General features: G+C 47.3%; 3 protein-coding genes across 5 annotated transcripts; 1 reads left to right on the plus strand and 2 right to left on the minus strand.

Annotated features, from left to right (window-relative positions):
- Positions 1–12,468: 12,468 nt before the first annotated feature.
- Positions 12,469–14,172, minus strand: LOC123395174. Its single transcript, XM_045090114.1, has 2 exons — positions 13,882–14,172; positions 12,469–12,929 (listed from the first exon to the last, which is right to left on the minus strand). The coding sequence occupies exons 1-2, from the start codon at positions 14,095–14,097 to the stop codon at positions 12,681–12,683; spliced, it is 465 nt and encodes a 154-aa protein (XP_044946049.1). The 5' UTR covers positions 14,098–14,172; the 3' UTR covers positions 12,469–12,680.
- Positions 14,173–14,285: 113 nt separating this feature from the next.
- LOC123395173 (uncharacterized protein ycf20) lies at positions 14,286–17,073 on the plus strand. Of its 3 annotated transcripts, none has more exons than XM_045090113.1 (5): positions 14,286–14,396; positions 14,547–14,760; positions 15,967–16,344; positions 16,434–16,662; positions 16,756–17,073. In XM_045090113.1, exons 2-4 carry the CDS (start codon positions 14,552–14,554, stop codon positions 16,438–16,440), a joined length of 594 nt encoding a protein of 197 aa, XP_044946048.1. In that variant the 5' UTR covers positions 14,286–14,396; positions 14,547–14,551; the 3' UTR covers positions 16,441–16,662; positions 16,756–17,073. The 3 variants fall into 3 exon arrangements, with proteins under 3 accessions (XP_044946048.1, XP_044946047.1, XP_044946046.1); XM_045090112.1 differs by having other exon boundaries at positions 16,778–17,073; XM_045090111.1 differs by lacking the exons at positions 16,434–16,662; positions 16,756–17,073 and having other exon boundaries at positions 15,967–16,421.
- Positions 17,074–26,962: 9,889 nt separating this feature from the next.
- Positions 26,963–30,336, minus strand: LOC123395175 (pentatricopeptide repeat-containing protein At4g25270, chloroplastic-like). Its single transcript, XM_045090115.1, has 2 exons — positions 27,788–30,336; positions 26,963–27,644 (listed from the first exon to the last, which is right to left on the minus strand). The coding sequence occupies exon 1, from the start codon at positions 30,331–30,333 to the stop codon at positions 28,831–28,833; it is 1,503 nt and encodes a 500-aa protein (XP_044946050.1). The 5' UTR covers positions 30,334–30,336; the 3' UTR covers positions 26,963–27,644; positions 27,788–28,830.
- Between the last annotated feature and the right edge of the window lie 41,753 nt (positions 30,337–72,089).

Raw genomic sequence — 72,089 nt, forward strand, 5'->3', positions numbered from 1 at the left:
TGCACCGGAAGTGGATTTCCGTCCCACTTTATCACCGGCCCAATCCGCATCAGAATACCCAATAAGATCAAACTTTGCATCCTTAGGGTACCATAAGCCTAACTTTGGGGTGTGAACAAGGTATCTAAGAATGTGCTTAACCGCCGTGTGATGGCTTTCCATAGGGGAAGCTTGAAATCTAGCACATATTCCTACACTTAACATGATGTCCGGTCTAGATGCGCAAAGGTAAAGCAGCGAACCAATCATGGAGCGATAAGTAGATGGGTCAAAAGGAATACCGTTTGAGTCTTCATTTAGAACCACATCAGTGGCCATGGGTGTCTTCACTGGTTTAGCATTTGTCATATCAAATTTCTCAAGAATGTCCTTGAGATACTTAGTTTGAGACAAGAAAATCCCTTCTTGAAATTGTTGTATTTGAAAACCAAGAAAGAACTTCAAGTCCGTGTTGAGTGACATCTCAAAGGTCTTGGTCATGGAGGCCGCAAACTTCTTGCACAAATGGATGTTAGGAGAACCAAAAATGATGTCATCTACATAGATTTGGCATAAGATCAAATCACCATTTTCCCTCTTAGTAAAAAGAGTGGGATCAATCACCCCCACCACGAAGCCATCATCTAGTAGGAACTTCTTAAGATGATCGTACCAAGCACGGGGTGCTTGTTTAAGACCATAAAGTGCCTTGTGAAGTTTATATACATGGTCTTTGTGATGAGGGTCAACAAACCCAGGTGGTTGTGATACATATACCTCTTCTTGTAGAGGACCGTTAAGGAAATCACTTTTCACATCCATTTGATGCAAGGTAAAACCATTAAAAGCAGCATAGGCCAATAAAATGCGAATGGACTCAAGACGGGCAACAGGGGCGAAAGTTTCACCAAAGTCCAAACCTTCAACTTGGGAGTACCCCTGTGCTACTAACCTTGCCTTGTTGCGTAGAACAGTCCCGTTCTCATCTTCCTTGTTCTTGAAAATCCATTTAGTTCCAATAACATTATGTTCTTCAGTTGGTCGTTCTACCAATGACCATACTTCATTGCGTGTGAAACTGTTTAGCTCTTCTTGCATAGCAAGTAGCCAGTCGTTGTCACATAGTGCATCCTGAACCCTGTGTGGCACGGTACTAGAGACAAACGAAAAGTGAGCACAAAAGTTTGTTAATTGTTTACGAGTCACTCTACCTTCCGATACGCCTGTGAGGATTTGATCAATATCAACACGACCGGCCACACGAGGCATGATGGAGGTCAAGGTTTCACGAGGTTCAACTTCGTTTCCATCATCAATGTCCTCAACATATGGATCATTTATGTGCGGAGGAAGATATTCCTCTTCGCGTTGCACCTGTTGAGGTTCATCATCAAGCATATCCATACTTTGGTCTACCTCTTGAAGATCAACTTGTTCTTGAGTGTCATCTCCCACTTGATCCTCAAAAACTGGCATGATGGGTGTGCTAATATCTTGTGGAGGTACGGGTAGTGAACTATCTTGAGGATGCGAGATGTTCTCATCATCTTCATCATCATCATGGGGTCTTTGTTCCATAGGCAGAAGTGCACCTACACCCATGTTTAAGATATCTTGTGGAGAGTCTTCTTCACCTGCATCATTTAGATCAACTTGCTCCCCATGGGAGCGGTTAAATTCATCAAACGTCACGTCACAGGTTTCTATAACACATCCAGTGGATTTGTTGTAGACTCTGTAGGCGTGAGAGTTTGACCCATAGCCAACAAAAATCCCCTCAGTTGTTTTGGATTGAAATTTCCCTAACCGTTCTCGTTTGTTGAGGATGAAGCATTTGCATCCAAACACACGAAAGTACTTAACATTGGGCTTGTTCCCAGTTAGGAGCTCATATGGAGTTTTCTCCAATATTGATTGGAGGAAGAGTCGGTTTGATGCATGACATGCTGTGTTGACGGCCTCAGCCCAAAAGCTATGTGGTGACTTGTATTCATCTAACATAGACCTTGCCATTTCCACAAGTGTCCGGTTCTTTCTCTCTGCTACACCATTTTGTTGGGGGGTGTAAGGTGCGGAGTACTGATGTTCTATCCCCTCATCACTAAGAAATTCTTCCAGGGTGTAGTTCTTGAACTCAGAGCCATTATCACTTCTTACTGCCTTGATGTCCTTGTCAAACTTCCGCTGGGCTTGTTTGGCAAAGTCAATGAAAGTGACCTTCGTCTCGTCCTTGGACTTGAGAAAGAACACCCATGTATATCTTGAGTAATCATCAACAATGACTAGGCCATACTTTTTCCCTCCAAGACTTTCCCATGAAGGAGGCCCAAAAAGATCAACATGAAGGAGCTCTAACGGCCTCGAAGTGGATACAACGTTCTTGGGTGGATGTCTTGATTGATGTTGCTTCCCAGCTATGCATGCACTGCACACACGATCTTTCTGAAAAGACACATTTGTTAGTCCAAGGATGTGATTACCGTTTAAGAGATTTTGAAGATTTTTCATGCCAACATGGGCAAGCCGGCGATGCCACAACCATCCCATGTCGGCCTTGTCCATTAGACAAGTTGTATGGAAAGTGCTCTCTTTCGAGAAATCAACCGTGTAAAGGTTGCCATCCAACTCTCCAACAAAAGCCACTTCAAGAGTGTCTCTCTTAAAGACTTTCACATCCGTTAGTCCAAATAGTGTGTCATAACCGAGGGAAGCCAATTGACGAACTGAAAGTAAATGATATTGAAGAGATTGGACAAGCATGCCATTTGCAATAGACATGTCATTAGTGATGGCCACCTTGCCCAACCCAATTACCTGCCCTTTCGACCCTCCACCAAATACAATGCTCATGTATGGTCGAATGGCTTGCATGAAGTCATAGAGCAAGTTACTATCTCCGGTCATATGATTGGTACATCCACTGTCGATCACCCATTTTGCTCCACCGGAGAAAACAGCCTGTAACGAATTAAGACTTGGTTTGAGGTACCCATTTTGTCATGGGGCCTTTCACATTAGTTACAAGAGTCTTAGGGACCCAAATGGCATAGAATCGAAATGCATTACGGGGACCAACGAATTTAGCATAAACTTCTCCTTCCTTTGATTTGCGTAGTACATAGGATGGAGGCATGCATTCGGTTGTCTTGTTGTGAGTAGACGGACCCCTGGTGGCCGATCCACTCACAACCTTACCTTTCTCCGAGTGTCCCTCTGGTACAAATATTTCCTTAAGAGGAGTGGTACACTTCAGAGGAGATGCACTTTTCTTGGCAGTGCTTGAGTTGAACCCAAGCCCTTTCTTGGCGACACCTCCATTGTGTCGACTTAAGATCTCATTGAGAGTCTTTTGTCCTTGTGCACATGTCATGAGACCTCTGTCTAGCTGTGCCCTTAACGTACGGTTTTCCTCAAGGATAGATGTCAGTTCACTACTAGGGTTAGTAGTGTAGGTATCAACATTGATAATAGGTGAGGAGTAGGCCTTAGCTAGAGTGTCAAGATAAGTGACCTTAAGTGCCTCAAAGCTCTTTTTAAGAACAGTGAGTTTCTCTTCCTTGTCTTTGAGAGACAGGGATAGACGCTCACAGTCCTTAGAAAGAGAAGCATGAGAGTTCACAAGTCGGTCTTTATCATTTAGTAATTCTCTACACACATTTTCAGTCTTTTTCAAGGAGACAAGATCATTAGCATGTTTATCAAGGTTTTCACCTACTTTTGAACATAATACATCATTTTGTGCTTCCTCATAAAGAACTTTCTGCTCAAGGAGTTCATTTCTCTCCTTCTCCTCAGTGACGAGGGTTTCGAGTTCCTTGATGGTATTGGTGTGCTTACTCACCATTTCCATAAGTATGCGAAACATAGTGAGCTTCTTTCCTTTAAGAGAGCACACAAATTTGTTCATTTTAGCAAACATGGGATGATCTAAATCATCATTCTCATAATGATCTTCCGCATCAAGATACTCATCAGAGTGGGTAGAAGCTAGACTGAAAGAGTTTAACCGTGGGGTTACCTTAACCTTATCATGGGAGCTTTGGTCTTCCCCATCTCCCATGGCAGTCTTTGCCATCAAACACGTGTGAGAGTTGCCCTTGTAGTCCTTCATATAGTTGTAGTGAACAACATCACCACTTTTGTTGACTAGCCTCAAGGTACTCTGTGTATCTTGAGCTACTCCGCAACTCCACCAACATCTTCTGGATCCGATTCTTCTTGTGCAACCATTTCTCTTCCATCTGTCTTCTTGGACTTGGAGTTCATAGGGTTTGGTAACTTCTTCTTTACAAAGGTCTTTGGAAACCTTGGGTTGTCTTCTCTCTTCTCATAAGGGCAGTCGTTGGAGAAGTGGTTGGTTTCCTCACAGTTATAGCATTTCCTTACCTTCTTCTTTGAAAATCTTCCCTTGAACTTTCCTGCACTGAACTTCTTCACAAAGAGAGCAATGTCCTCAAACGATGGGCTTTCATCAGAGTCAACGTCATCACCATCTTGACAGTCATCATCACCTTCTTCTTCTTCACTTTCTTCTTCGTCATACTCATGCTTGGCTTTCAAAGCAAGATTGATCTTTGATGTTGAGGTGCCATGCATGGCTAGGTGCTTTGTTGCATTTGCCTTTGACTCTTCAAATAATTGGAAAGTGGATATGATGTCATCCGGAGTCATTTCTTTGAAAGCATGATGCTGTTTCATGTCCCATACCATTTGATGGTGATATGGAGCAAGAGCGTGAAGTAACTTGTCCACAAGGAATCTCTTGGTCAGATTGAAACCATCTTGCGTCTTGTCACAGTCACATGACTCAATGTCTGCGGCGAGAGTCATGAGCCGTTCTAGTAGCTGCTTGGGAGATTCACCCCTTTCCATACAGAAATTTTGTAATTGCCCCTTGGCAATTTCATATTGGGCAAGCCGAAGAGTGGAGGTACCGGTCTTGGTCCTTATGATGCTGTCCCACAATTCCTTGGCACTTGTGATGTGAATGTAAGGTCTTCGTTGCTTGTCATTCATTCCCTTTCTTATGCACATGATCGCAGTGTCATTGAGATGCTTGTCATAAGTTTCTCTAGGCGTGAGGCATCTTGGATCAACAGGATTGTACCCATGCTCGAGGATGTCCAGCATCTCATCATTGGCGTACCTAAGATGATCCTGCATACCAACTCTCCACAAAGCAAAATCGGAATTGTCATCAAGCAAAGGAGGTTTTCCTCCAGGATTGTACTTAGGTTTCTCAATTTGAGACTTAGCATAAAGCCATGGAACACTGGTTTGGTTCCTCTCCGGAGGAGGTTGGCCAAATGAAGTACCGTGCACGTGGGGCCCTGAGGCCCTCGGGGATGTGGTTGTCCCCGTGGTTAGTGCTGCTAGTCTCATTTGAATTAGGGACTCAAGAGAAGCATCATGCTCCTCTTTTTTCTTGGCAAGGGCCCGTTCCAGGTCCTCAGAGGTGAAAGACTTGACTTCCGAGGAAGTCCCGTCCCTCTGCACTAGAGCTACCGTAGCTGGATTCACGTCCATCTCGCTCTAGGGCGGTTAAGCCACACAAATAGAGCACGAGGCTCTGATACCAATTGAAAAGGATCGAGATGGACCTAGAGGGGGGGTGAATAGGTACAAATCCAAATTTTAACAATTACTTAGCAATTTTAGGCTAAAATGTGGAATATAAGTGTAAGCCTAATAATTGCTATGACAAGGAGTAAGCTATTAGGAGTGAAGCAAGGCAAGCGGTAAACAATAAGCAAATACAAGTATGTAATAAGGATTAACACAAGTAGAGAGTTAGGGTTAGGAATAACCGAAACTCCGAGAGAGACAAGGATGTATCCTGATGTTCACTTCCTTGGAGGGAAGCTACGTCACCGTTAGAGGGGCGGATGTTACCACGAAGGCACACCAACGCCACGAAGGCTCACCCTATTCTCCCTTTAAGATAACTCCACGAAGGCGTTTCTCAACCACTAGTGGTAAGCCTTGAGGTGGCTTCCAAACCTTCACAAACTTTCCGGGGGATATCACAATGGTTTGATTCCTCTCCGAAGACTCCTACCGCCTAGGAGTCTCCAACCTCCAAGAGTAACAAGATCACGGGGATTGCTCAAAACTTGCTCAAATCACAAATCACTTTGGTGGGAAGGAGGAGAGGGAGACGATCTATCTTTTGATTGGAACAACACTCTAAATGGCTCACAAATGCTCTTGGGATCTAGGATTTAGTGTAGACAAGAGTGAGTGAGAGGAAAGGTGTTCTTGGATGTATCTTAGCTGTGTTGAGCACCCTTTCACGAGGTGGGAGAAGAGTATATATAGTGTGGAGTGAAATCCAGCCGTTGGAGGTGCACTAAGTCACACAGGGTCCGGACGTCCGACACTTGTCGGACGTCCGGGCGTCCGCGAGGGGCCGGACGTCCGACAGAGGTCGGACATCCGAGACCTGTAGGAATGACTGGAATTTATCTGAGTTTATCAGCGGCCGGACGTCCGAAAGTGGCCGGTCGTCCGAGGCCTGTAGATGTGCGTGAACATGTTTGAACTCATCAGCAGCCGGACGTCCGGAGTGGCCCGGAAGTCCGTGTTATACAACACAATTTCTTCTGGTGGTGGCTTTCGGATTTCCGACGGGGGTCGGACGTCCGGAGCTCGAACATCCGGAGGGGGGACGGATTTCCGAGATATAGTGCACACAAACTACTGGTGTTGACCTCCGGATTTCCGGAGCCTGGCCGGATGTCCGGCCCTCGGACGTCCGGAGGGAGCCGGATTTCCGAGATATAGTGCACACAAACTACTGGTGTTGACCTCCGAATTTCCGGAGCTTGGCCGGATGTCCGGCCCTCGGACGTCCGGAGGGAGCCGGATTTCCGAGATATAGTTCCTACAAACTACTGGTGTCTGGCTGCGGATTTCCGAAGCCAGCCGGACGTCCGGCCCTCGGACGTCCGGGGGGAGCCGGATGTCCGAGGTAATTGGACATATATTGAATTCTAGATAGTGGACAGTATGTGGTGTTTGATATGGTTGTAGAGATGTGGTATGAGCAAGTTTATCGCAAAGCCTATGATCCCCTCTTAATAGTGTGGGATCCCTATACTCAATATCAGTAAACTTAAAAGACTATTCTACATCATCTCTTCTTAATCCCGAGTCTTCTCAAAAATATGAATCACCAATCTTTTCAGGCAACCTTTGGCACATAAATCTTAATCTACTAAAGTACTTGCCGTCCTGAGATACACTCAACAAATAGGATTAGTTTCCTATGTATGTGTTGTCATTAACACCAAAAGACAATTAGGGGCATAGCATGCACTTTCACCAGCAACTGATAAGGATAGAGAGCATATGAGCACCGTCCCCTATGCTTCAGCCATAGGTTCTATCATGTATGCAATGCTGTGCACTAGACCGGACGTTAGCCTGGCCATAAGTATGGCAGGCAGATTCCAGAGTAATCCAAGAGTGGATCACTGGACGGCGGTCAAGAATATCCTGAAGCACCTGAAAAGGACTAAGGAGATGTTTCTCGTGTATGGAGGTGACGAAGAGCTCGCCATAAAGGGTTACGTCGATGCAAGCTTTGACACAGATCCGGACGACTCTAAGTCGCAGACCGGATACATATTTATTCTTAATGGGGGTGTGGTAAGCTGGTGCAGTTCCAAGCAAAGCGTCGTAGCAGATTCTACATGTGAAGCGGAGTACATGGCTCCCTCGGAGGCGGCTAAGGAGGGTGTCTGGATGAAGCAGTTCATGACGGATCTTGGAGTGGTGCCAAGCGCACTGAATCCAATAACCTTGTTCTGTGACAACACGGGTGCCATTGCCTTAGCAAAGGAACCACGGTTTCACAAGAAGACGAGACACATCAAGCGACGCTTCAACCTCATCCGCGACTACGTCGAAGGGGAGGACGTAAATATATGAAAAGTGCACACGGATCTGAATGTAGCAGACCCGCTGACTAAACCTCTTCCACGGGCAAAGCATGATCAACACCAGAACTGTATGGGTGTTAGATTTATTACAATGTAATTCACATGATGATGTGAGGGCTAGATTATTGACTCTAGTGCAAGTGGGAGACTGTTGGAATTATGCCCTAGAGGCAATAATAAATATAATGATTATTATAATTCCTGTATCAAGATAATCGTTTATTGTCCATGCTACAATTGTATTGATTGAAGACTTATATACATGTGTGGATACATAGACAAAACACTGTCCCTAGCAAGCCTCTAGTTGGCTAGCCAGTTGATCAAAGATAGTCAGGGTCTTCTGATTATATACAAGGTGTTCTTGTTTGATAACTGGATCACGTCATTAGGAGAATCACGTGATGGACTAGACCCAAACTAATAGACGTAGCATGTTGATTGTGTCATTTTGTTGCTACTGTTTTCTACGTGTCAAGTATTTGTTCCTATGACCATGAGATCATATAACTCACTGACACCGGAGGAATGCTTTGTGTGTATCAAACGTCGCAACATAACTGGGTGACTATAAAGATGCTCTACAGGTATATCCGAAGGTGTTCGTTGAGTTAGTATGGATCAAGACTGGGATTTGTCACTCCGTATGACGGAGAGGTATCTCGGGGCCCACTCGGTAATACAACATCACACACAAGCCTTGCAAGCAATGTGACTTAGTGTAAGTTGCGGGATCTTGTATTACGGAACGAGTAAAGGGACTTGCCGGTAAACGAGATTGAAATAGGTATGCGGATACTGACGATCGAATCTCGGGCAAGTAACATACCGAAGGACAAAGGGAATGACATACGGGATTATATGAATCCTTGGCACCGAGGTTCAAACGATAAGATCTTCGTAGAATATGTGGGATACAATATGGGCATCCAGGTCCCGCTATTGGATATTGACCGAGGAGTCACTCGGGTCATGTCTGCATAGTTCTCGAACCCACAGGGTCTGCACACTTAAGGTTCGACGTTGTTTTATGCGTATTTGAGTTATATGGTTGGTTACCGAATGTTGTTCGGAGTCCCGGATGAGATCACGGACGTCACGAGGGTTTCCGGAATGGTCCGGAAACGAAGATTGATATATAGGATGACCTCATTTGATTACATGAAGGTTTTCGGAGTTACCGGGAATGTACCGGGAATAACGAATGGGTTCCGGGTGTTCACCGGGGGGGGGGGGGGGGGGCAACCCACCCCGGGGAAGCCCATAGGCCTTGGGGGTGGCGCACCAGCCCTTAGTGGGCTGGTGGGACAACCCAAGAAGGCCATATGCGCCAAAGGATAAGAAATCAAAGAGAAAGAAAAAAAAGAGGAGGTGGGAAAGGAGAGAAGGACTCCGCCTTCCAAACCTAGTTGGATTCGGTTTGGAAGGGGAGGACTTCCCCCCTTGGCTCGGCCGACCCCCTTGGGGCTCCTTGAGCCTTAAGGCAAGCCCCCCCCTCTCCCACCTATATACACGAAGGTTTTAGGGCTGATTTGAGACAACTTTTCCACGGCAGCCCGACCATATACCTCCACGGTTTTTCCTCTAGATCGCGTTTCTGCAGAGCTCGGGCGGAGCCCTGCCGAGATCAGATCACCACCAACCTCCGGAGCGCCGTTACGCTGCCGGAGAACTCATCTACCTCTCCGTCTCTCTTGCTGGATCAAGAAGGCCGAGATCATCGTCGAGCTGTACGTGTGCTGAACGCGGAGGTGCCGTCCGTTCGGCACTAGATCGTGGGACGGATCGCGGGACGGTTCGCGGGGCGGATCGAGGGATGTGAGGACGTTCCACTACATCAACCGTGTTCACTAACGCTTCTGCTGTGCGATCTACAAGGGTACGTAGATCGGAAATCCCCTCTCGTAGATGGACATCACCATGATAGGTCTTCGTGCGCGTAGGAAATTTTTTGTTTCCCATGCGACGTTCCCCAACACGCCCTCCTATATATAGTGGAGGTTTAGTGCTTTTTGAGACACAACTTTGCCACGTGCAACTCTAGCCTAAACCACACAGTTCCACCTTTAGATTGAATTTCTGCGGAGCTCGGGCGGAGCCCTGCAGGAGTAGATCATCACCACCACCGGAGCACCGTCACGCTGCCGGAGAACTCATCTACTTCTCCGTCTTGCTTGCTGGATCAAGAAGGCCGAGATCATCGTCGAGCTGTACGTGTGCTGAACGCGGAGGTGCCGTCCGTTCGGCACTAGATCGGAACGGATCGTGGGACGGATCACGGGACGGTTCGAGGGACGTGAAGACGTTCCACTACATCAACCGCGTTTCTTAGCACTTCCTGTTATGCGATCTACAAAGGTACGTAGATCCAAATCTCCACTCGTAGATGTACATCACCATGATAGGTCTTCGTATGCGTAGGAAAATTTGCGACGTTCCCCTGCGCTCGAGCCTGAGCCGCGTGCGTCGCCTCCTGCGCCGCCACCGCTTCCTCCGACCGACGCCTGGCCACCACAACCGAGTTGGAGCGGATGGAGTTGTGGATGGCCAACTGCTCCATCGAACACCTCCGATGCCTCCTCCTCCGACGTCTGTGGCTCCTCCTCGGGCTCCTCCCCTCCTCAAAATCCACCTCCGGCTTTGGAGGTAGCCCCACTTCCCTTCGAATTCGGGCCTGATGATGGAGGAAGAGACGATGCTGGATCGTGTAATGCAGATGGCGTATGTGGTGGCATGGCTGACGGGCTCGGAGAGGGAAGTATTTGTGTGACGGCAGAGAGAGAAAGGAGGCAGATGTGCTAGGGCTGGGGGCGCTGGCCGGGTTAAATAGCCGGCCCCGACCTGGAGCGGCGCCACGCGGCGTTTGCACCGCGCCGGCGACCTAGGCGCCCGTCGGACCGCCGGGTTTCCCAGCAAGTTCGCGTGAGGCCAAACAGTCAGTTTGGCGTGGTGGGTGTGGCCGAACGCACCCGGGCTCTCATATTTGGGCTGCAAATTGGGTGCCGGTCGGGCCTGACGTTTAAGACCAGTTTCAGAGGTCCGTCTGAGTCGAATTTTTGTAACCGGACGGCCTGACCAGACGTTTGAGAAGAGTTTAAGGGGTCCGTGTGTAGATGCTCTAATACTCATAATAATTTAGCAGTATCCAAAGAACTTGTTTGGAGCAAATTTGTCTGACAACCTTAATAACTCGGGCTCTAATATTTGGCAAGTGTTCCAATCAAACGCCAGCCAAATTTTGACAACTATGAGGTTTACCAAATTTTGGCTGCAATACAATGAACCTCCTACCGTCCATCCTCTAGCCGGAACACGAGGGGTTCAAGGCGATACACCTGTTTCTTGTAGCGGTAAAAGGAAGAAGAATGGAACGCGCCCGCCGCCTTGGTCCCGCCGGTCATCTCCTCGCGCTTCTCCGCCGCCTTCTCCTCGGCGCCGCCACTGCCGGTCTTCACCTCTTCCGCCGCCGGGGCCTTCCCCTTCTTCTTCTTCTGGTTGTAATCGTCGTTGTGGGCGGCAGGGGCGGGGGATGGAGTGGCGGCGGAGTGCAGGGCCGATGAGGACGTCGACGAGGGGGCCTCGGCGGGGACGTGTCGATGGGCGCCGGAGGGGATGGCGCCGCTGCATTGTCGGCGTCGGGGCGGAGGAGCGGCGACGCGGCGGCCGTGCCGGGCGACGGGGGCTGCGAGATGGGGCTCTGCATGGCACAGAGCACCGGCGCGGCTGCCACCACGACGACGAGGAGGAGGAGGAGGAGGAGGAGGAGGAGGAGGAGGAGGAGGAGCTGCGGTAATGCCATCATGTCTCTCCTGGAAACGGACAGTTGAAGAGAAGGACCCGATGCAGCGCAACGGAGGCATATCATGTCTCGAGGAAATTTTTTTGGCAACCCTAATAAATTGGCAGCCGATTTCTTAGGCTCACATTTTTTGAATTTCTCTAATCAGATGTTAGTACTTGCCAAAATTGTCAAATTCTGGCATTCCCTTCCCTCAAAAGCACTAGCCAAACTTGTCGATTCTATGTCAGAGTTTTACCAAATTTTGGCTCCATTCCAATGACGATTGTGTCAGAGTTTTATCAAAGTTTGGCTCTATTCCAATGACGATTATGTCAGAGCCTTACCAAATTTTGGCTCCAATCCAATGACAATTATGTCAGAGCTTTACCAAATTTTGGCTCCAATCCACTGGACCCTATGCCGTCTACTCCCTTCGTTCCTAAATATATTTTTTTTGTTACAGATGTATATACACATATTTAAAAAAAAACATTATATTTAGGAACGGAGGGAGTATCCTCTCGTGTAACCAAAGGGAACGCGCCGCATTCATTGTGGCACACCTATTACTTGTAATGGTTAAAAGAAGAGAATTGTTTCTCAAGGAAAAAAATACAAAAGAAAAATAGAAAGGGAAGTGATACAAATCAAACTACAAAGGGGAAGCAAACGGATGCACGTTGTACACACAAAGAGGAAGGACCCGTTTGTTCACCTTACGCTATCTGATCCTCCTTTCTGGCCTCAAATCTCACACAACGCATCTCAAGGATCATAGATACGTAGTATTAGATTTTGATGTCATCATTATTCTACCAGCGAGTCTACAACACAGAGCCCAGCAAACCAGCCTGCCAGCGAAATTTGCGGCAACCCAAATGGTCCATCACGAAATCTTTTCTTCTGTTCTAAGTAAAACAGAAAAGAAACAACGGCAGCAGGAAAATGCCCGAAGGAGTGCTTGCAGCGGACCAGAGTCAAGCCGCTGCCGCCGGCTGTTTCTTGGTCTGGTACTTTGGGTGTTTCCCCTTCCACCCTTTCTTCTTCGGCTGCTCCTCTGCTGGCTCCTCGGTCGCCTCGGCGTCGTCGGCGGTGAACGGGGAGTAGAGGAACTTCTTGGTGTTGCCCACCTGCGTGCACGAGAGCTTGATGATCCTCCTCCCCCACATCCACTTGAGCAGGACCTTCATGTGGGTCTTGCTGTTCAGGCCGTCGATCGCAGCATCCTGTCGCCATTGTCAGATAGTTTGCATCAGGCGCAAGCACTTGATCAGACATAAGCACTGGTATTACGTGATCTCCAAATCACAAGCTCTTGATTAGATACAAACAGTAGCATTGCATGAGCTCGAAATTTGGGAACGGTAAGCATGTCTCTAAACTGCCAAAGGGAGATTGCACAACAAGTACTCAGAATGCCAGAGAATGGAGAAACAGATGGTCAATATTCTCCAACTGTCATGAAGTGAGCAAGCAGTTAATCGGAATGCAGAGGCATGTTAGCCGCTAAGTCAGATTCAGACTAACAGCATGTCCAGAAGGACGGGCCATTCCCAAGCATTTCACTACGCTTTGAATAAACATATAACAAACTCATGCATCTAAAACAGAAGTGGCATGAACAAGAATCAATTGTTTACCTCACCACCAGGGGTCTACCATAGCATACACATTCAGCTTATTCCGTGACAATGTCATAAAAAAAATGCCCGATATACTAACCTTAACTACAGAAATTTCCCATTAGCACCCAAATACTCATGCTAAGATCACTGGGTTGAACATACTCCCCCCGTCTCAAAATAAGTGTTGTGATTTTAGTACAAATGTTAAAATCACGACACTTATTTTGAGACGGAGGGAGTACAATATATTGCATCTAATCGCAAGGCATGAGTGCAAAACTATCTAGTCCTACTTGATTTGCTCCCCAAATGCAAACTAAAAAGAGGGCAGAAACTACCATACCATCATCATGCCCTAAGCATCATCTGATCAAAGAAGGAAGCATAGGCAGACGCCAAGCCGTACTACTTGCTTCCATCAGCCTTACTAGTGTCGCATCTAGTGGGCGGCCATGGACAAAGAACAAAGTCGGAGCAATAATACATGAAGCTAGAGGTTTGGTGACAGGCACAGGGACGGGCAGGGCGAGTGGGGGTGAGGCGCGTACGGTACCTTGGCGTGGTTCCAGGTGTTGCCGACGGTGAGGGGCCCGTTGTCGGCGAGGATCTGGAGGAGGCGGCCGGAGATGGCCACGGCCTCCTCCTTGGGCACCTTGGGGTTGATCCGCCGGATGTCCACCGCCCGCTTCCGCGAGAAATGCCTCCTCAGCACCTCCCACGCCCCTCCTCCTCCCCCGCCGCCGCCGCCCACGCCTCGGACGAACTGCATATCGCCGCCGCCGCCGCCGCCGCTCGCTCCTCCGCTGGGGTTGGTTTCGGCCGAGAGAAGCAGAGGAGAAGAAGCCCAGCGAGTGGCCCACGATGGGAAGCCCTAATAATAATATAGCTAGACTCTGGCCCATGGATGCCACATGGGCTTGGCCCAGTTGTCTTCCCCTTCACTGTCTCGGCGGCCACAGTAGCCCGACCAACCATCCCATATCTCTCTCCGCCGATGGCAGCCGCGGTCTCCGGCGGCGGCCGGTGAGAGTGCCGCCGCCGCCGCCTGAAGAGCTCGCCTCCTCCTAGGTAATCCACCGGCACCTCCCCCTACTCCTCTTTACGCTCGGGCGCGAGCTTGGTGAGTGGCCATGGAAGGCCGATCGAGTCTGCCGACAGATGAGCTCGGTTGGTCAGGTCCGGTTTAATGTCTGATTTTTTCTTGGTCGAATTGGGCAGGGCACATGTCTGCTCTCCGTCTGTGCAAGGGAGCCGTCAAGCCGTCGCCGCCGGGCTGCCGGTGCTGGTCGGGGTTGTCGAGGTCGAGGAACCTTCTCGCTGCCGCGTCGTCCCGCGCTCCGAGAGGGGCTGCCGCCGTCGCGTGCCGCCGGAAGAAGCAACAGGGGAGCTTCCCCTTGGTGCAGGCGTCTCCTTCCTTCGGCAGAAGCACCAGGTAGCGTTTACTGTCAGTGTGTTACCACACACAGACCTCTGAATAATACCGGTATAAGTAGCTACAATCTACCAAGTTTTTGTGCGATGCGTGTCGATGAAGGTCGCTCCATGAGTACTGCAGTGTTCAGTCAGTTTTATGTGCAAAAAAAAAAAGAGGAATTGTTCAGTCCTGTGTTTTCTAGAGAACATGGGTGGCTGCAGATTGTTAAATCGGTTTGTTTGTTCGAATCAGATACTGCAGCATTTCCGTGTAAATACCGCTGACTATTAGTCCCTGTTGCGTGTCAGTTCCGATGACAAGTTATTTAAGTTTAGGTGCATCGTATTACTGAACTTAGTTGCAATGGCAAGGTAAGTGAATTGACTCAACAGTAGGCAGTGTGCCAAACATCACACCTAGGGAAGAAATTTGGTTTCATGCATGCCTCACATAGTATACACCATCCTCCCCCTTTTAGCAAGAGGCGCTCAGTTCAGCGACTTTACAGTTGGTCCACAATTCCAGAATTCTGTAGGTAGCGAGTCCTAAATATGGGCTAGCACGTTTTGTGCGCTGTAAGTGGTATGGATTCAGAGCTCATTTTTAAGTAAGTGCTCTCATTCCTTGGGGTGCCATCAGATGGCCAAAATCGATATCTTTGTTGCAACAGGAGTTACAGGACACTGTCTGGTATCTTGCATTTCATCTAGTTAGTATTCAGTCAGTTTTATGCAGAAAAATGAGAAATTATTCAGAGATTATTGACGAAAAATGGTCCCCCCCCCCCCCCCCGCTTTATATTACTTCCTCCGTTCCTAAATATAAGTCTTTTTAGAGTTTTCACTAAAAAACTACATACGGATGTATATAGACATACAATAGAGTATAGATTCACTCATTTTCCTCTGTATATAGTCTCCTAGTGGAATCTCTTCAAAGACTTATATTTAGGAACGGAGGGAGTATAAAGCAATTGCCACCACGATACATCCGAGCATGGCTGGAGATTGTGAAAGAACTAAGTTTTAATTAAGGGCCCGTGTGTTTTTTCATGCCGTCAGATGGTCTTTATTGCAAGAGTTCACTATCAGGTGCATTTGATCTAATAATCTGCTCTGCCTTCCTTTCCCGAGCTATTATTCTGTGTCTTCAAAGATATCATGCTTTCTTCTGACAATGTTCAATATTACCATATTAATCGGAACTATTTTGTTCTTTCTGTAGGGGGATGCAATGGGCCATCAAGACTATGGGAGACGACAATCCTGACAATTCAGGCAATAGCACTCGGCTGTTTAATGCAATTCAATCTTTTTTAAAGAAGTTGTCTGGCAAGCTGAAGAAAGTAAGTAGAGGGTTTCCAGTAAAGATCCTATGCTTTCTGATAGGATTTTACTGTGCCACGGCATTTGCTACCGTCATCGGGCAAACAGGCGACTGGGACATACTTTCTGCTGGCCTTGCTGTTGCCATCGTCGAGGTTATTGGCGCTCTCATGTACAGGGCTTCCTTTGCTCTTCTTGGCAGGATGAAGAATATAATCTCCATATTCAATTATTGGAAAGCCGGGCTCACACTTGGATTGTTCTTGGATTCATTTAAGTATGAAGTGGACGAACTCCTTGAATCATGTAGTCCGTTCAACTTTGAGATTATTATATTTACTGGGCTTTGGTAAATTTTTGCTCCAGATTTTAGCACGTTGGTTCATCCGCCAAATTTTGCCCAAATTACGCCTGCTCCTGCGTCCATGACGACCCTGATGGCGCATTTGCATCCATGATGATCCCAATGGCGCATTCCTCACGTCGGACGCTCCGCTCCCTCCTCTGGTCTTGGCATCCTGCCAAGCTCCAAGACAGCCTGCACACCATCATCTCCATTGGAATGGTGCTGAGCAAGGCAGCTTCTGAGCTCAAGGTAGTATCAGTGACCAATCTCTCTGTAGAACTTAATCTGAATTTTGACACCTTTCTGGAAGTTGTAAATTTCAGCTGCTGACTAATGGTCCAGGTCCATGCCTTGCTGTTTGCAGAGCGCGAAAGTGGGAAAAGAGTGCGGCTTGCGGGTATATACGCTGAAGTTCTTGGCGAGGCACGGCCCTCACAAGACGTGTTGACCTGCAGCAAAGGGTGAAGTCAAGGTGCAAGTCAGATGTTGAGAGACCGCAGCTGGTAGCTGTATATCAAATTGTAGTTAGCCATTGGCGACTTATGATTGAATGATATATTGATTGTATATATGCAAGCGGCTTATGATTGGCAGATTGGTTGTATACAAGCATGCGTGTTCATGGATTTTCATAGATGGCAAAAACACTTTTCATGCGCAGATAGGCAATCCCAGTAGGCTAGAAAACTTCTTTCTGTTCTCTGTACAATCCCAAAATGGATCGGGTTCCACTATCTTTTTTTTAAACGTGGGGCAAAAGATTTGCCCCTTTTCATTAATTAAGAGAGGAAGAAGTCAGGCAAGGCTACATTGATATAGAGAAATAACAGGCTCCCAACAGGGAGCAGACCACATGAAAAAAGACCCTATTGTCCTGGCAGAATGTTCCCTAGATGTTTCACACCCGCCCTAGATGTTTCACACCCGCAATAGCCCACAGTCCCGCCACACCCTCGATGGTGCAGGGAAGGATGGTTGGTGGTGTGGATTTGCTCCTTAAAACCCTTGCGTTCCTTTCATCCCAAATTGTATTGCAAACCAGCATAGTGAGGGAAGACATCGCCCTTCCATGGATCCTCTGGGTGCAGGCCATGTCAAACCATCAATCTTTGATGCTCCTGTAGTTTGCCCAACGAGAGACATCCAAGCTAATCATTTGGAGCCAATCCTTCACCAAGCCCCATAGCCTCGTCGTGTAGCGACAGTTGATGAGAAGGTGCTCGACGGTTTCCTGCTTCCTCCTACAAAGGGGGCAAGGGCCACAGTTTGGCCACCCCCTCTTGGCCAATCTGTTCGCCGTCCAGATTCCGTTTTGAATTGCCAGACATGCTAGGAATTTTACGTTGGGGGGTGCCCAGGTCTTCTAGACTACCTTGCACATGTTAGAGCGAGTGATGGGCATGAATTGCGCGACATATGCGGAGGAAGCAGTGTACTCCCCTGAGGCAGTATGCTTCCACAAGATGGAATCCTCAGCATGTTGGTCAAGGCGGAGATCGTGGAGGTGGATCGAAAGCGTGAGGAATTGTCTCAGTTTGTCAAAGAAGGGCTCGACCCCAATGTTAATTCTAGTAATCCAAGTGTCATTTGCATTGCTTCTCTAACCTTCCACTCTTGCGCGATGATGCCTCAAAGATCAGGGGGGCAATGTCCTTGGGCTTGCGCCCATTAATCCACGGTGATTCCCAAAAGGGCACATGGGCACCGTTGCCAATGGTGATGGAGGAGCAGGTGTAGAAGAAATACTTGTCCTTATCATCACATGGGTTACCCAAGCCCATCCACAACCTCGATGGTGTGGTTGTTGGGAAACATTGCATGGGAAACAAAAAAATTCCTACGCACACGAAGACCTATCATGGTGATGTTCATCTACGAGAGGAGATTAGATCCACATACCCTTGTAGATCGCTCAGCGGGAAGCGTTAAGAAACACGGTTGATGTAGTGGTACAACTTCGTGATTCAAATCACCGTCGTCCCACGATCCTTTCCGATCTAGCGCCCAACGGACGTCATCTCCGCGTTCAGCACACGTACAGCTCGATGACGATCTCGGCCTTCTTGATCCAGCAAGAGAGACGGAGAAGTAGATGAGTTCTCCGACAGCGTGACGGCGCGCCTGTGTTGGTGATGATCTATTCCTGCAGGGCTCCGTCCGAGCTCCGCAGAAATCTAATCTAGAGGAAAAATTACGAGGTGTAGGTTTGAGTTGCACGTGGCAAAGTTGTATCTCAAAAGCCCTAAACCTCTAGTATATATATAGGAGGAGGGGAGAGGCAGCCTTGGGCAGCTTTGGCGCACCAAGGAAGCCCTCCTTGGGTCGGCCGAAGTGGGAGGGAGGGAGGAGTCCTTCTCCAATCCCACTTGGATTAGGACTCCTTCCTTATTTTCCCACCTCTTTTGGTTTTTCCACTTTTTCCTCATGGACTTTCCTTGGATGACTTTGTCATCCCATTATACCTTATTGTACATCCAATAAACCCATGTGGACCCCTTGGGGCGTGTGGGCCCACCCAGTGGGCCCCCGGAACCCATTCGTCACTCCCGATACACTGTCGGTAATGCCCGAAAACTTTTCGGAATCCAAACACCAACTTCCTATATATCAATCTTTGTTTCCGGACCATTCCGGAAACCCTCGTGACATCCGTGATCTCATCCGGGACTCCGAACAACCTTCGGTCACCAACACATATAACTCAACTATACTAAAACATCATCGAACCTTAAGTGTGCAGACCCTGCGGGTTCGAGAACTATGTAGACATGACCCGAGACACTTCTCGGTCAATATCCAATAGCGGGACCTGGATGCCCATATTGGATCCTACATATTCTACGAAGATCTTATCAGTTGAACCTCTATGCCAAGGATTCATATAATCCCGTATAACATTCCCTTTGTCCTTCGGTATGTTACTTGCCCGAGATTTGATCGTCGGTATCCCTATACCTATTTCAATCTCGTTACCGGCAAGTCTCTTTACTCGTTTCGTAATACAAGATCCCGTGACTCACACTTGAGTCACATTGCTTGCAAGGCTTATATGTGATGTTGTATTATTGAGTGGGCCCCGAGATACCTCTCCGTCACACGGAGTGACAAATCCCAGTCTTGATCCATGCTAACTCAACGGACACCTTCGGAGATACCTGTAGAGCACCTTTATAGTCACCCAGTTACATTGTGACGTTTGACACACACAAGGTATTCCTTCGGTGTTAGTGAGTTACATGATCTCATGGTCATAGGAATGAATACTTGACACGCAGAAAACAATAACAATAAAATGACACGATAATATGCTACGTTCATAGTTTGGGTCTTGTCCATCACATGATTCTTCTAATGATGTGATCCCGTTATCAAGTGACAACACTTGTCTATGGTCAGGAAACCTTGACCATCTTTGATGAACGAGCTAGTCAACTAAAGGCTTACTAGGGACAGTGTTTCGTCTATGTATCCACACATGTATTTGTGTTTCCAATCAATACAATTATAGCATGGATAATAAACGATTATCATGAACATAGAAATATAATAATAACTAATTTATTATTGCCTCTAGGGCAGATTTCCAACAACGGTCCATTCCAACCAGAGCCACCGCAGATGAAATGTGTGGCAGAATTTGTCCAAGTGCAGCACCCCAAGCCCCCAAGGTCCTCAGGCCTGCAAACACGCTCCCAACTAACTTTGCACTCGGTCCCCTTCGTCGTGTGCAAGGGCGACCAGAGGAAGGCTCGCTCAATTTTTTCGATGTTGTCCAGGGTGCCACGAGGGATTTTTAGGGCAGTAGCAGTGAAAATGACCCGAGAAGTCAAGACCGACTTGACCAAAACAACCCGGCCCGGAGTAGCAATATCTCTCTCCTCCCATGGCACAAGCCTTCCCGCCACCTGATCCTCCAGGTATTGGAAGTCGACGCGTGTGAGATGCCACAACGATAGGGGTAGCCCCTAATATTTCAGCTGGAAGGAAGCACGTTTTGCAGGTAGCCCATGGAGGATGTCATCAAGATTGCGGTTTCGGCACCGAATGGGGACGACCGAACTCTTTAAGAAGTTTGTCCAGAGGCCAGTTGTGATAGCCTGGCTTATTAGGGATGATAGACTACTCATATCAATAAGAAATTCCTTCTTTTCCGGGAGCCCATTCAAACAAAACTCTGAGGTTAAGCGTGCTCGGCTTGGAGTAGTTCTAGGATGGGTGACCGACCGGGAAGTTGATCCGGGGTGCGCATGAGTGAGCACAAAGTGCGCAGAAAAGACTAGTATTGATATGTGGGGCGAGTCTAGATCCCGCCAGGAGTAACGACCACCGGCGGGTGTGTCCGGGGCGTTACAAGTTTGGTATCAGAGACGACCCTCACGGTTAAACGGATGTTTGCGGACAGGTGTGCGGTCATGTTGTTCATGACGTTTGTGACCCGTCGTGGCACACGACATGGCACATGTACTGGACTGGATGATCCCGTGAGGAGTAACGACCACCGACGGGTGTGTCCGGGGCGTTACACCAGTGATCTCCCGAAAACCTCTCAGAATAGTAGCAAGGTTGACCACGTCCTCCTTGATTGGTTTTACAAATACTACCGCATCATCGGAATAGAGAGAACAATGCGTGGTGGCCAAGTCTACAATCTGGTGCACCGGGTCGATGGAAATGACAAACAACAGGGGAGAGAGTGGGTCATCCCTGGCGAAAGCCCTGCCCATGAAGGATTGGTGGACCCGCCAACCCATTTTTATTTGAAAAGGGGAATATATTAATATCGCAAAGATACCAATTACACTCAGCCTCTACACCTACAAGATGTCGCCGAGACATCGAGGATGCACACAGCCAAATAAAAAAAGGAAAAGAAATAAAAAAATAAAAACCCAACACAACGATCAACTCCTCCCAACAACAACACTCATACCACCACTAAATACAACATCCAGGAAACATAACAGTTCTCCAAAAGCAACACTTTGAAGAAGGGAGCAGTGCACAAGCGCCATCATTGCCCGATCAAAGATCTTAGGTTTTCGCCTTGAAGAGAGTCCGCGCTCCCAAAACTATTCCTTCAACAAGGTAATCGCCAGGCACAACCAACGAAGGCGAGACCTTAGGTTTTCACCCTGAAAGTCACGACTCAGCAAGCCGACGAGTACCACTGAAGATGAAATCCTCCACTACTGCCGCCCCACAAATCATTGCTACTCCTGGGAGTCATCTAACACTTGGTTGTGTCCATCGCCTCCAAAACTCCGCCCGTGTAACTGATCCTCTGATCTCGGCCACCATGACTTTCTCCACTACTGTCTCCATCATGAAAATCGAGAAGTCGACATGTCCCAAGGTGTCATCAGTCAACAGAGCTTCACGCCACGCCCTCACAACCTTGTAGGCTGATATGGACGTACACGACCGGAATCTAACTGATCCAGAAATCCAGAGAAATTTTCCGGCGGCTATTCCGGAACACGTCAATTGCCAGATCAAGGAAGAACGATCAAGCATGGCATTGCCATGAGGCGAGAAAGCACGAGGACCATAACCCGGACTAGATGACGGATCATGAGATCTGCCAAACCAGCCACAAACCAACCGACCACCTCCGACAGAGGAGGAAATCATCACCACCATATCCTCATGATGGGTGGCAGAACCCGGGAACAATCGAGAACCGTCACTGGAGTCGATGAGAGCAATTTGTGATGGCAGCAGCCGCCTTTAGAGCCCACGCCGTCACCTCCTGCCTTCCCTGCCAACTGCAGCAGGCCTCCCGGCGTGCCTCGATCGCCGCTGCCCACCAACCCATTTAGGAGGACACGAGTGGAGGACGTGCAAAGGAGCCAGGGCTGGGCGGACAAAATCCAAGGCCTTGTGCCAAACTCTATAATGGGCCCTACCTTACTAGAAAAACAACACAAATATAATATAACTGTTAATTTTATTCACCCTCGACATTATTTTCTGTTTCTAGCCATCTCTAGTGCTAGGAGCATTGTCATCATTGTTATCATGTGAATGCTCTTGATCAAGTGACTAATTATATGAGGACTCTTGTGTCTTTTTTATAACAAACTTATCCATATCTCCTTTGTGAGAATGGATTAAAATCTCTAGTTTCTGTTTCTTCAAACCCTTTTGGTAAGTAGATTCATGTTTGCTAAAGAAAGACATGACTCAGATATTGTAGTACTACATGCCTAATAGAAAGAACAAAATTAGCTATACAAGATTTTAGAAAAACTATATCGGGAACGAAATCGGAAAACTCGATCAAGGGCTTACTGAATCACTGGTTATCGGAGATGAATTGATGTAAGCCTCCCTACCTTCCTGTGCCGGGTGCCGTTCTAGCGTCTCGGGTCCTGCTTGCCAATCTGACATGCCGTCTACGTCGTTGTGACGCTGGCCCTAGCCGCCACACCAAGAAACCCAAGAGTGACGATTCTCTCGCTCGGTTGTTGCTCTTGATCGCTATTTCTTTTTTCTGATGAGAGAAATCAATGGCTAGTTTTGGCTCGGGGTTGCTATAGTACGCGAGACGGGGAGGCGTCATGACTCGCGATGCGTAGGAGGGCCAGGACAACAGCGGTCCAGAGAGGAAGACTGGCAGAGTCAAAGAGCAGAGGGGTGCTATCCCACAGACAACATCGCCAGAAGTTGACACATTGACAGAGGTTGGGCTTGCGTTGGTTCTTCCCTTGAAGAGGAAAGGGTGATGCAGCACAGAAGCAGTAAGTATTTCCCTCAGTTTGAGAACCAAGGTATCGATCCAGAAGGAGGGTCTCGTCAAGTCTAGAGTACCTGCACAAACACAAACAAGCTTGCACCCAATGCTTCAAAGGGGTTGTCAATCCCTTCAAGATTGTTTGCAAAGTGAGATCTGAAGGCGGAAAGTGCAACGAAGTAAAAAGTGTAAGGCTGAAAATATGGTGTGGAGTAGACCCTGGGGGCCATAGTGTTCACTAGAGGCTTCTCTGAAAATAGCAAGTTTTACGGTGGGTGAACAAATTACTGTCGAGCAATTGATAGAACCGCGCAAAGTCATGACGATATCTAAGGCAATGATCATGCATATAGGCATCACGTCCGAGACAAGTAGACCGATACTTTCTGCATCTACTACTATTACTCCACACATCGACCGCTATCCAGCATGCATCTAGTGTATTGAGTTCATGACGAACAGAGTAACGCTTTAAGCAAGATGACATGATGTAGAGGGATAATCTCAAACCAATGATGAAAACCTCATCTTTTTACCTTTGATGACAACAACACGACGCGTGCCTCGCTACCCCTTCTATGACTGGGTGAGGTCACCGCATGGTATGAACCCAAAACCAAGCACTTCTCCCATTGCAAGAATCGTAGATCTAGTTGGCCAGACAAAACCCACAACTCGAAGAGAATTACAAGGATATGAAATCATGCATAAGAGAGATCAGAAGAAACTCAAATAAGATTCATAGATAATCTGATCATAAATCCACAATTCATCGGATCTCGACAAACACACCGCAAAAGAAGATTACATCGGATAGATCTCCATGAAGATCATGGAGAACTTTGTATTAAAGATCCAAGAAAGAGAAGAAGCCATCTAGTTACTAGCTATGGACCCATAGGTCTATGGTGAACTACTCACGCATCATCGGAGAGGTCATGGTGTTGATGGAGAAGCCCTCCGTGTCCGAATCCCCCTCCGGCAGGGCACCAGGACGTGCCCCAGATGGGATCTTGCGGAGACAGAAGCTTGCGGCGGCGGAAAAGCGATTGCGATGATCTCTCGATTTTTTCTGGAATTTTTGGGATTATATAGGCGAAAGACCTAGGTCAGGGGACCTCCAGGGGGCCCACAAGCCTGGATGGCGCGGCCCCCTGGCCGCGGGGTGGGGGCTTGTGGGGCCCCTGGGGCTCTTCTGGCTTGGCTCCCAAGTTCCCCGATCTTCTTCCGTTCCAAAAAAAATCTTTTCGGGGATTTTCTTTTGTTTGGACTCCGTTTCAAAATCTCCTCTGAAATGGATCAAAAACATGGAAAAAACAAGAACTGGCGCTTAGCACTGAGTTTATAAGTTAGTCCAAAAAAAATATATAAAAGGCATACAAAACATCCAAAATTTGACAAGATAATAGCATGAAACCATCAAAAATTATAGATACGTTGGAGACGTATCAAGGGGGCACAAATAACAAAAGCCTACTACTAGTAATGCATACAAAATTTGAGGCCCAAAACAGCTGTGCCCTGTGCGGGCGCACATGTTGCACCCCCACAGGCCCGGGCTTGGAAGGAGTGCTGTAATCCGGTCTCTAAAGATGCTCGGAAACCCTCTCCATTGAAGGAGGTCCAAATGTAGCCCCAACGCACAGAGTTGAAGTCCTTTCGGATATCAAGTTTGAAGAGCAAAGAAGGTGTCTTGCTCTTGGTTGAGCCGTCGAGCAAGGTTGCGCACATTGAACATATAATTGCCATGGATGCTTCTCATCTTAATGAACGCACTCTCCGCATTGGAAACCAAGTTGTCCATATGAGGCCCAAGCGGGTTCCACTATCAAAAGAGATAATTGAAGACAAAAGAGTATCCAATATCCATATAGTATCCAGATCCCGATGACATGGAAGTTGTTCTCGTGCTCTTCATGCTTCATCAGGTACTCCCGATGACATGGAAGTTGTCCTCGTGCTCTTCATGCTTCATCAGGTACTCCAAGGTTGCGGCTCCAACGTAGGGAGATGTCCTACCATACGTGTGTACGTCAGCTCTAAGGTCGGTAAATTTGTCATTTCAGCAAAACCGAAACAAGTTCGTAGTAGTTTCCTAACGTCGGTTCTTTCTGCAAAGTTTTTGAAAAGGAAAAAAGAAGAATAAATTAGATTGCCGCTGAATCAAATAGGAAATAGTGTCCCACTATACGTACGTGCCTTCAAGAACAACAGAAGTATAGTTGCATATACATATGCGCGATAGAGGAGGGGGACATGCATGGACCTAACATTCTTACCGGGTGTGTGATCATTGCAAGATTAATTAAGTCCAATTATAATCATCAAATAAGAAATAGAGGAAGAATAGCGCTTCCATCTTTATCTCCTGCTATAAGATTCGTGTCACAAGAATAACCCTATATTGGAAATACTACAAAAATGATTAAACCACAAGATAAGTGGAAAACAGCCACATTGATGTCACTCATCGATTTCACTCTACTTTGGGCTAATTGTTTAACACTGATATTTAAACACCTTCCTTCTGTCGATAAATAGATAATCACCAATTAGAGGTCACCACTTGCAAATGTTACTTTCAGTTGCCACCGGTGTCAACAAGTGGGCACATGAGGTGCATCACTTGTCACCACCAGTGAGTTTTGGAAGGATGGGATGCTGTCAGGTAATGTTATTCTTAGATCTATATTTCAAATCGAAATATCTCTTGAAGCGAGCGTTCAAATCAGGAATCAATTTCACCCTTGTGTTCCTTGCCTTTGATTTTACTAGAAATGGCACACCATTCTATAGAAATCATTTCTTAGGCATAGAGATCTACATATCTTTGGATTGCACAAAGCAAAGCGTAATGAGGATTGGGCTGAATCTCCAATATCATTCTCTTCGAGGTAGGAAACGAGGAAAGCAGGTTGTGAACATAAACAACCCCTCTTCGATGGCTTCTACCTAAATACCATACCTTCCTTCAATAGGAAAATGATACATAATTTTGTAGCAAATCATTTGCAAGGCACAGTAGAGCTACATATCTTCGCGTTGCACAAATTTAAGGTGCCTCGAACAAAAATATCGAATCCCTTCACGGAGGAAAAATCAAGCAAGCAAGGAGTGTACATGAATGATCCGTCTTCAATTTGCCAATGAAGCGAATACTTTGGACTGCCTTCTACCTAATTACCGAGACTTCAAGCTTCTCAAATGGCAAGCCAACGCATTATAAATATTATTATAAATAGTGGGCACTAGTGTATCAAGATTAGAGTGGCTCAAGAAGACAACCTTGTACGGATGGAAGCATAGGAAGTGGAAGCCCGAGCGACTCTGCTGCTCTTGATTACATTCATACTCTAGGACATCGTCATTGTCGGAGTTCCATTCAATCCTTTGTCTGTTCTCCTCATTGTTGTTTCCATCACCATCTACGATCCACGGCCTGTTGATCTCCTTAGAATATGGAGTGTTCATTTGGTAGGAAAAAGGGTTGAGGTTGACACCGTACTTTAGCACCCACTCTGGTGGTTCATATGACTTTTCGTAGAATATCCACACCCGAATTCTAGGGCAATCCAAACAAGCATAACACATCCCCTTCTCGGACCTTCCGAAGTTGGATTGCATGTATTCGCTTTCCTCCATGCTTGCTGGTGCTTTTATTACTTGATAGCTACGATCGAGACGTGCGAAAACTAGACAATCGAACTTGGATTAGTCAGATTGACTAGCACATGATCCCACTAGTATGGATCATCTCTGGGACCATTATCTTTGATTTTAGAGAAAATGACACATCATTCTGTAGTAAACAATTTCTGAGGCATAGAGAGCTATATATCTTTTGATTGCACGAATTAAAACATCTTTAACAAAGAGATCGAGCTGACTCCAATATCAGCCCCTTTGCGGAAGCAGATCAAGCAAGCAAGGAGTGTACATAAATGATCCCTCTTCGACTTGCCAATGAAAGACATCCTTTGGACGGTCTCTACCTAAATACTGAACCTTCAAGCTCCCCAAGTGACAGGCCACCGCATTGAAATAATAACAAGGTACCACAAAATCAGCGTAAGAGTGACTCAAAAAGAAGACCTCTTTGTATGGATGGAAGCCTAAGAACTGGAAACCCCAGTCACTCTGCTTCTCTTGGCTATATTCATACTCTAGAACATCATCATTGTCGGAGTTCCATTCATCTCTCTGTTGATTCTCCTCTTTCTTGTTGTCGTCATCTACGGTCCATGGCCTGTTGATCTCCTCAGAATATAAAGCGTTCATTCGATGGGAAAGAGGGTTGAGGTTGATGGCATACTTTAGCACCCACTCTGGTTGGTCATGTGATTCTTCAATGAGTATCCACACCCGAAGTCTAAGGTAATCCAAACTAGCATAATACATCCCCTTCTCAGATCTTCCGAAATGCGATTGTTTGTATTCGTTTTCCTTCATGCTTGTCGGCGCTTTTATTACTTGATAGTTACATTCGGAATTGCAAAACCTATAATCATTACAATGGAACTTGAATTAGTCAGCTCGAAATAGGACTTGATCTGTTGCAAATTTTTTGTACCACTCAAATTCAGGCAAATTTTACGCTCTCTTTTCAAGTATAGGAAGAATTGTCAAGTCCAATTTACATACCTGGATACAAATGCGCCGGCGCGGCAATGCACGTACAAGGCTCCTCCCCAATACTCGACGTAGCTATACTCCTTCCGTTCGATGTTGTGATCGTCCAGATGCGACCGCACCTCCTCCACGGTTCCGGCCGCCTCGCCTACGCGGACGAATGCCTTCTACTCCCATGTCCCGGTCGTCGACGAGAACACCTTCAGCTGATGGCACGCCGGTGGCCACTCCATCAAGCCCTCCGGGTCCTCTTCATAGTCATCGGTGGTTTTCTCCGGCACGTCTGGGATCACGAAGACCTCGTAGTGCAGCGACACGGCAGGGTTGAAGGCAAGGTAGGCGCCGGCGAAGCACAGACCTGGGTAGTAATGATCCCCCGGAACAGGCGGGAGGAGCGCCCAGCGCCGCGTGGCGGGGTTGCAGACGTAGAGGTTCGTCCAGTACCAACCGTCGTCGTAGAGGAGGAGGCCATTGCAGTGGTCCACGATCAAGCTGCCATGGCCGCGTCTGCCGTGCTGCACGCGGCGTCGATCCCCGGGCTGCAGGGACGGGCGAAGAAGCCCGGGCGCGATGAGCCCAAATAGTTGGTGAAGATGCCGCGGATGGAGTGCGGCAGCATGTGCGGCAGGAGCAGGTTGAGACCGTCAACGGCGGCGCGCCACGCCGTGCACACGCCACGGGAAGCCGCGAGGCTCCGACCGGGGAGACGCCGCAGCACCTCTCCGATCACGTCCTCCGGGAGCAGATCCATCGTGCCACACGGCGGCGCAGCACATAGGCAGAACATGTACGTATTCTTACCTTTTAATAAGTGTCAAAAGATTCTGAAAAAAAAGGGTCAAAAACAGGAGGTCAATCGTGTACTGATGGAAGGCTGAGATTTTCATCCCTGGAAAATTCTCGGTCAGCCATATATATATTCAGCCTCATTTAGGGGCGTATATATATATGCAGGGCCAAGCTGGTAAGAAATCGCCACTAATTGGCAGGAAAGAAGATGCTGGAGCTCTATATATACAGAGGTTGTGATCAGTGATGATCCAACAGGCCAAACGTTAAAGCCCTTTATCCCTCATCATCTTCTTCACCTTCTCGAGGTCCTCCAACCTATCCGTGTTTTCGTACATCTTCATCAGAGTGAAGAAATTGTGCACATTTTCAGGCTCCAGGTCGAACAGCTTTTCCGCGGAGATTTCTCCTATCCTGATGTTGCCATGTACTGAGCTAGCATGCAGCAAAGACCTCAAGACTGTTGGCTCGTTGCTGAGACGCCTCCTCTTTGACATGAACTCGTATGCCTCATTGACCATCCCTGCTTTGCCTAGCATGTTCACCAGGGAGGTGCAGTGCTGTACAGTAGGCTGAATTCTGTACTTGTTCTCCATCTCAGAGAACAGCCTCATGCCGCCCTCCACCAATCCTAGATTGTCGCACGCGGAGAGCACCGCCATGAAGGTGGCCTCGTCCGGCCGTGCTCCGGAGTCCACCATGCGGCGAAACAACATGAGAACTCTGAAGTCTTGGCTGTGCGCAGAGATTATAGCATTCCATGAGGCTAGCTCCCTGACCGGCATCGACTCGAACACGGACAGGGCATGGCCTAGCTCATTCTTTCTGGAGTACATTCCAATCAGAGCGTTTGCCACTGATAACTCAGTCTCGAGCCAATGACGGATCACCCAGGCATGAACCTCCCGTCCCTGTTTGCCATCACCAGGGTGATGCCAGAGCATCGCCGACAGCACGACGGAGTCGGGCTTGTGCCCTTCTCCGAGCATCCTCCTCCAGGCCTCCGTTGCCTGAGCAGAGAGGCCACCGTGCCCCAGCAAGCCACCAAGCAAGACGTTCCATGAGACGGCGTCCCTCTCCGGCATTGCGTCGAACACCTGGCACGCCATCTCCATGTCGCCGCACTGGGCGTACATCTCCACGAGGGCGTCGCACACGGAGACGTCGGCGGCGAGACCGGCTGTGAGGGCGTCGCGGTGCACGGCCCGACCGAGCTCGGCGGACCGGGCGCCGGAGCAGGCCCGGAGCGCGCTCTCGAAGGTGAACCCGTCGCGCGGCGCGCCCTCCTCGTCCATCTGGAGGTAGAGCGCGAGCGCGTCGTCGTGGCGGCCGACGCTGGCGTATCCGGCGACGAGGCAGTTCCACGGGAACGCGCGCTCCCGGCGGGTGCGCGCGGGGAGGAGGTGGTCGAAGATGTGGTGCGCGTAGGCGAGGAGGCCGAGGGAGGCGTGGATGTGGAGGAGGCGCAGCGCGAGGTCCGGGTGGCGGCGGAGGAGGGAGACCGGCAGGAGGCCGCGGAGGGCCGCGAGGCGGCGGCGCGGGGCCGGGTGGAGCGGGAGCGCGGCGAGGAGGGGCGCGAGGAGGGACGGCGTGAGGAGGCGCGGCTGGGCCTCCAGGCCGGAGAGCACGCGGTCGAGGGTCGACGGACGCGGCGGCGGTGGCGGCGTGGAGAGAGGAGGGGCGAGGTGGGTGGACGGAGCCGGACCGCGGCGGTGGCGCCGGCGTGGGAGCGCGCGGGAGGCGTGGGTGACAGCTGCGGTTAGCGCCATTGCTTGGTTATCGTTGCTTGTTCGGTTCAGCACGTGCTCCACTCAAAAATATCGTTTGGTTAGAGCCACTAGATAATTGCAGCACACTATCATACTTGAACACGTTGTAACGGATGACTAATTGTTGTAATACGGGCTGACAGGCGTATAAACGCGTATAAACACGTATAAACACGTATCTGACATACCTGACCCGCACGTCAGGCGACACGGTGGCGTACACGGACTGCGTCGCTGACCGAACCGGCTCGGTCGCTCACTGGGTCTCGTCCGAACCGGGTTGAACTGGAACGAACACGAGAACCCTAGCCTTGCTCTCCCCTCTCCATCTCTGCGCGGCTCTCCGGCGATGGAGGCGGCGACTCCCGGCGGCGGTGACGTTGCGAGCGGGTACGAAGACCTTCCCGGCCTCGAGCTAGATGACCACGTAGGTCTGGCTGTGGACGAGGCGGCTCCAGTTCGAACCACTCCTCCGACGATGATGAGGAATTGGAGGAGGAGGTGGCATTGTCCATGGAGGACAGGGTGAAGATGGTAGAGATCTGGGTGGCCAACCCTACCAGTAGCCATCACTGGACCAGTGGTGCTGGTGGCGGCGTGATGTAAGTGCCCCTCCACTATCCCTCTTTCTGCCTAATTATTTGCTTATCTGAATCCGAGAGCAGGGAGAAAAATCTATGGTTATTTGCTTATCTGAATTTATTTCTGTGAACTGTAGTTTGCATGATGCTGTTTGGGAACTTCGGATTCACTTTGATTCCCTATTGATATGAAGCTATGTAGCTCATATGTTACATTTCTGAACCTATATGCAGTGTTGCAAACATAAGGTTTTTATTTCTCTGATGAGCTATACCACATGAGGAATTTAGGAATAGGAGAGGAGAGAGAGCATGGCTTAGAATTGATTTACACAAACATCAAACTGCAACAACTCAAGAAGGAATAAAAGGACATTTTAGTTCTCAATTTGCTAGTGAGGGCAACACCAACATCAGATGTTAGTAATGGCATTAATGTCTATCATAGAGAGAAAAAAATAGCAGCAATAGTGTATCAACCACCTGTTCTGTATGATCTCAGTGAGCCTGCAGTTCTCACTGTTGATCGAGAAGATGTTGTTTTTCATAGTAGGCCTACTGAACCTACTACTTGTGCACCCAAGAGAGCATAAATTTCAGAAATGACAATCTCAAATTTGTAATGGAGGAAGAGCCCGTGTTTGAGCAGGCACATAATAGTAGTGATGAATCTGAGGATGCATATGACAGTGATAACAATTCAGATAACAACTCAAAATTAGCAGAGGAAGAAGAAGTAGATCAATCCGAGGATGAAGATTCAGATGAGGAACAATTACATTATGAGGGTGACACTAAGGTTGAGGATTTGTTTGAGCAGGAAGAGGAGGATGTCAATGTTTTTTTGTAAGAAAAGAGGCTTCAATGCAAAAAATCCTGCAAAAAGCAGGAAGAAACTTGAAGTTAGGAAAGGCCCCATGTGACAGCCCGATGCCGACGTTCCAGAAGATTCCCCTTCTATTCCGTTTTCGTCGTGTGTCTTATTTTTATTTGTTGCATCTTCATCGCATCATGCGCATCATCAGCATTGCATCGGCAACCCGTTGCCGCCTGTTTTCAAAACTTGCATTCGTTAGTAGTTGCCGGTTCTCGTCGTTGTCCGTTCTGAGTCCGACCGCACTCGCACGCGCCCGCGGCATCGTTCGAAACCCTGTTTTTAAAGTGCGTTTAAAACTTTCTCTGATCGGGGTGAAACTTGGCATGTGGTCGTAATTAGTTCTAGCTAGGCCGCCTGTCGAATTTCGTTGCGATCGGAGACCGTCTAGTACCCGAACGGTCGATCGTAGCGGCACCGTATTCGGTCTACCGTCGGACGTCTGTCGGTGATTTAAAAATCGTTGTCGGGTGCCCATTTCCCTCTCATCTTAGCCAACACCCCTCTACACGGCCTAAACCTAAAACACCTAACCCTAGGACGTTTCCGGAGCGTCCGATCTCAATCGGAAGGTCCGAAAACGCCCGAAACCGCTAAACCTAGCCTGTTTTTCTATATATATGAGACTCCCCTCTCTTCTCCTCGTTTGCTGTGCCCAGCAATCCTAGCCGCCACCTGAGACAGCCTCTCCCTCCTCTCGCCTCGAGCGGGCCCGCCAGGCCCAGATCCGGCCCGCCCGGGCCCGGATCGCCCCGCAGCCGCCGCCTGCCAGCAGCTCGAGGGGAGGAGCCCCCGAGCTCGTGCCGAGCACCATGGCTTGACGTCGCGTGCGCAGGTGCCCCCGCGCCTCCAGCTTCCTCGCCGCCTGCCCGAGTCGCCGCCGTGCCTCCCCGTGTCCCCGGACCTCGCCGGCAGCCGGAGCTCCTCCGCCGCGCCCCTGCAGCTCGCTGGAGGACCGCCTCACCTGGGACGCCAGAGCAGCGCCCGCTGCCATGGAGGCCTCGACGCGGCCGGCCGGCGAGCAGATCAGGTGGATCCCGCGCCGGATCCATCTCCCTGCGGTCTCCCCGCCGAACCCCAAGCCCCGCCGGCCATGCTCCCGCCGCCGCTGATCTGCCCTCGCCTCGACTGGGGGTCGGGAGAACGACGAGGAGCAGCGCCACTCCTGCGACGCCCTCCTAGGCCTTCCCCGCGCCTCGGCCCAGCGAGGCCGCCTCAGGGCCCCGACCGGCCTCCCTCCCCTTCGGCCTGCCACCGCCTCCTCATTCTTGGGCCGAGCCCACCCGGTGAGTTTTCCCCTGCCTCTATTCCCTGCCCGAGGCGGGATATGCTAAACTGCGCCCACGTAGTAGACTCGTTAGTTAAATAGGCCAATTTTCAGAATTATTTAAATTCCAGAAAAGTTGACGATATTAAAATGCCCGTAGTTTCTAAACCATAAGTCGGTTCGAGGTGATCTATATGTGTAAAACATGTAGTTTCTCGCGTAGATTACGTTTTTACAACCCGCATAAATGTTTGACGTCGTTTAACGTGCCTAACACCTAGTTTAGCGTGCTGTCTCGATAGGTTTATTGCCGAAGTTTATTTTCCACGCGTGTTCGAATTGATCGTATGCCGTAGATTAAATGTCCATGTTTTAGGGACCATTTTTCCATGTATCTTAGAGCGGTCATAGGTATTTTTGCATGTATGGTTTGCGGTAGTTTATTTTCCCGTATATAGGTTATTTTCCCGCATTTATGTGTGGTTTTATTTAGTTGTGCAACCCCACATATTTTATATGTTTCCGGGGTAGAAAAATCCATGGGATTTTTCTGTGCAATTAGTTTTAACTTTTGAGCAAGTTATTTCGCGCGATATTTTGCCATGTTGCCCTTTTGTTTAATTCGTAGGATTTATTCCGTGCGTCGTTTGACGGAGTTGTCAACTAGGGAGTTCTTCTTAGATGTTTTGTTTAGCCCCTGGTATTTTTGGTTGCAATAGAAATGCATGTTTATGTGTTGTTTGCTTGCTCTCAAGTTGCTAGAAATAGTGCTGATTTGGAGGAGCTGAAATATTTCTAAGTCTGGGATCTGTTATTATTTTGTTGCTGTGTTGTCTTGCTTGCATCTTGTGATCTGTAGCTCTTTTGAGGTTGGTCCAATGGAGTTAGTTGTACCCCTTGTGTTTCTCTAACATGCTGTATATTTTCATGCCATTTGGAGTCCCGTAGCTATAGGTTTTGCTGCTGTCAATATTGCTTCAGATCGAAAACTGCACTTTCATGAAGTTTTGTTTTCACTAAGTCTGAAATAGTGTGTGGGAAGCCATTTTGTGTCTTCTTTCCCTAGTGATCCATGATGCCATGCTAGTTGCTGTGAGTTGTTTGTAGTAGTGCTTCTTGCCCTCTTCCGTGCCATGCCTTGCTTGAGTTTATCGGAGTAGTGTAGCTCGTAGTTGTGGGGCGTAGAAAATGCTATGTGGCTGAATTTGGCAGATTGTAGTCATTTCTTGTTTTGCTCGTAGTTTTTGAACCGTAGTCCCGATTTGATCGTGTCCTACATGAAACTTGCTTAGAATCTCGTGTAGATTCATTTTCTCTTACTGGTTGTATGTTTTTAAGTGCTCGTGACCGTCGTTGCACACATATTGCATTCATGCCATCATATTTTGCGGTGCTTGTATCTTTTGATCCGTACCTCCGTCGGAGATGTTCTTTATGTGTAGATTGCTTGCCTGGACGCGCAGAATCACGGGAACCTATTTGTTTTGCTGTTTAACAACTAATTAAAAGCATTAGTTCAGATCTGGACAGAATTGTAAATTAAAATGTGAGGTCGCCTCGGAGGTGCTATATGTCATTTCCGACCTCATTTAAAATGCCTAGATAGGTAGATTAATTGCGCTTCACCTCTTTTCATGTTTAACCACATTTAATATTGTCGTGTAGATAACTGGGAGTGAACTAAACAATTCCTATGTGGAGTTTCGTCAATATGCAACTCGTTGCATATTGAACTTCACTTAATGTGTAGTTTTGATTGTGTGAAATGGTCATGCCGTGACTTGCATGTATTCAGCTGCTCATGCATCATTTTTGTTGTGCATTGTGTGGTGAATTCCGTGTGATGATGTGTGTTTCCGGTTTGCCTCGTCTCGATAGAGTTCCGCAGCGTGTCGGATGTGAGGACCCGTTCGACTATGTCGGTTCGTCTGCTTCACGGAGGCATTCTTCTTCCAAACGGGATCTCAGGCAAGATGATCATTTCCCCAGATACCATTACTATCATTGCCATGCTAGTTTTATCGCTTCTATCGATTATGTCTCGTTGCCTACCACATGTTAAATATCAGCCTCTCAACAATGCCATGATTACCTTCAACCTGTTCGACCTAGCAAACCACTGATTGGCTATGTTACCGCTTGCTTAACCCTGTTGTTAGCGTTGCTAGTTGCAGGTGCAAATGCTTCCATGTGATAACATGGGTTCCTTGTCATATCACCATATTAATGCTATTTAATTTAATGCACCTATATACTTGGTAAAAGGTGGAAGGCTCGGCCTTTCTAGCCTGGTGTTTTGTTCCACCTTTGCCCCCTTAGTTTCGGCTACCGGTGTTATGTTCCATAAACGAGCGCTCCTAACACGATCGGGGTTGTTATGGGGACCCCCTTGATAATTCGTTTTAGATTAAAGTTGGTTTGGCAAGGCCCAACATTGGTACTTTTGCCCAACATAATAACTTGATAATATTGAAATGCATAGGGAGTTAGCGCTACCCGAGGAGTAATTCTACATAATACAGGGAGGGCCAGTGCTGATGGTGCTGGTCCAAAACAGAGCACTGTGCGGGGCCACCGCGAGGAAACTCGAGGTTTGGCACTCGTACGCGTCGCTTATCCGTCGTGTCCTGAGAACGAGATACGCGGCTCCTATCGGGTACGTCGACACGTCGGGCGGCCTTGCTGGATTAGTTTTACCTTTGACGAGATATCTTGTGCATCGGGATTCCGGTGATGCTTTGGGTAATCTCAGAGTTGAGGTTTTCCACTAGGGAATCCGACGAGATCGCGAGCTTCGTGATTGAGGATTTCTGTGCGGCTTGTGGTAATTTGTGATGGACTAGTTGGAGCACCCCTGCATGGTTAAATCTTTCGGAAAGCCGTGCCCGCGGTTATGTGGCAACGTGGAAACTTTGTTTAACACTGGTTCTAGATAACTTGAAGTTAACTTAACTAAAATATGCCAACTGTGTGCGTAACCGTGACTGTCTCTTTCGTGAGTTCTTTCTCCGATCGAGGACACAGTGGGGTTATGTCTGACGTTGGTAGGTGTTCAGGATCATTCATTTGATTATCAGTAGTTCACGTCCGTTATGCGTAGATCTTCCCCCTTTTATTTCTTGTACTCGTAAGTTTAGCCACCAAATATATGCTTAGCCGCTGCTGCAACCTCACCACTTAACCATACCTCACCCATTAAGCTTTGCTAGTTTTGATACCTTTGGAAATGAGATTGATGAGTCCCCCGTGGCTCACAGATTACTACAACACCAGCTGCAGGTACATGTAAAGGTTACTTGACGCGAGCGCGTTGATTGTTTATTTGGAGTTGCTTCTTCTTCTTCTTCTTCATCGATCTAGGATGGGTTCCAGGCCGGCAGCCTGGGATAGCAAGGATGGACGTCGTTCTTATTTTTCTCGTTTGTTTTCGTCCGTAGTCGGACCCTGCTCTTACTCTTGATGATTATGTAATGTACTGATGTGACTCTGATGTAGCTTGTGGCGAGTGTAAGCCAATTCTTTATATATCTCTTCTTTTCAGTACATGTACTTGTAACGATATCCATTCTTGCGACACGACGAGATGCGCTTCTATCCCTGACGAGGTCTTCGTGCCAAATTGAGGATAGGGTCGCATCTTGGGCGTGACACCCCACTACTAGGTCACATTCAAGTGTGTTAGAGGAGGTGATACCTGATTTCATTCCTTCAGCAGATGAAGAAGATGATTGGTTGTTGTTTGAGGATGAAGATGATGGACATGAGCCACCCTCATTTGTGCTACCTAAAGGGAGGAAGAGTAGGGCCAAGAAAAGGAAACCAAGGATCTGGTACAATGACAAACTTGAGCAACCACATCAGCAGTTATGTATGTACATGTGCTTTAAGGATCAACATCAATTCAGAGAAACTTTGTTGAGCTTGCACATCACACGGGCCAGAGACTCCAGGCATCATAGAAACTCAAACCAAAGGATCATTGCTTGTTGTAAGCAAGAGCACTGCCAGTTTTGCATAGTTGCTGCAATTATCAAAGGGGAGAAGACTTTTGCTACTAAGAAAATGAGGCTAGAGCACACTTGCCCTACCAACACAGAGAAATCAAGGATTAGTGCAAAGTGGCTTGCAAAGACCTATGAGTCATTGTTCAGGTCTGATCCCACCACTAGCATACACACTTTGATGGACAACTGCAGGGAGAAGTATGGTGTTGATGTGGGAAGGCACATGGCCTATATGGCCAAAAACCTTGCTGTAGAAGTTGTGCTAGGAGAGCACAAGAAGCAATATCCCAGACTTAGGGATTATGCTCAGACCATCATGGATACAAACCCTAGTAGTAGAGTTGTAGTCACAACAGTTACTTCAAAACCTACTACAAATACACCACAACCAGGACCAAGGTTTCATGCTATGTTCTTCTGCATAAATGGAGCAAGGGAGGGATTTCTGAATGGATGCAGACCATTCATTGGTTAGTCATTCCTTTATTGTGCATCAGAAATTTAAATTGTTTACCAATGCTTTATATAGACTTAAATTGTTCTTTGCTCTGCATCAACAGGTGTTGATGGATGCTTCATTAAGCTAACCACCGGTGCTCAAATCCTTGCTTCCACGGGAAGAGATGGCAATAACAATATTCTCCCACTTGCATTTGCTATAGTTGGACAAGAGGACACAACTAACTGGTGTTGGTTTCTGCACCAATTGAAGATATGTCTAGGAGGTGAAACTGGGAAATTTGGTCCTTATACTATCATATCTGATAGACAGAAGGTATGCATGCATCTTCCTGTTATTAAGTTCTGCATTTGTAGTTGTATAGGAGCTAAGTTTAGCATGCTATGTGATCAGGGGCTGCTAAATGCAGTAAATAGAGTTTTCCCAAACTGCCATAAAAGATTTTGCCTTAGACACCTCTATGCAAATTTCCAGAATGTTGGGTTTAGGGGGGAAGATCTTAAGAAATGCATGGATAATGCCAGCTACGCTTACAAACAACACAATTTTAACATTTCCATGAATGATCTCAAAAATGAGAGTGAGGATGCTTGGAAGTGGTTGAGTGGAATACCAAAGCACACATGGGCTAGGCATGCTTTTGACACTAACTGCAAGACAAACTTGGTTGTTAACAACCTGTGTGAGGTGTTCAATAATTACATCCTAGATTTTAGGAAAAAACCTATCAGGATTATGATTGATGGTATTAAGGACAATCAGATGGTGAGGTGGCATAGGAATAGAGAGAAAGGAAAGAAAACTCTATGGGAGATTACACCACATTATGCTGAGAAGCTAGAGGTGGAAAAGGAAAGGGCCAGATTCTGCAAACCTATTCAAGGTGGTGTAAATCTATGGCAAGTGCCTAGTGGGCAGCAAACACATGTTGTAAACTTCGAAGTTCATACATGTGGTTTTAGAAAGTGGGACCTGTCTGGCATACCATGCAACCATGCAATATTAGCAATTAACAAGGAAAAAAGATTTCCATAGGAATATGTATGCAAATTCTTCAAAAAACCTTTCTACCTAGCTTCTTATCAGCCAATGATATAACCTGTTCCTGGTGAACATGATTGGACAAGGACAAGTGGACCAGACATATAGCCACCCACATTTCATGTGAAGAGGGGAAGAAAGAAAGAGAAGAGAATAAAGGGAAAATTTGAGGTTCCAAAACCAAAGGACAATTCAAGAATGGCCACTATAACATGCAGCAACTGTGGGCACCAACTGCAGACAACAGTTGAGACCAGAGTTGGCTCTTAGGAAAAACAAGCATGTGGTAAATCCTTTTGTGTTTATGTGCTTTGAACTTTTATATTCATGTGCTTTGCAACTTTTATATTCATGTGGTCAATCCTTTTTTTGTTTATGTGCTTTGCAAGGCACCTACAAGACCAAGGAGTGAAGCAAGATCACAGCCTCCACCTGCAAGATCAACAAGAAGGTCAACATGTAGTGCCAGTATTCATAGGCCTTTCACTACCCCAAGATTTGCTGCTGGAGGTTCATCATCTGTTGCTGGAGGTTCATCATCTGCTCCTACCCCAAGATTTGCTGCTGGAGGTTCATCATCTGTTGCTAGAGGTTCATCAGCTGCTCCTACCCCAATAAACCATTCTGACTGGATGTCATTTTTTACTGCCAGTGGTAACCATAACTGATATATGATGTGTACTAAGTGATCAGTACTAAGTTGGTTGTATGATCAGTACTAAGTGATGTGTGCTAAGTGATCAGTGCTAAGTGAATTTTCTGGTTGTATGATCAGTACTAAGTGATGTGTGCTAAGTGATCAGTACTAAGTCAATTTTCTGGTTCTATGATCAGTACTAAGTGAATTTTGTGTTAAATCCTTTTGTGCTTATGTGCTTTGCAATTTTTTCTGTTTATGTGATTTGCAACCTTTTCTGTTTATGTGCTTTGCAACTTTCCAGTGGGGTTGAACATATAAGAACCACAACATATAATGCAACATATATCCTTTTGTGTTTAACTTCATAGAATAAAGGTAAGAGCAGTATGTGGAATTAGTCAGCAGGTTCAAAATTAATAATGCGTGAATGCAAGCATATATCTGCTCTCTTTAGTTAGGAAAAAATAGGAAAGTGTGTTTCAAGTTTAAAAATTAAGAGTGGCTGTTGTATGTTGTATGTTGCATTTTGCATAGGAATGCCCTTTCCTAGATGCTTGATGGTCATGGTTCTGCTGTATGTTGCATTTCGAGTATGTAATTGGAAAAAAGGAAAGTGTTTCAAGTTTAAAAATTAAGAGGTAGCACATTTGTGGTCTGCTACTAACAAGACAAGGATGACAAGCTAAAATGGTGATTATTTGAGCAATGTATTTCTTCCTTTCGTGTAAAACACATAACTGTATTTCAAGTTATAGTTTTTTCTTCCAAAAAAACTTTTCGCACAATGGAACATATATCCTTTTGTGTTTATGTGCTTTCCAAGGCACAAACCCATCTATCAATGCAACATATAAGAAGATATTTCACATAATACAACATAGTGGGTTTGAACACAAATCAAGTCACTTAAACATCCATAATTCAGAGATTCTTACATTACAACATGGGTATAAACCTACTCAGTTATTAAGTTACAACCATAGCATAGTGGAGTTCAACCTGCATTAAAGAACAATAATTCACAAAAGGTCAGCACATCATACTTCTTCTTCATCATCTTCATCTGATCAGCAATCTAGCTTCAGCTCATCCATCCAAAATGTCCCTGATCATCTTCAACTTCTCTTGGTTCTTCTCCACTGCCTTCAACTGATTAGCAATCTGGAGCTTTTAGCTCATCCCTGCATTTAATGAGATTCTCAATTCCTTTCATCAGACCATCAATGTGAAGGTTGAGCACCACAATGTCATCATTAAGTTTTTCCTCAGAATTGGTCAGTTTATCAATATGAACCTTCAAATTGTAGTTCTCTTCACTTAGCTTCTCCTTCTCCTTCAAATGATTAGCCTTCTAGTTCCTAATGACCCTGCCTTGAGCTTCTGCAAGGTTCATAAGCACTTGATACTTCCCTTTAAGTTCCATTATCTCCGCCTCTTTCTTCACAATCTCAGTCTTCATGACAACCACATCAGCACTAGAGCTCTCTGCACCATGGGCATTCACCTTATCCTTCCAATAGCTCAAATCCATGACCCTCTCCTCCTGGGCATTAAGCAGTTGATTCACATCTTCTACTAGTTTTTCATAGTTTGCATCAAGAATTCTTTTCTCTTCTGTCAGTTGGTGATTTTTCAGTGAATTCTCCAAGTTATCATCCCTCCTAGCACTCTTGTTGCCTTCCAACATTTCCCAACGTGCCAACATATCTTGCTTGCGCTCATCCATTGCATGCGTGCTCAAAGTCAAAAGGGAGAGGATCATTTTGACTTGTGCCTGACTAGTGGTCTCGGGATGAGTCAAAATAAGATTCCGAAGGAGACCAAGTGTGAAGTTTTAGTAGATTGAGTTCTCAATTACACTTTATAATATTTTTTATGCTCTAAACCCGTCTCCCACTTCTTGCAGGCAAACACCATTTGGAGACATCCGAGTCACGGACAGCAAGAGCACTTGCACCTTTATGTTCTTAGTTTGCTATTTTCAATATTAAATATAGACTCTTGCTTGTTACTGTCTTGACTTGAATTGCATATCTTACTTGCTTTACTTTGAAGTTCTTATATGTGTGTTAGCATGTCACCACATAAATTATTTGTGTTATCATTTACCTACTCGAGGACGAGCAGGAATTAAGCTTGGGGTGTTGATACGTCCCAAACGTATCTATAATTTCTGTTTGTTCCATGATCTTTTGGGTGACATTGTTATATGTTTTGCTACACTTTCATACATTTTTACACATATTTGGACTAACCTACTAACTCAGTACACCCAGTGTCAGTTTCTGTATGCCGATGTCATTTTTGCAGGGACTTTTACCCCAATTTACAAAGTCCCAAAAATCCCGAGAAAAATATATAAAAATCAGCGTGACGAAAGCTTCACGCGCACCAAAGGTGGGCCAGAGGGGAGCCAGGGCTCGCCCAGGCGGCCTCCCAGCGCGGCCCACCTCCTGGTCGCGCCACCAGGTCGCCTGGGTGGGCCTCACCCCTCTGGTGCCCTCCTTCGGCCTATATTTACCTCTCCGATAGAAAACCCTATCAGAAGATCTAGAATCGCGAATTTCTCCATCGTTCCGCCGCCGCAGCGCTTCCGAGATCGAGAGTGCCAAAAGACCTCTTCCCGGAACCCTGCCGGAGGGAGGATTGACCTCCAGGAGCTTCTCCACCACCATGGACGCTTCTCGAACGTGCCGCGAGTATTCCTCCTTGGACCATGAGTCCATGACCAGTAGCTATGTGATGTCTTCTCTCCAATCTTGTGCTTCAATGCTTAGCCCTTGTGAGCTGCCCTACATGATCAAGGCATCTATGTAATTTACCTGCTGTTGCTATGCTTGGTTTGCTAGGATCCGATGGATTATGAGATTATGTTCAGATTGTGATGAGTTATATATTTGATTCTCCTTTTATATTATGTTCTTGATTAATTCATGCATGTTCTCCGTTGCATTTTATTGCTTTGGCCGAGTAGTAGATTGTAACTCCAAAAGGGAGCGTTATGCATGATTGTGGGTTCATGCCCCCTGATGTCTAGCTTGAGTGACAGAAACATGAGACTAGGGTATGTGTTGTTGCCACCAAAAAAACGGTGCTTGTGACCACGGTTGCAAGGATTGTTTACCTTACGCAAAGCTCGTTAATGCAGTTGTCCGTTGCTTTGAGTTTACACTTTGGGTGGGGCTCGCAACTTAATACCAGCGAGATGTTCTGGATAGATATCTCAAGGTGGATGATTAGAGACTAGATGCTGATAGATAAACGGTCTACTTGTCTTGGCGTACTGCCCATTAATTTTGAGCCTCTAACTTTCTAGTAGCATGATTAGCATTGCGGTGCGTTTATAATTCTGTCAATTGCCCGGTTGTAATTTGTTTACCCAGCATAGTTGTTTATGGTCTTTTGGGAGAGAGACATCACGAGTGAATGATACGTCTCAAACGTAACTATAATTTTTGATGGTTTCACGCTGTTATCTTGTCAACTTTGGATGTTTTATATACCTTTTATATCTTTTTTGGGACTAACTTATTAATACAGTGCCAAGTGCCAGTTCCTGTTTTTTCTATGTTTTTGACTCTTTTTAGATCTGATTTTGGAATGGAGTCCAAACGGAATAAAATCCCCGAAATAAATTTTTCCAGAACAGAAGAAGATCGGGGGACTTGAGGGCCAAGGAAGGGGGGCCCATAGGGAGCCCACAAGCCCTGTTGCCGCGGCCAGGGGGCCCGCGGCAACCAGGCTTGTTGTCTCCCTGGCGCTCCCCTGCCCTAGCTCTTTGGCCTATAAATTCCCTAAAATCGCAGAAAAAATCAGGGCATCCACGAAAACACTTTTTCGCCGCCGCAAGCTTCCGTTTCCGCAAGATCTCATCTGGAGACCCTTCCGGGTGCCCTGCCGGAGGGGACTTTGGAGTTGGAGGGCTTCTACATCAACGTCATCACCTCTCCAATGACTCGTGAGTAGTCCACTTCAGACCTACGGGTCCGTAGTTATTATCTAGATGGCTTCTTCTCTCTCTTGGATCTTCAATACAAAGTTCTCCATGATCTTCATGGAGATCTATCCGATGTAATCCTCTTTGGCGGTGTGTTTGTCGAGATCCGATGAATTGTGGATTTGTGATCAGATTATCTATGCATTATATTTGAGTCCTTGCTGATTTCTTATATGCATGATTTGATATCCTTGTAAGTCTCTTCGAGTCTTGGGTTTTGTTTGGCCAACTAGATCTATGATTCTTGCAATGGGATAAGTGCTTGGTTTTGGGTTCATACCGTGCGGTGACCTTTCCCAGTGACAGAAGGGGCAGCAAGGCATGCATCGTGTTGTTGCCATCAAGGGTAACAAGATGGGCTTTCATCATATATTTGAGATTGTTCATCTACATCATGTCATCTTGCTTAAGGCGTTACTCTGTTCTGTTGAACTTAATACACTAGATGCATGTTGGATGGCGGTCGACGTGTGGAGTAATAGTAGTAGATGTAGAAAGTATCGGTCTACTTGTTTTGGACGTGATGCCTATAGATATAATCATTGCCATAGATAACGTCACAACTTTTCGCGGTTCTATCAATTGCTCGACAGTAATTCATTCACCCACCGTCTACTTGATTTCATGAGAGAAGCCACTAGTGAACACTACGGCCCCCGGGTCTATTCACAACTATCGTCTTCACTTTCACTTTTACTTTGCTTTGTTTACTCTTTGCTTTGAGTTCTCACTTTGCAAACAATCTATAAGGGATTGACAACCCCTTCATAGCGTTGGGTGCAAGCTCTTTGTGTTTGTGCAGGTACTTGTGACTTGACGCGATCCTCCTACTGGATCGATACCTTGGTTCTCAAACTGAGGGAAATACTTACCGCCACTGTGCTACATCACCCTTTCCTCTTCAAGGGAACACCAACGCAAGGCTCCACGGCCGCGGGGAAATCCTTTGCATATTTTCCAAGGAAGTCCCTATAGGCGTAGCCCGTAGCAGAAGGATTCCTGGCGCCGTTGCCAGGGAAGGTCTGTTGACGCAGTAGCAGAAGGATTTCTGGCACCATTGCCGGGGAGAGATCAAGTCAAGATCTATCCAAGTAAGTGCCACAAACTCATCTCTTGCATTTACCTTTTTTGCGAGTTGCCTCTCGTTTTCCTCTCCCCCACTTCACATTTGCCTTTTTCGTTCGCCCTTTTCTCTCGTTTGCCTTTCCGTTGCTTGTGTGCTATGTGCCTTCAATATGCTTGCATCTTCGCTTGCTGAAAATTTAGTGATATGGATCCTCATCCACTTGCTAATCTCTTTAAGAGATCCACTTATGTGGAACCAATTGCTAGTGAATTGAGTGCACTTGACTATCTTTATGAAGTTTTGCTTGAGATGCATGAATGTGAAAATCGTGATGAAGAAACTTATGAAGTGATTCACGAGGGCTCCTTGAATGAAAAGCATGATTGCAATGGTTTCACTATAAATCCTATTAGTGACAATCATGCTAAAAATATGCAAAACCCTAAGCTTGGGGATGCTAGTTTTGCTATGTCCCCTACTTGTTGCAATAATCATGATTAAGGTGATGATCTTTCTTATGATCTTGAAAATTTGTTCAAGCCTCATGATGATTATGATATTTGCAACAATATTGAAAGTGGGATTGGAGAACTCATGACTTTAGTTGATGACAATCCCACTATTTTTGAAGAGCGTCAACTTTGCATGCATGTGGATCATGAAAAGAATATCCTTTGTGATAGCTATTTTGTTGAATTTGATTATGATCCCACATGTAATTGCTATGAGAGGGGAAAATATTGTGGTAGAAACTTTCATGTTACCAAATTACCCCTCGTTATGCGGAGATTGCTATTGTCTCTTTCTTCTTCCTTGCATATGGAAACTATTGGTTGTCTTGACAATCTGTTTTCCTATAAAATGCCTATGCATAGGAAGTATGTTAGACTTAGATGTGATTTTCACTTGCATACCTAGCTAAGGGCGTTAAACAATAGCGCTTGTTGGGAGGCAACCCAATGAATTTATCTTTTTCTTTCTGTTTTGTTGCGTCCACACTTTCAAAGTTCTGTTATGATTGTGTTTTTTGTGTTTCTTTTGCGTTTGTGCCAAGTGAAACCTTTATGATTAGTCTTGGATGATCATTTGGTCATGCTGGAAAAGACAAATACTTTCTGCTCACGAAAAGAATTTTCATTGTTTTCTATAAGAGCTTTTGAGTTGATTCTTTTTGCTGCTGATGTTGGAATTATGCCCTAGAGGCAATAATAAATATAGTTATTATTATAATTCCTGTATGAAGATAATCATTTATTATCCATGCTATAATTGTATTGAATGAAGACTCATTTACATGTGTGGATACATAGACAAAACACCGTCCCTAGCAAGCCTCTAGTTGGCTAGCCAGTTGATCAAAGATAGTCAGTGTCTTCTGATTATGAACAAAGTGTTGTTGCTTGATAACTGGATCACGTCATTAGGAGAATCACGTGATGGACTAGACCCAAACTAATAGACGTAGCATGTTGATCGTGTCATTTTGTTGCTACTGTTTTCTGCGTGTCAAGTATTTATTCCTATGACCATGAGATCATATAACTCACTGACACCGGAGGAATGCTTTGTGTGTATCAAACGTCGCAACGTAACTGGGTGACTATAAAGATGCTCTACAGGTATCTCCGAAGGTGTTAGTTGAGTTAGTATGGATCAAGACTGGGATTTGTCACTCCGTGTGACGGAGAGGTATCTCGGGGCCCACTCGGCAATACAACATCACACACAAGCCTTGCAAGCAATGTGACTTAGTGAAAGTTGCGGGATCTTGTATTACGGAACGAGTAAAGAGACTTGCCGGTGAACGAGATTGAAATAGGTATGCGGATACTGACGATCGAATCTCGGGCAAGTAACATACCGAAGGACAAAGGGAATGACATACGGGATTATATGAATCCTTGGCACTGAGGTTCAAACGATAAGATCTTCGTAGAATATGTAGGATCCAATATGGGCATCCAGGTCCCGCTATTGGATATTGACCGAGGAGTCTCTCGGGTCATGTCTACATAGTTCTCGAACCCGCAGGGTCTGCACACTTAAGGTTCGATGTTGTTTTGTGCGTATTTGAGTTATATGGTTGGTTACCGAATGTTGTTCGGAGTCCCGGATGAGATCACGGACGTCACGAGGGTTTACAGAATGGTCCGGAAACGAAGATTGATATATAGGATGACCTCATTTGATTACCGGAAGGTTTTCGGAGTTACCGGGAATGTACCGGGAATGACGAATGGGTTCCGGGAGTTCACCGGGGGGGGGGGGGGGGGCAACCCACCCCGGGGAAGCCCATAGGCCTTGAGGGTGGCACACCAGCCCTTAGTGGGCTGGTGGGACAGCCCAAAAGGGCCCTATGCGCCTAGGAAAGAAAATCAAAGAGAAAAAAAACGAGGAGGTGGGAAGGGAAGGAAGGACTCCCACCCACCAAACCAAGTCCAACGCGGTTTGGGGGGAGCCTTCCCCCTTGGACTCGGCCGACCCCTTGGGGCTCCTTGAGCCCCAAGGCAAGGTCCCCTCCCTCCCACCTATATATACGGAGGTTTTAGGGCTGATTTGAGACGACTTTTCCACGGCAGCCCGACCACATATCTCCACGGTTTTTCCTCTAGATCGCGTTTCTGCGGAGCTCGGGCGGAGCCCTGCTGAGACAAGGTCATCACCAACCTCCGGAGCACCGTCACGCTGCCGGAGAACTCTTCTACCTCTCCGTCTCTCTTGCTGGATCAAGAAGGCCGAGATCATCGTCGAGCTGTACGTGTGCTGAACGCGGAGGTGCCGTCCGTTCGGTACTAGATCGTGGGACTGATCGCGGGATTGTTCGCGGGGCGGATCGAGGGACGTGAGGACATTCCACTACATCAACCGCGTTCACTAACGCTCCTGCTGTACGATCTACAAGGGTACGTAGACCACTCATCCCCTCTCGTAGATGGACATCACCATGATAGGTCTTCGTGCGCGTAGGAAATTTTTTGTTTCCCATGCGACGTTCCCCAACAGTGGCATAATGAGCTAGGTTCATGCGTAGATGTCTTCTCGAGTAGAACACAAAAGTTTTTGTGGGCGGTGATGTGCGTTTTTCTGCCCTCCTTAGTCTTTTCTTGATTCCGCGGTATTGTTGGATTGAAGCGGCTTGGACCAACATTACTCGTACGCTTACGAGAGACTGGTTTCATCGCTACGAGTAACCCCGTTGCTCAAAGATGACTGGCAAGTGTCGGTTTCTCCAACTTTAGTTGAATCGGATTTGACCGAGGAGGTCCTTGGATGAGGTTAAATAGCAATTCATATATCTTCGTTGTGGTGTTTGCGTAAGTAAGATGCGATCCTACTAGATACCCATGGTCACCACGTAAAACATGCAACAACAAAATTAGAGGACGTCTAACTTGTTTTTGCAGGGTATGCTTGTGATGTGATATGGCCAACGATGTGATGTGATATATTGGATGTATGAGATGATCATGTTGTAATAGTAAATATCGACTTGCACGTCGATGGTACGGCAACCGGCAGGAGCCATAGTGTTGTCTTTATACTAACGTTTGTGCTTGCAGATGCGTTTACTATTTTGCTAGGATATAGCTTTAGTAGTAATAGCATGAGTAGCACGACAACCCCGATGGCAACACATTGATGGAGATCATGGTGTGGAGCCGGTGACAAGAAGATCGTGCCGGTGCTTTGGTGATGGAGATCAAGAAGCACGTGATGATGGCCATATCATGTCACTTATGAATTGCATGTGATGTTAATCCTTTTATGCACATTATTTTGCTTAGAACGACGGTAGCATTATGAGGTGATCTCTCACTAAAATATCAAGACTAAATTGTGTTCTCCCCGACTGTGCACCGTTGCTACAGTTCGTCGTTTCGAGACACCACGTGATGATCGGGTGTGATAGACTCAACGTTCACATACAACGGGTGCAAAACAGTTGCGCACGCGGAACACTCGGGTTAAGCTTGACGAGCCTAGCATGTGCAGACATGGCCTCGGAACACATGAGACCGAAAGGTCGATCATGAATCATATAGATGATATGATTAGCATAGGGATGCTTACCAGTGAAACTATACTCAACTCACGTGATGATCGGACTTGAGCTAGTATAAGTGGATCATGAACCACTCAAATGACTAGAGAGATGTACTTTTTGAGTGGGAGTTTAGCGAATAATTTGATTAAGTTAAACTCTAATTATCTTGAACATAGTCTAAAGTCCACTTTGAATATATTTGTGTTGTAGATCATGGCTTACGCTACAGTCATCCTGAATTTTAATACGTTCCTAGAGAAAGCTAAGTTGAAAGATGATGGAAGCAACTTTGTAGACTGGGCTCGTAATCTTAAGCTAATCTTACAAGCTGGGAAGAAGGATTATGTCCTTAATGCTGCGCTAGGAGATGAACCACCCGCTACGGCTGATCAGGATGTTAAGAACGCTTGGTTAGCACGTAAGGAGGACTACTCAATAGTTCAATGTGCAGTCTTGTATGGCTTAGAACCGGGACTTCAACGTCGCTTTGAGCGTCATGGAGCATTTGAGATGTTCCAGGAGTTGAAGTTTATCTTTCAGAAGAACGCCCGGATCGAGAGGTATGAGACCTCCGATAAATTCTATGCTTGCAAGATGGAGGAAAACTCGTCTGTCAGTGAACATGTGCTCAAAATGTCTGGGTACTCAAACCGTCTAGCTGAGCTGGGGATTGAACTCCCGCAAGAGGCTATCACTGACAGAATCCTTCAATCACTGCCGCCAAGCTATAAAGGCTTTGTGTTGAACTACAACATGCAAGGGATGAACAAGTCTCCCGGCGAGTTGTTTGCGATGCTGAAAGTCGCAGAGTCTGAACTCCGTAAAGAGCATCAAGTGTTGATGGTGAATAAGACCACTAGTTTCAAGAGAAACGGCAAAGGCAAGAAGGGTAATTCGAAGAAGAGCGGCAAGCCTGTTGCCAATCCGACCAAGAAACCCAAAGCTGGACCTAAGCCTGAAACGGAGTGTTACTATTGCAAGGGTATGGGTCACTGGAAGCGCAATTGCCCCAAGTATCTGGCAGATAAGAAGGCGGCCAAAGAAAAATCAGGTATATTTGATATACATGTTATTGATGTGTACTTAACCGGCTCTCGTAGTAGTGCCTGGGTATTCGATACCGGTTCTGTTGCTCATATTTGCAACTCGAAACAGGAACTGCGTAATAGACGAAGGCTGGCGAAAGATGAAGTGACGATGCGCGTAGGAAATGGTTCCAAGGTTGATGCAATCGCCGTCGGCACAGTTTCACTTCAGTTACCATCAGGATTAGAGATGAACTTAAATCATTGTTATTTAGTGCCTGCGTTGAGCATGAACATTATATATGGATCTTGTTTATTGCGAGACGGTTACTCTTTTAAGTCAGAAAATAATGGTTGTTCTATTTCTGTGAGTAACATCTTTTATGGTCATGCACCTAATGTGAGAGGATTGTTCATATTGAATCTTGATAGCGATACGCATATACATAACATTGAGACCAAAAGAGTTAGAGTTAACAATGATAGCGCCATATTTTTGTGGCACTGCCGCTTAGGTCATATTGGTGTAAAACGCATGAAGAAACTCCATGCTGATGGACTTTTGGAGTCACTTGACTTTGATTCACTTGACACGTGCGAACCATGCCTCATGGGCAAGATGCCTAAGACTCCGTTCTCTGGAACAATGGAGCGTGCAAGTGACTTCTTGGAAATCATACATACCGATGTGTGTGGTCCGATGAGCGTGGAGGCACGCGACGGATATCGTTATTTTCTCACCTTCACTGACGATTTGAGTAGATATGGTTATGTCTACTTGATGAAGCACAAGTCTGAAACATTTGAAAAAGTTCAAGCAATTTCAGAGTGAAGTGGAAAATCATCGTAACAAGAAGATCAAGTTCCTACGGTCTGATCGTGGGGGTGAATATTTGAGTTTTGAGTTTGGTACTCACTTAAGACAATGTGGAATTGTTTCACAGTTAACACCGCCTGGAACACCACAGCGTAATGGTGTGTCCGAACGTCGTAATCGTACTCTATTAGAGATGGTGCGATCTATGATGTCTCTTACTGATTTGCCGTTATCGTTTTGGGGTTATGCATTAGAAACAGCTGCATTCACTTTAAATAGGGCACCATCAAAATCCGTTGAGACGACACCATACGAACTGTGGTATGACAAAAGGCCAAAGTTGTCGTTTCTTAAAGTTTGGGGATGTGATGCTTATGTCAAAAAGCTTCAGCCTGAAAAGCTGGAACCCAAAGCGGAAAAGTGCGTCTTCATAGGTTACCCAAAAGAGACAGTTGGGTACACCTTCTATCTCAAATCCGAGGGCAAAGTGTTTGTTGCTAAAAATGGAGCTTTTCTCGAGAAGGAGTTTCTCTCGAGAGAATTGAGTGGGAGGAAGATAGAACTTGACGAGGTTGTCGAACCTCTCATCCCTCTGGATGGTGGCGCAGGGCAAGGGGAAACCTCTGTCGTTGCGACACCGGTTGAGGAGGAAGTTAATGATGATGATCATGAAACTCCAGTTCAAGTTTCTGTCGAACCACGCAGGTCGACGAGACCACGTGCTGCTCCAGAGTGGTATGGTAATCCCGTCTTATCAATCATGTTGTTAGACAACAATGAACCTGCAAATTATGAAGAAGCAATGGTGGGCCCAGATTCCAACAAATGGCTAGAAGCCATGAAGTCCGAGATAGGATCCATGTATGAGAACAAAGTGTGGACTTTGGAGGTACTACCTGAGGGCCGCAAGGCTATTCAGAACAAATGGATCTTTAAGAGGAAGACGGACGCTGACGGCAATGTGACCGTTTATAAAGCTCGACTTGTGGCAAAGGGTTTTTCACAAGTTCAAGGAGTTGACTACGATGAGACATTCTCACCCGTAGCGATGCTTAAATCCGTGAGAATCATGTTAGCAATAGCTGCATTTTTCGATTATGAAATCTGGCAGATGGATGTCAAAACGGCGTTCCTTAACGGTTTCCTTAAGGAAGAGTTGTATATGATACAACCCAAAGGTTTTGTCGATCCTAAGAATGCTAACAAGGTGTGCAAGCTCCAGCGATCCATTTATGGACTGGTGCAAGCATCTCGGAGTTGGAACAAACGCTTTGATGAGGTGATCAAAGCATTTGGGTTTATACAAGTGGTTGGAGAATCTTGTATTTACAAGAAAGTGAGTGGGAGCTCTGTGGCGTTTCTAATATTATATGTGGATGACATATTGCTGATTGGAAACAATGTGGAGTTTTTAGAGAGCATAAAGGATTACTTGAATAAGAGTTTCTCTATGAAGGACCTAGGAGAAGCTGCTTACATTCTAGGCATTAAGATCTATAGGGATAGATCAAAACGCCTGATAGGACTTTCACAAAGCACATACCTTGATAAAGTTTTGAAGAAATTCAAAATGGAACAGTCCAAGAAAGGGTTCTTGCCAGTTTTACAAGGTACGAAATTGAGTAAGACTCAGTGCCCAGCAACTGATGAAGATAGAGAGCATATGCGCTCCGTCCCCTATGCTTCAGCCATAGGTTCTATCATGCATGCAATGCTGTGCACTAGACCGAATGTTAGCCTGGCCATAAGTATGGCAGGTAGGTTCTAGAGTAATCCAGGAGTGGATCACTGGACAGCGGTCAAGAATATCCTAAAGTACCTGAAAAGGACTAAGGAGATGTTTCTCGTGTATGGAGGTGACGAAGAGCTCGCCGTAAAAGGTTACGTCGATGCAAGCTTTGACACAGATCCGGACGACTCTAAGTCGCAAACCGGATACGTATTTATTCTTAATGGGGGTGCGGTAAGCTGGTGCAGTTCCAAGCAAAGCGTCGTAGCAGATTCTACATGTGAAGCAGAGTACATGGCTGCCTCGGAGGCGGCTAAGGAGGGTGTCTGGATGAAGCAGTTCATGACAGATCTTGGAGTGGTGCCAAGCGCACTGAATCCAATAACCTTGTTCTGTGACAACACGGGTGCCATTGCCTTAGCAAAGGAACCACGGTTTCAGAAGAAGACCAGACACATCAAACGACGCTTCAACCTCATCCGCGACTACGTCGAGGGAGAGGATGTAAATATATGCAAAGTGCACACGGATCTGAATGTAGCAAACCCGCTGACTAAACCTCTTCCACGGCCAAAGCATGATCAACACCAGAACTGTATGGGTGTTAGATTTATTACAATGTAATTCACATGATGATGTGAGGGCTAGATTATTGACTCTAGTGCAAGTGGGAGACTGTTGGAATTATGCCCTAGAGGCAATAATAAATATAGTTATTATTATAATTCCTGTATCAAGATAATCGTTTATTATCCATGCTATAATTGTATTGAATGAAGACTCATTTACATGTGTGGATACATAGACAAAACGCCGTCCCTAGCAAGCCTCTAGTTGGCTAGCCAGTTGATCAAAGATAGTCAGTGTCTTCTGATTATGAACAAAGTGTTGTTGCTTGATAACTGGATCACGTCATTAGGAGAATCACGTGATGGACTAGACCCAAACTAATAGACGTAGCATGTTGATCGTGTCATTTTGTTGCTACTGTTTTCTGCGTGTCAAGTATTTATTCCTATGACCATGAGATCATATAACTCACTGACACCGGAGGAATGCTTTGTGTGTATCAAACGTCGCAACGTAACTGGGTGACTATAAAGATGCTCTACAGGTATCTCCGAATGTGTTAGTTGAGTTAGTATGGATCAAGACTGGGATTTGTCACTCCGTGTGACGGAGAGGTATCTCGGGGCCCACTCGGTAATACAACATCACACACAAGCCTTGCAAGCAATGTGACTTAGTGAAAGTTGCGGGATCTTGTATTACGGAACGAGTAAAGAGACTTGCCGGTGAACGAGATTGAAATAGGTATGCGGATACTGACGATCGAATCTCGGGCAAGTAACATACCGAAGGACAAAGGGAATGACATACGAGATTATATGAATCCTTGGCACTGAGGTTCAAACGATAAGATCTTCGTAGAATATGTAGGATCCAATATGGGCATCCAGGTCCCGCTATTGGATATTGACCGAGGAGTCTCTCGGGTCATGTCTACATAGTTCTCGAACCCGCAGGGTCTGCACACTTAAGGTTCGACGTTGTTTTGTGCGTATTTGAGTTATATGGTTGGTTACCGAATGTTGTTCAGAGTCCCGGATGAGATCACGGACATCACGAGGGTTTACAGAATGGTCCGGAAACGAAGATTGATATATAGGATGACCTCATTTGATTACCGGAAGGTTTTCGGAGTTACCGGGAATGTACCGGGAATGACGAATGGGTTCCGGGAGTTCACCGGGGGGGGGGGGGGGGGGGGCAACCCACCCCGGGGAAGCCCATAGGCCTTGAGGGTGGCACACCAGCCCTTAGTGGGCTGGTGGGACAACCCAAAAGGGCCCTATGCGCCTAGGAAAGAAAATCAAAGAGAAAAAAAACGAGGAGGTGGGAAGGGAAGGAAGGACTCCCACCCACCAAACCAAGTCCAACTCGGTTTGGGGGGGGGGGGAGCCTTCCCCCTTGGACTCGGCTGACCCCCTTGGGGCTCCTTGAGCCCCAAGGCAAGGTCCCCTCCCTCCCACCTATATATACGGAGGTTTTAGGGCTGATTTGAGATGACTTTTCCACGGCAGCCCGACCACATATCTCCACGGTTTTTCCTCTAGATCGCGTTCCTGCGGAGCTCGGGCGGAGCCCTGCTGAGACAAGGTCATCACCAACCTCCGGAGCGCCGTCACGCTGCCGGAGAACTCTTCTACCTCTCCGTCTCTCTTGCTGGATCAAGAAGGCCGAGATCATCGTCGAGCTGTACGTGTGCTGAACGCGGAGGTGCCGTCCGTTCGGTACTAGATCGTGGGACTGATCGCGGGATTGTTCGCGGGGCGGATCGAGGGACGTGAGGACGTTCCACTACATCAACCGCGTTCACTAACGCTTCTGCTGTACGATCTACAAGGGTACGTAGATCACTCATCCCCTCTCGTAGATGGACATCACCATGATAGGTCTTCGTGCGCGTAGGAAATTTTTTGTTTCCCATGCGACGTTCCCCAACAGCTGATTGCTACGCAAATTCTTCAGACTGTCGTAAGTTTTCAGAATTTTTTAAGTACCAGAAGTATACGAAGTATACAGATTGCTACAGACTGGTCTGCTGTTAACAGATTCTGTTTTTGTTGAGTTGGTTGCTTATTTTGATGAAACTATGGATAGTATCGGGGGGTATTAGCCATGGAAGATTGAAAATACAGTAACCCAAAATCAACATAAGTAGAACTTAAGTTTGCTACATTACCTAAGGAAGTGGTGGTTTGCTTTCTTATACTAATGTTATCACGAGTTTCTGTTTAAGTTTCGTGTTGTGAAGTTTTCAAGTTTTGGGTGAAGTTCTTATGGACAAAAAGATAAAGAGTGGCAAGAGCTCAAGCTTGGGGATGCCCAAGGCACCCCAAGTTGATTCAAGGATGTCGTAAAAGCCTAAGCTTGGGGATGCCCCAGAAAGGTATCCCCTCTTTCGTCTTCAATCCATCGGCAACGTTACTTGGGGCTATATTTTTATTCACCACATGTTATGTGTTTTTCTTGGAGCGTCTTGTATCGTAGGAGTCTTTTATTTTCGTTGTGTCACAATCTTCCTTGCTGCACACCTAGAGAGAGAGACATGCACTCACCGTGATTTTGTCGAGCTTCACTTATATCCTTTGGTTAGACAATTCAGCTCACATGTGCTTCACTTATATCTTTTGGGCTAGTTGATTTTGCTCTATGTGCTTCACTTATATCTTTAAGAGCACGGAAGCGCGTGACGTGGTAGTTGATCTATGCTATGATAGTAGTCTCAAAAGGGGTAGTTATCCGAAGGGATATGAAAACTTCCATCTTCATGTGCATTGAATAGTTAGAGAAGTGTGATTCATCTCAATTAGTTTTGAGTTGTGGTTGTGGTAATATTGAAGTTATATTCGTAAGGTGTTGTGGATCTAGAAATACTTGTGTTGAAGTTAGTGATTCCCGTAGCATGCACGTATGGTGAACCGCTATGTGATGAAGTCTGAGCATGATTAGTATATTGATTGTCATCCTTTGTGTGGTGGTCGGGATCGCGCGATGGTTTATACCTACCAACCCTTCTCCTAGGAGTATGCGTTGAATGCTTTGTTTCGATTACTACTAAAACTTTTGCAACAAGTATATGAGTTCTTCATGACTAATGTTGAGTCCATGGTTTAGATGCACTTTTACCTTCCACCATCACTATCTTCTTTAGTGCCGTGCAACTTCCGCCGGTGCACAAAACCCACCATTAGCCTCCCTCAAAACAGCCACCATACCTACCTACTATGGCTTTTTCAAAGCCATTCCGAGATATATTGCCATGCAACTACCACCATGACATGTGCCACCACTTCTACATTGCCATTGCATGATCATAAGATAGCTAGCATGATGTTCCCATTGATGTCTATGCCATGCTAGATCATTGTCACGGTACACTACCGAAGGCATTCCATATAGAGTCATCATTGCTCTAAGTTTTGAGTTGTAAGTGTGATGATCATCATTGATGGAGCATTGTCCCATGTGAGGAAATAAAAGAGGCCAGCGAAGCCCATTTACAAAAGGAGGCCAAAGATGCCCACCAAAATAATAATAATAAAAAAAGAGGCCAAAGAGCCCACCAAAAAAATGAGAGAAAAAGAGAGAAGGGACAATGTTACTATCTCCTTTCCACACTTGTGCTTCATATTAAGCACCATGATCTTCATGATTGAGAGTCTCTCGTTTTTTCACCACCATATAGCTAGTGGGAAATTTTCATTATAACTTGGCTTGTATATTCCAATGATAGGCTTCCTCAAATTTGCCTTAGGTCTTCGTGAGCAAGCAAGTTGGATGCACACCCACTAGTTTTCTTTAAGAGCTTTCACATACTCTTAGCTCTAGTGCATCATTTGTATGGCAATCCCTACTCATTCACGTTGATATCTATTGATGAGCATCTCCATAGCTCATTGATATGCCTAGTCAATGTGACCATCTTCTCCTTGTTTGTCTTCCAACCTCCACCACACTCCACACCACTTATAGTGCTAAAACCATGGCTCACGCTCATGTATTGCATGAGAGTTGAAAAAGTTTGAGAAAGTAAAGGTGTGAAAAAAATTACTTGGCCAATACCGGGGTTGTGCATGATTTAAATTCGTTGTGCAAGGATGATAGAGCATAGCCAGACTATATGATTTTGTAGGGATAACTTTATTTTGGCCTTGTTATTTTGAAAGTTCATGATTACCTTGCTAGTTTGCTTGAAGTATTATTGTCTCCACGTCAATAGCAAACTATTGTTTTGAATCTAATGGATCTGAACATTCACGTCACATTAGAGGAGTTACAAAGGACATCTATGCTGGGTAGCATGAAAGCATCAAAAAATCATTCTTTATCACTTCCCTACTCGAGGACGAGCAGGAATTAAGCTTGGGGATGCTTGATACGTCTCAAACGTATCTATAATTTTTGATGGTTTCACGTTGTTATCTTGTCAACTTTGGATGTTTTATATACCTTTTATATCTTTTTTGGGACTAACTTATTAATTCAGTGCCAAGTGACAGTTCCTTTTTTTCTGTGTTTTTGACTCTTTTCAGATCTGATTTTGGAACGGAGTTCAAACGGAATAAAATCCCCGAAATAAATTTCTTCAGAACAGAAGAAGATCGGGGGACTTGAGGGCCAAGGCAGGGGGGCCCACAGGGAGCCCACAAGCCCTGTTGCCGCGGCCAGGGGGCCCGCGGCAACCAGGCTTGTGGCCTCCCTGGCGCTCCCCTGCCCTAGCTCTTTGGCCTATAAATTCCCTAAAATCGCAGAAAAATCAGGGCATCCACGAAAACACTTTTCCGCCGCCGCAAGTTTCCGTTTCCGCAAGATCTCATCTGGAGACCCTTCCCGGTGCCCTGCCGGAGGGGACTTTGGAGTTGGAGGGCTTCTACATCAATGTCATCGCCTCTCCAATGACTCGTGAGTAGTCTACTTCAGACCTACGGGTCTATAGTTAGTAGCTAGATGGCTTCTTCTCTCTCTTGGATCTTCAATACAAAGTTCTCCATGATCTTCATGGAGATCTATCCGATGTAATCCTCTTTGGCGGTGTGTTTGTCGAGATCCGATGAATTGTGGATTTGTGATCAGATTATCTATGAATTATATTTGAGTCTTTGCTGATTTCTTATATGCATGATTTGATATCCTTGTAAGTCTCTCCGAGTCTTGGGTTTTGTTTGGCCAACTAGATCTATGATTCTTGCAATGGGAGAAGTGCTTGGTTTTGGGTTCATACCGTGCGGTGACCTTTCCCAGTGACAGAAGGGGCAGCAAGGCACACATCGTGTTGTTGCCATCAAGGGTAACAAGATGGGCTTTCATCATAGATTTGAGATTGTCCATCTACATCATGTCATCTTGCTTAAGGCGTTACTCTGTTTTTTTGAACTTAATACACTAGATGCATGCTGGATGGCGGTCGACGTGTGGAGTAATAGTAGTAGATGCAGAAAGTATCGGTCTACTTGTTTTGGACGTGATGCCTATAGATATAATCATTGCCATAGATAACGTCACGACTTTGCGCGGTTCTATCATTTGCTCGACAGTAATTCGTTCACCCACCGTCTACTTGCTTTCATGAGAGAAGCCACTAGTGAACACTACGGCCCCCGGTTCTATTCACAACTATCGTCTCCACTTTCACTTTCACTTTGCTTTGTTTACTCTTTGCTTTGAGTTCTCACTTTGCAAACGATCTATAAGGGATTGACAACCCCTTCATAGCGTTGGGTGCAAGTTCTTTGTGTTTGTGCATGTACTTGTGACTTGACGCGATCCTCCTACTGGATCGATACCTTGGTTCTCAAACTGAGGGAAATACTTACCGCCGCTGTGCCACACCATCCTTTCCTCTTCAAGGGAACACCAACGCAAGGCTCCAAGGCCGCGGGGAAATCCTTTTCATATTTGCCAAGGAAGTCCCTATAGGCGTAGCCCGTAGCAGAAGGATTCCTGGCGCCGTTACCAGGGAAGGTTTGTTGACGCAGTAGCAGTGAACATCATGTGACTCTGGTCCATATTACCACCATTGTTTACACCTCCACCATTTACCGTTTTTATTTACTTTTCCGTTGCAATCACTATCGCTATTCCCGCTTGTGTTTTGATCCTTTGAAAACAAGGCCAGAGGGATTGACAACCTCTCTGAACTCATTGGGAGCAAAGTAATTTGTTGTATGTGCAGGTCCACGTCTTCTGCTAGCGCCAGAGTAGCGGACACCTACTTGTTGATCCTCGGAGTCCTCCTGGTTCGATAAACTTTACAGTCCCCGTGTAAGGGAAATCTGCCGCTGACTACATCTCCACCTTCCACTTGAGGTAACCAACGAGGGGCGAGAAGTATATCCATCAACTCGTCAGCAGAGGGCAAGTGCAGCTCGTCGAGGAACAGGCAGAGGTGAACCTCAGCACGGAAGACGCGTCACACGACGACCGGTGGTTCCTGGACAATGGCGCGTCCAACCAAATGACCGGCGACCGCGCGGCGTTCACGGAGCTGGACGAGAGGATCACCGGGAGCGTCAAGTTTGGGGATGGGTCTAGCCTGGCCATCCACGGGCGCGACACCGTCACCTTCGCCGTACGCATCGGCGACCAACGAGCGCTCACCGACGTCTACTTCATCCCGCGCTTCATGACGAGCATCATCAGCCTCGGGTAGTTGGACGAGCACGGCTACACCACCAAGATTCACGGCGGGGTCCTTACGTTGTACGACCGCCGCCAGCACGAGCTGGCTCAGGTACGCCGTAACGGCAAACGCCTGTACATAGTTCGTCTCGATATCTCGCATGATGTATGCCTAGCAGCACATGGAGGCGACGAGACGTGGAAGTGGCACGCCAGGTTCGGCCATTAGCACTTCGACATGCTCCGGCGCATGGGGTGCACGGACATGGTGCGTGGGATGCCACTGGTGGATCACGTCGAGGAGCTCTGCGACCTGTGCTTGGTGGGGAAGCAACGACGTGCGCCATTTCCCTCACAATCGTGCTACCGCGTGACAGGGGAACTCGAGCTCGTCCACGCCGACCTGTGCGGGCCAATCACTCCGGCCACCTCCGGAGGGAAGCGCTACTTCATGCTCCTCGTCGACGACCACAACCATTACATGTGGGCCCTGATGCTGCCCACGAAGGACGCAGCCGCGGCCAGCATCAAGCACTTCGTAGCCATAGTCGAAGCAGAGAAGCAGAGCAGGGACACGCCTGCGCACGTTCCGGACATACCGGGGCGACGAGTTCACCTCCGGACGCTTAGCGAGTACTTCGCGGACCAAGGCGTAGAGAGGCACCTGACGGCACTCTATTCGCCACAGCAGAACGGCATGGTGAAGCGGCACAACCAGATCGTCTTCAACATGGCTACAAGCATGCTCAAGGCCAAGAAAATGCCGAGCTGGTTTTGGGATGATGCCGTGGCAATTGCAGTCTTCATCCTCAACAGGTCCTACATGCGCAGCATCGACGGTAAAACCCCATACGAGGTGTGGTACGACAAGAAGCCCGTCATGCACTACCTATGCGTTTTTGGCTGCATCTACGACAAGAATACGTGGCCAAGGGTGATGAAGCTCGACGACTGCAGCACGAAGATGGTCTTCGTCGGCTACGAAGCGGGCTCAAAGGCGTATAGGTTGTATGATCCGCTGACCAAGCGGGTATACGCGTCGTCTGATGTGGTGTTCGACGAGGGCGCCGGCTGGGACTGGAGCGCCACTTGCGAGCCCGCAGTCGAGCCGCTCGTTATTCACAACGAGCTCCCGCTAGCCACCGAAGGGCCGGAGGTGCCCGCCGCGACGGACGACGAGAGCAAGCACCCGAAAGGCAACGACGAAACCTCGGCGGCCTGTACAGCCATGCCCACAAGCTCCGCCAGGACCGAAACTCGAGCGACGCCACGATCCAGCACGCCCGCGTCCTTCTCGGACGCATCCAGCAAAAGAACAACCCCGGGAGTGGAGGTCGTCACACTGACAACGACGCGGCCCGACCTCTTCGACGCCGACGACAATCCCGCTGCTGGGTACCGCTTCCGCCGTGTAGTGGACCTCCTCGGCGGATCGGGCGGGCCAATGCAGCCGGCTGAATGCCTGCTGCTTGTTGAGGAGGAGGAGCAGCTCAACTTCATAGAGGCCGAGCCCCACGAGTGCTGGTGACGTGCTATGCTGGACGAGCTGGCCTCAATCGAGGAGAACGGAACCTGGACACTAGCTGACCTGCCTGAAGCTCACCGAGCCATTGGTCTAAAGTGGGTGTTCTAAGTTGAAGAAGGATGCGGCAGCAGCCGTGATCGAACACAAGGCGAGGCTCGTGGCAGCTTCATGCAGAAGGAGGACGTGGACTACGACGACGCGTTCACACACGTGGCGAGGCTGGACTCAGTGCGCACCATGGTCGGCATGACCGGTCGACATGGCTGGGAACTACATCACCTCGACTTCAAGTCATCCTTCCTCAACGACGAGCTCAAGGAGGAGGTCTACGTCAAGCAACCCCAGGCTTCCCACGAAGAGGCAAGGAGCACAAGGTGTACCGTCTCCACAAAGCATTCTATGGGTTGCGGTAAGCACTGTGAGCATGGAAGGCCAAGCTCGACAGCACCCTGCAACAACTTGGGTTTGAGAGCTGCATGTCAAAGCATGCTATGTTCGCACGTGGCGAAGGGCGAGCACGGCTACTAGTCGGCGTGTATGTCGATGACCTTGTCGTCACTGGAGCCGATGCCGATGTGATCAGCGGTTTGAAGACGGAAATGATGGCCATGTTTCATATGAGCGATCTTGGCCTACTCAGCTTTTACCTTGCATTGAAGTGAAGCAGGAGGATGCAGAAATCACCTTGTCGCAGACGACGTACGCGGGCAAACTCCTGGAGCGGGCATGCATGCATGGCATCCTGCAACCCAGTGCACATCTCAATGCGTTAGTGGGGACAGGGCCTATAACCCCGGCACGTAAGAGGCTTTAGCTCGCTGCTGTCAAGCACCTGCTGCGCTACATCGCAGGCACCCGCAAGTACGGCTGCAGGTATGTTAAATGAGGCGAGGGCAAGCTCATCGAGTACAGTCTCGTGCATGGCCGGCGACGTCGACGACGACCGCAAGAGCACATCGGGCAACCTCTTCTTCCTGGGAGGGGCACTGATAACTTGGCAATCATAGAAGTAGAAGATCGTCGCCTTGTCCTCGTGTGAAGCAGAGTATGTGGCTGCAACGACTGCAGCATGCCAGGCGATCTGGGTTAGCCGGCTCTTGGGTGATCTGCTGAAGGAAGCCGCCGACGCCATCGCCATCTTCATCGACAACAAGTCCACCATCCAGCAGTGTAGGAACCCTGTCTTCCACGACCGCAGCAAACACATCTATGTACGATTCCACTTCATCCGAAGGTACCTTGAAGAAGGGAAGATCAAGGTGGATTACATCGCCATAGGCAATCAACTAGGCTTCATGCGCACATTGGCATGATCGAGATTTAGTTTTTCTGTCACGACTACCTTAGAGAGAGATTGTTAGCAAATAATCTAGCGTGGCAGAACATAGGTTGTTTACTCTGTCAGGTTAGTTCAGGTTTCAGTTTCGTCAGTCGTTTTTCCCCCTGATTCAGTTAGAGCCCGAGGACGCGGTGTGTGCCCTCCTGGGGCCGTAGCTAGTGGCACGAGCACGCCCTTGATCGTGGGATGGCACGATCCGGTAGATGGCTGCCTCGATCCGATTTTCCAGTTCAACAAGTGAATAAGAGTGGAAGAGAAAAGCAGCAGAACCTGCGCTGCACAAAAACATCCCAGCTTCAGTCGTCTTCCTCCTCCCTCCCGCCGGCGACCTGAGTTACTCTCTCCGACGGCGGTAGATTAGGGGCAACAGAAGCCATGTGATGAGGAAGCAAAAAATGCTCCTGATCTGAACTAGGCTGGAACGGCTGACAACATCTCGGATCTGGGGAAACCAGATGGAAAGCACAAGGAACAACTCACTAGTAGTAAGAAATTGTTTTGATATCTGAAACCAGCAAGAAGAACAAAGCAGCACCGCAGGGATGTTTATTGAAAGAAGCAAACAGAATTTAGTACAATGTTAAAAGTGAAACATTAATGTAGCCTTCTGATGTGTCGTGCCATTTGCCTCACTTATAGTACAATGTTTCCTATAGTCTTTAGCTGTTGTTTCCGAGCAACGTTTCTCTTACTCCGATGGAATCCCAGAAACTAGTCGCTGACACAGGCGGCAGCGCGACAGTCACTTTTGCAGGGTCTGAGGCACACGACCAATTGCATGTCCCAGCAGTCGCGACATTTGAAGCCCGAGAGCTCGCAGTCGTTCTTGCATGCAAGTACGCCGTTGGCTAAACACGTTGTGCTGCAGCGTTGGTCACAATCGCTGCACCGTATCGCCGGTGCCGGCGCAGGCGTGGGCGCTACCTGGGGCCCGAGCGACGGGCAGCGGCCGATGGAAGGCAGAACCAGGACGGCGAGAATGGCGGCGATGAAGGCCGCCTTGAGAGCGAGAGTAGTGGATGAACCTGCGGAAGCCATTGTTTGTTCTACGCGGCAAGCAAGTGGCTAGATACTTCAGAGAGGAAGACACAACTATGCAGCACTGCACAATATAACGTAGTAGGAACTAGTCCCTAGAGACGATGCTATTTTATAGGCATTCAAGAAAGAGCTGTAGGGTTTGGTACCTCACTTTGTTTTGTATATGGAAGGACTATCGATTGCATTAAATGCACATGCTGCAAGTCAGAGGGCGTTTAGCAATTCCAAGTTGCACTAGGGAGAAAGTTGACTTGGAGACACATACTGTATATTGCAGTACATGTATTATATAGTGATGTCACCAATGTGTCCCCAGCTTTCACTTCGAAAAAGGGTTTCCTCTGCTTTGTATTACAAAGCAACCAACCAATACAATCAACAGTAAATGCTGGGGCGGAAGCAGCACAATCACATCCAAAAAAAAAACGAAAAATAAACAATAAGGAAAAATGCAGACAACGACGGATCGACGGAAACGAAGACACTTCACGACCATTGCGCCCACCGAAGATCTCCCACCAAGCTCCAAGGCTCCGAAGCACCGGTACCAACCAACACCTTCAAGAAGGACCGCGACGATGACAACACTGCTGCCAAGGGTTTCCCCCGGTACGTGACGAGGCAAGAGGAAGGGTTGCCCCCGACGCCGTCCAGGAAGGTCTGGCGGCACCCATCGGCGTCGCGCGTCGGTGTCGGCCAGGCCGACAGGGGTTTCCCCCGATCCCAACCTTCACCTCGGATGCTCCAGAGCCTGCCACCAAACCGACCACCATCTTTCGCCATCGCGGTCATGAAGCCTCCACGCCGTCTCACCACGGCACCATGAAGTGAGGCATGCACAGCGGGGAATAGGAGCCGGGACTAGGGGCCACAACACCGTTGGCACGCGGGAGGGTACAACCTCCACCGTCGACGACGGTAGCCGACCGGGCACAATATCAGGAGCATACTAGGCCCATGGGCCCACAGGCCGGGCCGGGCCCTCAACGCCCGTAAAGCTCCCGCCATCGCGCTGCAGCAGGCGCGCCATCGGCGTCGCCGCCCCCCGTCCGAGCTGCTCCTCCTCACCACCATACAGATGACGATGAAGCCACGCCGGGAGCCGGCCCGCTAGGACCCGGATGGGGCCCACAGGGCCCAGATCTGGGCTAGGGGCGCGCCGCCGGCCAACATGGGTTACCGCGTCGTCTCATCGCCAAGGGGCAACACCATCACCTCGCGCGTCGCCGGCCATTGCTGCTGGGTCGCCGGACCGTCGCTGAGCCGAGCCGCCCCCATGCCCTGGGCAAGGAGCCGCGCACGCGGGAACAAACAGTCCCGCCGTCGCCAACACCACCCGGCCAAGCGCCGGGGGCGACCGTCGGCAGCGGCAGGAAGGGAAGGGGCACGGAGGGAGGCCGAAGAGGGGAGGGGCTCGCGCCGCCCCAGTCACCTCCCGGGGAGACGACACGGGGTGGATCCGGGAAGGGGAGAGGGGGAGGGGGCGGGGACGTCCGGCGGCGGCGGGGAGGGTGTGAGGAACCCTAGGGAGCCGGCTGCACGCACTGTCACGGGATCACGTCCTCGTCCTCGTTGGTGAGGTAGCCCCGAGCTTTCACTCGCTCGTAATCTTTTAGATAATGCAGATGCTCTAGTCTAGTTGTCGTGGCTGTTAAACATTCTACTCCTTTGTGTTTCTGTAGGAGTTGGATGTCATGTTACTGATGATGCAACTGACATAAACTAGACGAAATAGATAATGATATACGTGGAGCTGTCCCTATTTAGACGAAACCTCACAAAGTATGTAGAAGTGAGACAATTATTTCTATTTATTGAATATGTAGGCATATCGACAATACCTTAGTTTAGCTCATATGCATGTTATTGTTAGTAATTCCAAGTTGCACTAGAGAGAAAGTTGACTTTTTCAAAAGGGGAGAGAAAGTTGGTTTGAAGAACAGGTATACATATATTGTTGATTCGTACCTTTTCCAGTCGACGAGATACAACTATGTCTACTCATAGTATGTGTACTGCTGGAAATATTAGCACTTTTCCAATGAAACCAAATCATGAACGCGACAAGAACAATATGAAGCTCATACCAAAATCTAACATGTGAGCCCAGAAAAAACATAGAACCATGTCTATAAACACAACATTGCTTGCGCACATGATGGAGTAAATAGGGGATGAACGAGTCATACCCTACAGTTAGCGAAGCTAAGGCCGCGTCGGCGACAGTGTGGTTACAGCTTCATCAACAACTTCCTTCTTTGTGGCGTCATCCTCGGGAATGGTATCAGGGTCGTGGAAGTAGAGGATGAAGACGAAGGCAAACTGGGGGCAGGCAGTGAACAGTCATATTTTTACACTTATTCACCCTTTGTTTAAACTGATATATTTTATTAAAACCAAGATATTTTCTCTGATATTGTTAGTAATGACTAATGAATACAAAAGATTTCAAATCCTCTCTTCAATTTGTTTCCACGGGTAATGGGCTAAAAAGGAGAAAAAAATCAAGTGTGAACACAGGGCCGGTCCATACATATTCGGGGTCTTGGGGTGAGACGACAAAATGAGGCCCTTGTGGACAAATAAAAAGTAAGAATATATTGTATTTCGAAAGCGATTCAGTACTTAACATAGATTGATGGTCCAGAAACAACATCATAATAGTATGGAAACAATACAGTTCTACAAAAGAGCGCTCTTCTAAGTTGCACAAAGAGAATATCAACTCGCTCTTCTAAGTATGAAGACCTTGTCATAACTGATAGGGACTTGAACCGTTTATTTTTTAGAACACATGTCACCAAACAATTGCAGAAAAACTGTCAACAGGGGGAACAAAAGCACCTGAGTATGGGCATATGGCTTGATGTCGGATTGTCAATATAGTTTTCAAGATCTGCAAGCTGCAACGCTTATTCCCCGTCCCCCCTTCTCATCCCTGGATCGAATGAAGGTTTGAAGAACATGCCAACAAAAGAGTAGGAACTAGGAAGAGAAGAATTAAAGATGTCAGATGGAGCAATCACACGCGGAGAGGTGGGCTTTTAAACATGAATGAAAAAGAGTACTTGATTAGGCGAAGAAGGGAGACGTACTATCTCTGATGTGTGATGCCTCAAACATACGTCTATTGATGGGGAACGTTGATGATGCAATGAGAGGTGATTGGGAAAGGGAATAGCACCATCGATCTCCATTAATGGATTCATGGGAGTACCACCTCGAATTTGGAAGTGCTCGGGAGGGGTGGCGCTGTTCTCTAGGATTGGAGAATTTGGTGAAGGAGCCGAGGAGGCAAGGTTTTTTTTAAGAAGCCGAGGAGGCAAGGTGACTGGAGGAGATTGATGAAGTGCTGCAGCAGCGTAGCGAACCAACGATGTGGTGGGCTATGTGGTGCTAGCTATGTGGTGGGCTTGGGCCTTTTTTTGGTCCTAAAGAAGAAAAATATCCTAATATGTATATTGTACTACTACATAGGACGAGGCCCCTACCTCCCAGGGTCCCAGGGCGGCCGCTCCGTTGGACCGGCCTATGGGCCGGCCCTGTGTGAACATATGGAAATGAATGAAAAAGAAGATAAACGAAATCAAGAGGATGCACACTAGAAGAGACAGATCAAAGACGTCATTCCATGCAACCGCGACCGCTCGCATGAGCAGTTGTATGGCGTTGAAAACGAGATGCCCCGTCCACCTGAACAACTTTTATGATGGGGATCAGGTAAAAATGATAACAAAACAATGTCGAGGAAGCCACAACAGAACCATCTTCATATCCTCTCATCAACCCTAGACGCCACCATTCTCATCTCCATAGCCACCATCACCACCATAGTTTATCTCCCTCTAGTTCGTACTTGCAATCATGCATCACAAAAGGCCTCAGTTGTAACACATAATTATCAATCTATCAATCTTCAAGATGTGTTCTTTAATGTTTTCTTCATGCGAATTGATTTTCATATGTGAGTAGTTTGGTAAGGTATCAGTTGAGGCATAGGCCTTGCAACCTTTTGTGTTTCTTGTGGGGATCAATGGAAGTGCTTTGAATTAAAATTGTTTTGTAGCTGTCTCTTATCTTGTCCATGTTCTTCATCCTGCAGGTACCTAGGATCATGGAGAGCGAGTCATCGAGAGGCTAAGGGTAAGGAGAATGTGCAATGTTAGTTTGAACACAAATGACATAAAGGTTTAGCATGGTGGTGCTCCATTATTATTAGGGTAAGGAAATCCAGGTGCATATGCCAAGACGTTTCCCAAAACATTTATGGCCCTTCTCCCGATGCAAGGTAACAATAGGATGGGGTTCTGGAGGTCTACTCTCTCGTCCAGCGGTGCACGTGGTCGACGGGAGGGGATTACCAGAAGTAGCACAAAGAGAGAAACAATAGATGATTACTAGGGTTGCTTGAGTAGGAATTGAGTTGGTGGTTAGCCCTCTGGCTGGCCAACACATCCAATATATAAGCATCTGGGTAGGCAGTCATGGGCCTAAGCCCACGACCGAGTCCACGTGTAGTCATTGTTAGGGAACGTCGCATGGGAAACAAAAATTTTCCTACGCGCACGAAGACCTATCATGGTGATGTCCATCTACGAGAGGGGATGAGTGATCTACGTACCCTTGTAGACCGTACAGCAGAAGCGTTAGAGAACGTGGTTGATGTAGTGGAACGTCCTCACGTCCCTCGATCCGCCCCGCGAACAATCCCGCAATCAGTCCCACGATCTAGTACCGAACGGACGGCACCTCCGCGTTCAGCACACGTACAGCTCGACGATGATCTCGGCCTTCTTGATCCAGCAAGAGAGACGGAGAGGTAGAAGAGTTCTCCGGCAGCATAACGGCGCTCCGGAGGTTGGTGATGACCTTGTCTCAGCAGGGCTCCGCCCGAGCTCCGCAGAAACGCGATCTAGAGGAAAAACCGTGGAGGTATGTGGTCGGGCTGCCGTGGAAAAATCGTCTCAAATCAGCCCCAATACCTCCGTATATATAGGTGGGAGGGAGGGGACCTTGCCTTGGGGCTCAAGGAGCCCCAAGGGGGTCGGCGAGTCCAAGGGGGGAAGGCTCCCCCCCCCAAACCGAATTGGACTTGGTTTGGTGGGTGGGAGTCCTTCCCTTCCTTCCCACCTCCCTTTTTTTTCTTTCTCTTTGATTTTCCTTTGTATGGCGCATAGGGTGTTGGGGAACGTCGCATGGGAAACAAAAATTTTCCTACACGCACGAAGACCTATCATGGTGATGTCCATCTACGGGAGGGGATGAGTGATCTACGTACCCTTGTAGATCGAACAGCAGAAGCGTTAGAGAACGCGGTTGATGTAGTGGAACGTCCTCACGTCCCTCGATCCGCCCCGCGAACAATCCCGCGATCAGTCCCACGATCTAGTACCGAACGGACGGCACCTCCGCGTTCAGCACACGTACAGCTCGACGATGATCTCGGCCTTCTTGATCCAGCAAGAGAGACGGAGAGGTAGAAGAGTTCTCCGGCAGCGTGACGGTGCTCCGGAGGTTGGTGATGATCTCGTCTCAGCAGGGCTCCGCCCGAGCTCCGCAGAAACGCGATCTAGAGGAAAAACTATGGAGGTATGTGGTCGGGCAGCCGTGAGAAAGTCGTCTCAAATCTGCCCTAAAAGCCCCATATATATAGGAGGAGGGAGGGGGACCTTGCCTTGGGGTCCAAGGGATCCCCAAGGGGTCGGCCGAGCCAGGGGGGAGGACTCTCCCCCCCCCCCCAAACCGAGTCCTACTTGGTTTGGTGGGAGGGAGTCCTTCCCCCTTCCCACTTCTTCCTTTTTTTTTCCTTTCCTTTGATTTTTTTCTCTCTTGGCGCATAGGGGATTGGTGGGCTGTCCCACCAGCCCACTAAGGGCTGGTGTGACCCCCCCAAATGCCTATGGACTTCCCCGGAGTGGGTTGCCCCCCTCCGGTGAACTCCCGGAACCCATTCGTCATTCCCGGTACATTCCCGGTAACTCCGAAAACCTTCCGGTAATCAAATGAGGTCATCCTATATATCAATCTTCGTTTCCGGACCATTCCGGAAACCCTCGTGACGTCCGTGATCTCATCCGGGACTCCGAACAACATTCGGTAACCAACCATATAACTCAAATACGCATAAAACAACGTCGAACCTTAAGTGTGCAGACCCTGCGGGTTCGAGAACTATGTAGACATGACCCGAGAGACTCCTCGGTCAATATCCAATAGCGGGACCTGGATGCCCATATTGGATCCTACATATTCTACGAAGATCTTATCGTTTGAACCTCAGTGCCAAGGATTCGTATAATCCCGTATGTCATTCCCTTTGTCCTTCGGTATGTTACTTGCCCGAGATTCGATCGTCAGTATCCGCATACCTATTTCAATCACGTTTACCGACAAGTCTCTTTACTCGTTCCGTAATACAAGATCCCGCAACTTACACTAAGTTACATTGCTTGCAAGGCTTGTGTGTGATGTTGTATTACCGAGTGGGCCCCGAGATACCTCTCCGTCACACGGAGTGACAAATCCCAGTCTTGATCCATACTAACTCAACTAACACCTTCGGAGATACCTGTAGAGTATCTTTATAGTCACCCAGTTACGTTGCGACGTTTGATACACACAAAGCATTCCTCCGGTGTCAGTGAGTTATATGATCTCATGGTCATAGGAATAAATACTTGACACGCAGAAAACAGTAGCAACAAAATGACACGATCAACATGCTACGTCTATTAGTTTGGGTCTAGTCCATCACGTGATTCTCCCAATGACGTGATCCAGTTATCAAGCAACAACACCTTGTTCATAATCAGAAGACACTGACTATCATCGATCAACTGGCTAGCCAACTAGAGGCATGCTAGGGACGATGTTTTGTCTATGTATCCACACATGTAAATGAGTCTTCATTCAATACAATTATAGCATGGATAATAAATTATTATCTTGATACAGGAATTATAATAATAACTATACATTTATTATTGCCTCTAGGGCATAATTCCAACATAGGGCCCTTTTGGGCTGTCCCACCAGCCCACTAAGGGCTGGTGCGCCACCCTTATGGCCTATGGGCTTCCCCGGGGTGGGTTGCCCCCCCCCCCGGGTGAACTTCCGGAACCCATTCGTCATTCCCGGTACATTCCCGGTAACTCCGAAAACCTTCCGGTCATCAAATGAGGTCATCCTATATATCAATCTTCGTTTACGGACCATTCCGGAAACCCTTGTGACGTCCGTGATCTCATCCGGGACTCCGAACAACATTCGGTAACCAACCATATAACTCAAATACGCATAAAACAACGTCGAACCTTAAGTGTGCAGACCCTGCGGGTTCGAGAACTATGTAGACATGACCCGAGAGACTCCTCGGTCAATATCCAATAGCGGGACCTGGATGCCCATATTGGATCCTACATATTCTACGAAGATCTTATCGTTTGAACCTCAGTGCCAAGGATTCGTATAATCCCGTATGTCATTCCCTTTGTCCTTCGGTATGTTACTTGCCCGAGATTCGATCGTCAGTATCCGCATACCTATTTCAATCACGTTTACCGACAAGTCTCTTTACTCGTTCCGTAATACAAGATCCCGCAACTTACACTAAGTTACATTGCTTGCAAGGCTTGTGTGTGATGTTGTATTACCGAGTGGGCCCCGAGATACCTCTCCGTCACACGGAGTGACAAATCCCAGTCTTTATCCATACTAACTCAACTAACACCTTCGGAGATACCTGTAGAGTATCTTTATAGTCACCCAGTTACGTTGCGACGTTTGATACACATAAAGCATTCCTCCGGTGTCAGTGAGTTATATGATCTCATGGTCATAGGAATAAATACTTGACACGCAGAAAACAGTAGCAACAAAATGACACGATCAACATGCTACGTCTATTAGTTTGGGTCTAGTCCATCACGTGATTCTCCCAATGACGTGATCCAGTTATCAAGCAACAACACCTTGTTCATAATCAGAAGACACTGACTATCATCGATCAACTGGCTAGCCAACTAGAGGCATGCTAGGGACGATGTTTTGTCTATGTATCCACACATGTAAATGAGTCTTCATTCAATACAATTATAGCATGGATAATAAACTATTATCTTGATACAGGAATTATAATAATAACTATACATTTATTATTGCCTCTAGGGCATAATTCCAACATAGGGCCCTTTTGGGCTGTCCCACCAGCCCACTAAGGGCTGGTGCGCCACCCTTATGGCCTATGGGCTTCCCCGGGGTGGGTTGCCCCCCCCCCCCCCGGTGAACTTCCGGAACCCATTCGTCATTCCCGGTACATTCCCGGTAACTCCGAAAACCTTCCGGTCATCAAATGAGGTCATCCTATATATCAATCTTCGTTTCCGGACCATTCCGAAAACCCTCGTGACGTCCGTGATCTCATCCGGGACTCCGAACAACATTCGGTAACCAACCATATAACTCAAATACGCATAAAACAACGTCGAACCTTAAGTGTGCAGACCCTGCGGGTTCGAGAACTATGTAGACATGACCCGAGAGACTCCTCGGTCAATATCCAATAGCGGGACCTGGATGCCCATATTGGATCCTACATATTCTACGAAGATCTTATCGTTTGAACCTCAGTGCCAAGGATTCGTATAATCCCGTATGTCATTCCCTTTGTCCTTCGGTATGTTACTTGCCCGAGATTCGATCGTCAGTATCCGCATACCTATTTCAATCTCGTTTACCGACAAGTCTCTTTACTCGTTCCGTAATACAAGATCCCGCAACTTACACTAAGTTACATTGCTTGCAAGGCTTGTGTGTGATGTTGTATTATCGAGTGGGCCCCGAGATACCTCTCCGTCACACGGAGTGACAAATCCCAGTCTTGATCCATACTAACTCAACTAACACCTTCGGAGATACCTGTAGAGTATCTTTATAGTCACCCAGTTACGTTGCGATGTTTGATACACACATAGCATTCCTCCGGTGTCAGTGAGTTATATGATCTCATGGTCATAGGAATAAATACTTGACACGCAGAAAACAATAGCAACAAAATGACACGATCAACATGCTACGTCTATTAGTTTGGGTCTAGTCCATCACGTGATTCTCCCAATGACG

The sequence above is a fragment of the Hordeum vulgare genome, chromosome 5H, assembly GCF_904849725.1.
Source record: "Hordeum vulgare subsp. vulgare chromosome 5H, MorexV3_pseudomolecules_assembly, whole genome shotgun sequence".
Taxonomy (NCBI): Eukaryota; Viridiplantae; Streptophyta; class Magnoliopsida; order Poales; family Poaceae; genus Hordeum; species Hordeum vulgare.

What these genes read in the sequence shown, in the direction of transcription:
- LOC123395175 (XM_045090115.1), bottom strand. Translation starts at nt 30,333, where the DNA reads ATGGCGCTAACCGCAGCTGTCACCCACGCCTCCCGCGCGCTCCCACGC.
- LOC123395173 (XM_045090111.1), top strand. Translation starts at nt 14,552, where the DNA reads ATGTCTGCTCTCCGTCTGTGCAAGGGAGCCGTCAAGCCGTCGCCGCCG. An exon ending in TCCTTCGGCAGAAGCACCAG is followed by an intron (nt 14,761 to 15,966) that starts GTAGCGTTTACT and finishes TTCTTTCTGTAG; the next exon opens with GGGGATGCAATGGGCCATCA.
- LOC123395174 (XM_045090114.1), bottom strand. Translation starts at nt 14,097, where the DNA reads ATGCAGTTCGTCCGAGGCGTGGGCGGCGGCGGCGGGGGAGGAGGAGGG. An exon ending in ACACCTGGAACCACGCCAAG is followed by an intron (nt 12,930 to 13,881) that starts GTACCGTACGCG and finishes CAATGGCGACAG; the next exon opens with GATGCTGCGATCGACGGCCT.